This window comes from Sarcophilus harrisii, chromosome 1 (genome assembly GCF_902635505.1).
Source record: "Sarcophilus harrisii chromosome 1, mSarHar1.11, whole genome shotgun sequence".
NCBI classification, from domain to species: domain Eukaryota; kingdom Metazoa; phylum Chordata; class Mammalia; order Dasyuromorphia; family Dasyuridae; genus Sarcophilus; species Sarcophilus harrisii.
In genome coordinates this window covers 707,263,851-707,331,434 of record NC_045426.1, presented here as the reverse complement: position 1 = coordinate 707,331,434, position 67,584 = coordinate 707,263,851, and the positions used below count along the sequence as shown (strand labels likewise).

The 67,584-nt window shown below is 57.1% G+C and overlaps 3 protein-coding genes across 3 annotated transcripts; all 3 read left to right on the top strand.

Moving 5' to 3' along the window:
• Positions 1-12,437: 12,437 nt before the first annotated feature.
• Positions 12,438-20,379, top strand: TBC1D10A (TBC1 domain family member 10A). Its single transcript, XM_031948899.1, has 8 exons — positions 12,438-14,923; positions 15,762-15,869; positions 16,391-16,497; positions 17,201-17,315; positions 17,389-17,454; positions 17,721-17,910; positions 18,884-19,038; positions 19,164-20,379. Exons 1-8 carry the CDS (start codon positions 14,657-14,659, stop codon positions 19,659-19,661), a joined length of 1,506 nt encoding a protein of 501 aa, XP_031804759.1. The 5' UTR covers positions 12,438-14,656; the 3' UTR covers positions 19,662-20,379.
• Positions 20,380-29,267: 8,888 nt separating this feature from the next.
• On the top strand, positions 29,268-36,937 carry LOC100934415 (probable inactive serine/threonine-protein kinase DDB_G0278909). Its single transcript, XM_031948898.1, has 8 exons — positions 29,268-30,038; positions 30,652-30,839; positions 31,770-31,826; positions 32,132-32,191; positions 32,611-32,844; positions 33,235-33,362; positions 33,929-34,097; positions 34,667-36,937. Exons 2-8 carry the CDS (start codon positions 30,663-30,665, stop codon positions 35,702-35,704), a joined length of 1,863 nt encoding a protein of 620 aa, XP_031804758.1. The 5' UTR covers positions 29,268-30,038; positions 30,652-30,662; the 3' UTR covers positions 35,705-36,937.
• A 2,665-nt stretch (positions 36,938-39,602) lies between these two features.
• Positions 39,603-48,065, top strand: CASTOR1 (cytosolic arginine sensor for mTORC1 subunit 1). Its single transcript, XM_031948896.1, has 4 exons — positions 39,603-39,954; positions 40,774-40,844; positions 46,980-47,173; positions 47,642-48,065. The coding sequence occupies exons 1-4, from the start codon at positions 39,842-39,844 to the stop codon at positions 47,894-47,896; spliced, it is 633 nt and encodes a 210-aa protein (XP_031804756.1). The 5' UTR covers positions 39,603-39,841; the 3' UTR covers positions 47,897-48,065.
• The last annotated feature ends 19,519 nt before the right edge of the window (positions 48,066-67,584 follow it).

Here is a 67,584-nt window from a genome sequence, read left to right as displayed (position 1 = left end):
CTAAAGGACTAGACATGTTGAATTTGAGGTATCTGTTGGACCCCCAGACAGATGAATTAAAAAGCATTTATTAAGCATTCACTGTGCACCCTCAGGAAAGTGAAAGAGGGACCCTACCTTCAATGACCTCCCATTCCAAGGTAGCATTTATTAGAGAGGGGCTGAAGGGTAGATGGAAAGTCCTCAGAGTCCAAGGTTTTAGTGGTAGGCTGGAAAAGAGAACCCGGGACTCTTTAGATTACATCCATGGGTCAGATGAAAGTGCTAGAGAAGTGGAGGGCACAGAGGCAGTGGAAAGGTTAAATCTGGAAACGATAAGGCCTTATGGCACAGTTGTAGGTAAGATGGTGGTCATCCATCTCACAAATAAGAATTGGCAATTCCCCTCTTATCTAAGCTTTATGAAAGACAGTCCCAAAGGAGCCACGTGGCCTGGGTACCAAGGAGAGGGGAAGGTAAAATGGAAGGGGTGCCCCTATATTGGAAATGCCCAATAATATTTGGTGATGGAGGATTGGGAACCAGGGGAGAGGAATCGGGGGTGGAATCTACTGGGAAAGCAAGGAGACTAGAAGTGGAGCATAGGATTGTGGAATAGCAGTAGGTTAGTGTATGGTCAGGTTTGTGGAAGGGAGAAAGTCGGTCTTTCTGGAAAGACTGGAAAGAGATGGAGGGGCCAGGCTGTTTTAATGCTCTTTGCTCCTGATGGTGATAAAACAGCCACTGAAGCACAGATTCAGAATCGCAGAAGAGTAGAACTGGAAGGGACTTTGGACATCAATCATCTGGTGCAGCGTTTTTTAATTGTTTTTTTTTTGCAAATAAGGAAACTGAGGCACCAGCTTTCCTCAAGGTCCTACAAGTAGCAGAACTGAGATTCTAAACTAGATCTCATACTGTCAAATTAGATTATTCCATTGTGCCAAACTGAGGCCAGGGGCTGGTCAGGACCTAAAGTCTTTCTGCCCCAGCACCCATAGTGGAGAGCCTATCTTAGTCAAAGAAACAGGGAGAAGCTTAGGTGAGACCTTGTTGCCTTCTCTCTGTGCCTTGTGCTGAGGATTGAGGGGAGACAGCAAAAAGCAAAAGAATTGCCAAAGTCCAGGGATGGTCTAAATCTAAAGAACCAAGATCAGCGTTCTTTTTTTTCCCCTCTTCTAATTTTGTCTATCTATATCTATCTGATTATCTGTCTATATCTATTTTTTCAGTCAAGAATATTTACTTTTCTACAACTGAAAATAAAAGTAAAACAAAATCCTTATTACAAACATGGATAATGAAGCGGAACAAATTTCCTCATTGGTCATGTCCCCAAACCAAAAATACACATCTGGCTCATTCTGCCCTGTGAGTATTTCACTTCCCCTATCAGGAGGTGAGTAGCATGTATCATCATTAGTCCTCTGGAATCAAGTTAGTCACGTACCGATCAAAATCCCCTAGTCCTTCAAATTGTTAGTTTTTACCATGTTGTCTTTGTATAAATTGTTCTCCTGGCTCCGTATCAGTTCATCCAAGTCTTCCCAGGTTCTAAAATCATCTCGTCGTATAACACAGTGACACCCTTTCACATTTCTATATCTCAATTTGTGCAGACATACTCCTCAATTTTCCATTCTTTATTATCTCAAAAAGAGATATTTTTGTACCAAAAATATCTTCGAATTTAAGATGAATCCTTCTCTTGATCGATCCTTCCCCCTAAGTCCTCTTCCTTTCTATTTTTCTATAGCATGAAATGTATTGTGCACATGTGTGTATGTATTCTTCCTTCCTTTGACCACTTCAAATGAGAATGAGTGAGATTCAAGTGTCACCTGGCCCTCCTCAACTTTTTTCTTTGTTTATGTAGATTTTTCCTCGCTCACCCTGATTTTTCCTTAACCTTTCTTTCCTTTTCCCTTTAGTGTACTCCTTTTCTTCTCTTTTTCCATTCTTCTTTTAAGATCATTAAGACTTAGAATCACTCCCAGACCTTGTCTTAGACTCTTTCTGTGACCCATGATGATGATAGGATTCAGAGGAAAAATGTCTATCATCATGCTTACATCGACTTAATAGTCTTCTAAGCTTGTTTCTGTTTGCCTTTTTATATTGCTTGTAATTACTGTTTTTTGAACGTCAGAATTTCTGCACAGCTCTAGTTTTTTCACTAGGAGTGCTTGCATTTCATTAAAGGTCCATTTTTCCGCCTATAGGAATATATTTCGTTTTTGCGGCTAAGTTATTCTTCATTGTAAGCCCATATTCTTTGTTGTTTGGAATATCGTATTCCAAGCTCTCCATTTGTGTGATTTCGGTTGTGGCTCCTCAGGACTTGAATTCTTCCTTTCTGGAGGTTTGCAGTCATTTTTCTTTGACTTGTAACCTCTGGATTTTGACTGTAATATTCTTGGGAAATTTATTTGAGTGTTTTTTTAGAAGGTAAATGATAGATTATCTTTCTATTTCTATTTTACCCTTTGGTTCAGAGAGGTCTAGACAATTCTGTTTTAAGATTTTTTGAAAGATGTTGAAGATTTTCTTTTTGGTCGTGATGTTCATGGAGTCTAGTAATTTAAATTTTTTTCTCCTCGATTTATTTTCTAGGTTTTGTTTTGTTTTGTTTTGTTTTGTTTTTTTGCTATAAGATACTTTAACATTTTCTTCAATTTTTTTCAGTCTCTTGATTTTTTCTCTGTTTCTCCTAATCTTCTAGAGTCATTGGCTATTACTTGGCCCATTCTGATTTGCAGGAGTTTGTTGCTTGGCCGTTATTTTGTACCTCTTGTGCCAAGCTATTTCCTTTCCAATTCTTCCTTCCACGACTCTCATTTCTTTTCCAATATTTTTCTCGAATGTTCTCATTTCATTTATAAAAACATTTTAAGCATTTTTTCCATAAGTCTCTTGATCACTTTTAGAAAATGTAGTTGGATTTATTTGCCTTTGAAACTTTGCCGGTAGAAGTTTTGGACTCATTGTTTGTTTCTGAGTTTGCGTCTTGACCATTGCTGTTAACATAAGGCCTTTCTGTAGCGGATGTTGTTTGTTTTTCCAGTCTATTTCTTGACTTTGGACTTGATGTTAAGGTCAGGCTCTGTATATTTCTGGGGAATTTTTTGCGGGTTGTGTTTTTCTAGGAGCTCAGTTCCCGCTCAGGCGGGGGCCTGCAAGGTTTGGGCCGATCTCAGGCAAAGTGGATCGCTACTGCACCTCCCCCCATGTGAATGTGCATGCTTCTGACCTTGTTTGGGGTCGAAGTCTGCTGCTGAGCTCAGCTGCCACGGGCCAGCTAGGAAATCCTGCTGATGGTGGGGACAGAATCGCAGGCTCCCTTTGGCCCGGGGTTCTTGTCCTTGGTCTTCCTCTGCAGGTCTAGATTTGGAAGTGAGGCCCTGACCCGCTCCTATGTGCTCAGGCCCTTCTGCTGTCCCCCCCGGGCGAGCCCCCTGAGTCCGTCCTGGATCTGTGGCCCAGAGCTGGGCAGTGGGGGACAGAGCTGCCATCTGGCACCAGTCCCCTGGCAGGGCTCAGAGACGCCCCCTTACCCTGGCACACGGCCTTTCCCTACTGGAATGCAGATCCTGGCCCAGGGTCCACACACCTCGGGGTCTTCCGAGGCCGGACGACCTGGCTGTGACTTCCTGGATTTCCCATCAGGATTCGGTCTGAATTGAATTCTTTGCTGTGTGTTTGGGGAAGGGAGAAGGAGCTTCCTGGACAGCCGCCGTCCTCTTGTGGTCAGGTCTGAGTAAACCCAGAGGACCGCAAGCCTCTAGATGAGCATCCGCCGGGTCTCCGCTGAAGGAACTGGGGATGGGTGACCTGGAGAAGAGAAGACTGGGAGTGGGAGTGGTGGGGGCGCTTCTGAGCCTTAGATTTAGCCACCTGAAGGGTTATTATCGAAGCGGGCAGAAAGCGGAGGTGCGGAAGGAAGCTTCCAACGTGTAGATTTGGGTTCCCAGAAAAGAGAAGCTCCTCACAGTGAATTCTGTCCCCAGAGAGTGGGCTGCCCATGGAGGCGGCAGATTGGCGGGATGAGCCCTTGTCGGACACTGTAAATACAGAGATTCCTGTTCATGCAGGCTTGGGAGAAAAGGGCTTCGACGGGCCTTTTCAGCTCTGAGCTTCCCACACATAGCCAGTGCTCCACGCTCATGTGATTTCACGCATTTGTGTGCTTTCCTTAGGAGCCTCCTTTTCACTTTCGCATTGGCAGCTGGGACGCAGTGAAGAAAACAGGCACAACGGGCTCCAGTTGGCAGAGTGCCTGGGGTCTCACACGATGCTTCACTGGTTCCCCCCCCCCCCCATTGTAGAGGAAGAAGCCCCCTGTGCGTTCACTGAACAATTTCAGTGTTTGCCTTTAAAATTCAAGTTTGGTATGTGAAATTACACCCCCAAAGCATCCTCTAAGTCCTGTGTCAAGCTCCCCCATCTTGGCCTTTTCTGACTATAAAGTCCCAGCATCTCCCCTGGTTTTCAGAGGGCAGCCATGGTGAGAGGTAGTATTACAGTAGAGTGCCCTCATCCTGCTACCTGCCAGGGTGGAAGGTTACACACTTTAGGTTTGTTTGTTTTTGCTGCGGTCATTGGGGTTAAGTGACTTACCCAGGGTCACACGGGACATTTTAGTTTTAAGAGCTTTATCTGCTGTAGAGTATTTATGGGGATGTAGATTTCATGTGTTATAAGAAGTGAATATTGTTTGAAATCACAGTCTTTTTTTTTTTTTTTTTTTTTTGAGATGTTAGCATGAAAGGCCCTGGATCTAAAGGATTACTAGGGAGAACAAGTGTTTTGCACGTGACCAACTTTATTTTGTGCACTGCTGTGATGTGGGTTATTTCTTAGTTACTCTTGTTAGAAAAAGTTCATTTAGAATGAATGTTTTGTTATAAAATTACAAAAAAAAAAAAGAGCCTTTTCGGCCTTTTGGCGAAAAATGACCCTTTTGGGTGGTAGCTTAACCCCCTAGTGCCCATAGGTTCTGTATATCAACAGTCCTACTTTTGCCTTTGTTTTCGAAGAACTTTGCCCCCACCCCTGAAAGCTGAGGATGGACCTTATTTGCTGCAATGAGGGTCTACTGTCATCCAGAGATCGAGGCTGTCCTTTCTCTGAGATCTGGGCTCCTCTGGAAATCCTGCGTCTTTGCTCTATTCCTCTTCCGAATGTCTGTATGCCTCTGGGTTCCCTGGTGCCCGCTTCCCCGTGCTGGCCCGGTGCCTTTGACTGTGGAATCTGGGGGCCGGGGCAGTCTGCAGAGGGATCCTGGCAGACGGAGCCACTTGAGCCCGGATCCTCTCAGCATCGGCGCTCTGCCGTCACCTCCCCGGGCAGCGAGCAGCTGGGGCCCACAGCTGAGGAAAGAGCCGCCCTTTGTGGGCCTCTGGCGCGAACCCTTGTGGAGGCCGGAGAACATTGCCCCCCTCCCCCCCCCCAACCCTCCCTGACTCGTCCCTTTGAGAGCTGAATGAGCCTTTTTCTCTAAGAGTGGCTCCTTCTGGCTTCATCTCACAAGCAGATTCTTCCCCGTGGCAGAGAACTTGACCCCTTCTAGAATTGGTGCATTAAAATGGCTGAAGTGTAAGCGACCTCTGTCATCGGCAGGTCCCGCTCGAGTGCCCCCGTGCCAACTGGGTCTTCGCTGGTTCTGAGTTTGGGGGCGAGACGGCAGCCCCGGGTCAGGCTCCAGCATCCCTCAGGGGATTCTCCTGGGGGAGACATTCTGCCTCGGCCCTCCCTCTTTTCTTCCAGAGAAGTCTCTGCTTGACCGCCCGCAAGAACTGAGGTAGCTGGCCAGGGCTCTGACTGCTGAGAGCTGAGCCCCGGGATGTCCTCCAGCTTGCTGGGAGATACTGAGGAAATGCCCCGAGGAGTGGCCGGGTCATCGCAGGCGCCCAGGCAGACTGCTGGGCAGGGACTGGCTTCCTTCCTCTGGTTGCCTTCTCCGCCCAATGTCAGATGCCCAGCCTTGTTCCCCATTCCCGTCTAGCCTGGGTCACCCCCACTTCCCATCCTGGCTCTTGCCTTTGGCTTCTTAGTTGGGACTTGAACTTAGCCAGGACTTGAGCTTAGCGCCTTTCTGAGAGCTTTCTGCCGTTCGTGCTGGTGCCAGAATGGCCTGGGCACCTTGAGGATGCCCAGGGCTCCGCCGGCCCCATGTACCACCTCCCGCTGCTGAGAGAGGCTGGGCAGCCTCCGTGGGCTCCCTGCTGGCCCTGGGAGCTTGGGTGTGGGATGGAGCGAGTTGTAATCCTCCGGGAGGAGGTTAGCCCAGCAGAACAGGTGGCAGAGAGAGAACCCGAGGAAGGGGGAGCAGGTCCCCGCTCCTCCCTGCCTTGGGGCACGGCACTCACTGGTGGGACCTGGAGAGGAGCCAGGGAGCCAAGTGGGGAGAGCACACCCACCCGGGAGGAGGAGGAGGAGGAGGAGGAAGACGGGATGGGGACCAAGGGGCTGAGTGGAGGCTGCCAGGGCTAAGGCTGATGAGAGGGGAGACCCCGCTAGTTGAGGGCGTCACCTGGCATAGAAAGCCAAGGGAGCCAGCTGGAGCCTCCGGGCCCGGAGAGCGGGCAAGACCCAGGCCTGGCAGCGGAGACAGAAGCGATTTCCAGCCCCACTGGGGGAGGGTCCTTGGGGGAGCAGGAGGGCGAGGCCCGAAGCTGCCCCAGCCCCCATCCTGAACCCTTTCAGCACTTACTGCCCGACCTTGGCCCAGACGCTTGGCCCAGGGGCTCCGTTCCCTCCTCTGAGCTCGGGGCCATGGTGCCTTGGACTCCCGGCCCTTGACCTTTGTTCCTTCCACCTCCTTCAGTCTTGGGACTTCAGAACAAACAGCTGCCGTTTTTCCTTCATAAGCACTTTTCCCTCTAAGGTTTTTTTTAATGGCTGCTTTTTTGTTTTGATCCTCCCCCAGCCCCACTATGGCTTCAGATAGAGGGAGCAGGGTGCCCATGTGGGAAAATGTACGGCTCCTTCCTTGCTTGTGGCCGCCCACTCTGCCAAGAGGCACGTTCTGCCCCGAGTTCTCTGAAGTAACATTTGGTCCCTAAATCGATAAAGATTCGGCGGCTTCCGGTTATCTTGCTCCATGTGACCGTGCTCACCTTAGGAATCGCCCTCTGGGTTCTGCTCGTTTCGCCTCCGTATCAGTCACAGGAAGTCGACCCAGTTCCTCTCGGGTTCTCCCGGGCTGCGTTTCTCAGGGGGCGGTCACCCATCAGACCCCCCAACACCATCCGGCTCCTTCCCCTTCTTTCCTGCCCCCTGCTGCGGGGTAGAGCCAGGCTTTGCCCTGGAGGACCCTTCATTTGGTGTGGGGGGTGGCTTTTCCCGGTTCAGACTCTGGCCTCTGAATTAGCGGGGCCCCAGACGCCCACTTCCTTCTGGTGGTGACTCTTTGGCTCTCAGCCAGTGTGGTCTTCAGACAGCAGGCACACCCGCGGCCATCCCAGGCCCATGCCCGCCCAGGGTTCGGCCTGTCTGGGCTTGTGCGTTGCCGGCACAGCCTTTGGGAGCCCCTCCTGTCCCGGAGGTGCTGGAGGAGGCCGGAAGAGCTACGGAGAATTAGTCCTGTGTATATAGTGAGTGAGTGAGTGACTGACTGAGTGAGGGAATGAGTAAATGAGTGAATGAATGTTCAAATCCCTTACAAGAATAGTGGGGGAGGGGGGAGGGTGAGCACATCCTGCCCATTTTACGGCTGACTCAAGGGAGAAGTTAGGTCCTTTGCCCACAATCTGCTGCTGGGAAGTGCCTGAGGCCAGAACTGCAGGCCGGTCCCGCCGCCAAGGCCGGGCATGGGAACTGCCCATCCCTTTCTCCCTTGGCTCCTTGTCCTGCACCCCCCTTGGGCATGGCCCGACGGGGCCCCGAGTGTCCTGTGGGGAATGCTGCTGACCTTTCTCGGTGACCTGGTCTGGGCGCCTCCAGGTTCGGGAGGATGTTTCTGAGCACGGTGTGCCAGGGGGCTTCGGCTTTGTGCCCCGCCCCCACGGGGCCTCCCCCTCGAGGGGTTCCATTTTCCTTCCCTTTCTGTGGGCCACCATTGATTTGAGGGACTGCAGGGCTCTAGAGCATTGGAGCGGGGCTCGCCTTCCAGGGCCGTCCAGCCTCAGGGTCAGCTGCTAACCAGGACTTGCGAGCTAGAGGTGCCCACCGGCAGCTGTCACCTCCAGTGCCACTGAACCTCCTTCCCCCATCACACCGTTCTCAGCCCTCAGTCCCCAGGAAGCGGCCGTTCCTGATCTGGCCCTCTCTCATTTTCCAGAAGATGAAATGGGATCCTGAGAAGGGAACTGGGAAATGGGATGTTGGAGCTGAGCTGGAACCGGGGGTTTCGGTTCCTCTGGGCAGGGCTCCTTGCCCCCGCCAGACTGGCCTCTGATCTTTTTTGGGTAACTTCACCTGGCCGGACCCACGGCTCCCCTCCAGCACCCATGAAAGCCCTTTGTTTGTCAGGGGAAGGAAGCGATCGGCTGGAGGGCCGAGCCCAGGCTCGCGGCTGCTTGTCAGGGAGCCAGGGCCGAGAGTGGGTAGGGCTGGGCAGGAGGGGGCTGGGCCCGGCCATGGGGGAGCTTTGACAAGTGCGTGGAGGGGCGGCTGCTCAGTCCTGGCCTCCCAGGGACCTCCTCCTGCCTCCCCATTCTCAGGACGGCTCCTCGCGGCGGCTCCTCTGAGGGCGCTGGCTGGGCCCACTCCGAGGCCTCTGAGTCAGCCTGTTTTCTGAGGACTCCACCCTCCTCTTGGCCTTTGAAAGCCGAGCAGAAATGAGAGCGGGGGCTGCCAGCGCTGCCTTTAAGCTGCATCTCACTTCCTGAGGCCTTCTCCCCTGGCTTCTCCGGCGAGCCAGGACGCCTCTGGTCCCGGGCCCTGAGCAGGCTCTTGGCCGGGCCCTTTCGCACACGGGCATTTGTGTGACGCTCCTCAGAGAGCTTCTTTCTGGGCTTCAGGGGCAGGGTGTCACAGGCGTGGCCAAAGTGCCCGGGCCGGGGTCTCATAGCTGGGTGGGTCTAAGGCTCAGGCTCTGCTCCTCTTGGCTCCAGGCCTAGCCCCATGTCCGTGGCCTCCACAAAGGCCAAGCAGAGAAGTAGACTCCCCAAGCTTGGGCTTCTCACCTGGGCCCTGAGCTCCAGGGCTTTGTAATCTACCGAGGGGGGTGGGGTGGGGAACCAGGCTGCGGAAGGAGAGTCTGAGGGGGAGGCTCCCTGGAGGGGGCGGACCCAGCCGGAGGGGCTCCAGGCTGGACTGGGGGCCGGGAGGGGGAGGGGAGGGGGGGGCTTGGAGGGGTTAGGGAGGGCCCAGTTGGGGGTGGCCTTGAGTGCCAGGACGGAGTTCAGAGTTTCTCTGGTCGTCGTAGGCTTCGGGTTGTGACGGGGGGAGCGGGACCGAGGACGGTTGGACAAGACTGGTCTGGCCGTAGAGTAGCCGAGGCCCTCAGCAGGGGCCTGCGCAGGAAGTGCCAGAGCATGGCAGCTGGGTGCAGGGGAAGCAGGGGGCGAGCCGGTCAGTCCCCGGCTGGCCCCCAGCTCACCCAGCTGCCCCATGAGAGCCTCTTCCTAACCTCCAGTCCTGTCATCCCGGGGTGCGCGTTCTGAGGCTCCGGGCCTGGGCAAAGGGGGCGCCATGGAGAGAGTGGCGTGGGAGGCAGCTGGCAGGGGCCCCGCAGCTGGACCAGGGCTCATGATGGAGCCGTCAGGGTCAGTCCTGAGAGGTCTGACTTGGGGCCACGATCCTAGGGGAGACTAATGGGGACATCCGCCTTCCAGGGCCCCATCTGAGGCTCAGGACCAGAGAGGGAGGAAGCGGGGGGAGTCCGGGGGAGTCCGGAGTAGCCGGGAATGGTGGGTTTGGAGCGACTCCCGAGGCCGGCCGGTGCCCCGGGAGCCCCTGCTGGGCCGCGGGCTGGAACGTTTGTGTGTCTGACTCACAGGACCTGTGAAAGTGGGTGGGACCGCTGACCACAACAAGTACTCGTAATGATGGGAGAGGCTGGGCCTGGCGGGGGGGGGGGGGGGGGGGCTGTCTCACCTGGGAAAGGAGGGAGGGGGGATGTGAAATAGAACCTGAGATCCTACCCAAGGGGGCCAGGCTTGTGAATGGGGGGGAGGCAGGAATCACCCCCGTGTTATCTGTGGCCCTGAGTGGCCCAAGAGGACTTCGGGTTGGACGCCTTGGTACAGGGAAGGCCTGGCTGGTTGCAGACGCTGGGTGCAGGGTGACCTCTGGCCCTGGGAAACTGCCCGTGGGGTGAGTGAGGGAGGGGTCCCTCTCCCCGGGACCCCCATGGCCACTCCAGCAGGTTCCTTCTGGATTTTCCCAGCGGGCCCAAGGCTGGTTTTTAGGGGAAAGAAAAACGCCCGAAGGCCTCAGCCAGCTGTGCCTGTCGTGGCCTGCAGAGCTGCCCCGGGAGTTCATGCTTTAGTCTAAAGGCCAAAAGGGCTGGAGATCGACTTATCTCCAGGCCCTCCCTGCCAAGCTGGGGTCAATGACCAGTCACTTGTAGCAAGCCCAGCTGCCTCGGAGTGGGTGTGACCCGTCCTCTGGCCTTCTGGGGAGGAGCCAGGCCCTCAAAGGCCCAGCCCTGCGGGCCACGGCCCTTCCTTCTGGAGGGCTCGGCCTCCCTCTCCAGCATCTGCCAGCTCCCCGGGGGCCGTGTGGGGGCCCTCACCGGCCTGGTGAGCCTCCCTTCTCCGGGAGGACTTCCTGACTCAGAGGGGAGTCTGGCAGCTTGGAAGGGATGCTTCAGGGAGCCCGAGAAAGCGGAGAGCACCCTCTCCCTGCAGAGATTGGAATAGGCAGCCCCTGGGGGAGGGGGTGGGATCACATCCAGAAGGGCCTCCCAGGACAGGCGTAGTAGATGAAGTGAATCAGTTTGGGGGGGTGTCTAAGTACGGTGGGGTTACAGAGGAGGTGGAAGGCTGATTGGCAGCTGGCCTTGAGGGGTGGGAGATGTTGGACACGGCTGCTCTAAAATGGGGGGGAGGGAGAGGGGGAGCCCAGCCACGTGCACATCAGCCCTGCTTACAGTCTTTGGGGGAATCCGAGTTATAGGAATGAGAAGCAGCAGGAAGTACGACGCCTGTGTGAGAACCCAGGTGTGCATGTGCCCTGTGTGCTCTGTGGGTACAGGGGCAGCCCCACAGGAGGCCGGGGCTGGAGAGTCAGGTGCTGAGCGGTGCGGGAGGTGCAGGGAGCTGGAGGCAGGGGGGCCCAAGGGGACACATGGGGGGGCTGCACATGGAGGAGGTGGGCGTGGCTGGGGGGTGTCTGTTAACCCTGGAGAAGAAAAGCCAATCGGCTTGGGAGCTCACAGAGAGAAAGTGATTGGAGAGCCAGGGGTCCCAGACCAGGTAGGGGCTGACCGTTCATCCCTTCATTTTACAGACAGGGAGACTGAGGCCCAGAAGAAGCCTGAAAGGTGACCGAGGCTGCAGGGATTAGCTCGCTTAAGCTTAAGTCCATGCCCTGGCCACCGGGCCTGGCCAGCCCCTGCCTCCTGGGGGGAGGGAGGGAAGCGGCTTCCCAGACAAGGACCAGGTCTGTGCAGTGCCCACGAGCTGGGTAGCAGGAGGGGCCCTTTGCCTGCAGGGAGGGAGGGAGGCAGCCAGTAGCCTCCTAGAAGCTGAAGGGGCACCAAAGGGTACTGAGGGCATGGGCACATGTGGGCCGGAGGAGCTGGAGTGGGGGGGCTCGGAAGCCCTTTCCTCATGCTGGCGCAGGGGGCTTGAGCGCCTCTAGAGGCCGGTTGGGGGGAATGAAATTTGAGGTATACTTTTTCCCTCCTGAGAACACACATAGACCGGGACCCCCGGGGGCTTGGAACACAGGCTGCCCGATTTCCCCTCGATGGGATGCTGGGGACTCTTTTCTCCTTTTTGGCAAATTCTGGCCGTCGAGTCTTGGGAAAACTCCTGGGGGAGGGAAGAAGGGGGCAGGGTGTGGCTTGGGGCTGACCCAGAGCCCGCTGTCTGGGCCAGGAAGCCGGGGTGAGCTCACCAAAGCTGCCACCTTCTGGAACAGGAGAGAGGGAGAAGCCTTTCCCTCTTAAACACACACATCTGGGAGGGTTAAAACTTTACTAGGTAATTAAACAAAACGTCACATCAGCAAAAGTGAGTACAAAGCTCAGCTGTTCGGGTCTGCTAGGCTGGGGCTGGTGCTGCTGCCCGTCAGAGCCAGGTGGGGGAGGGGAGGCCTGGCTGTCTTCCAGGCCCAGTTGGGGCTGCCCCCACGGCTCGGAGGCGGCCGCGAAAAGCCCTTGCTGGTGGAGCGGGGAGCAGGGCGTGGGACGGGGTGCGGAGCGGGACACGGAGCGGGGCACGGAGCAGCTCCTCGCCCCTTCTGGAGGAGACCACGCCGGCCTCTGGGGGGCTGCGCTAGCCCCTCCAGCCAGCAGGCCCCAGTCCTGGGTGAGGGGCACCGAGGGTGTGGAAGCTGGGCCTGGGGGCAGCTCCGGGGACTAAGGGATGACACAGATTGCGCGAGGTGTCTTCCTGGCACTCCTGACTCCGCGTGACTTGTGTTGGCCCCGCAGCCTCCTGGGTCTTCAGCGCTTCCCTCCTGGCTCCGACAGTTGCTCCCCGGGGACCCCGGCTCAGTTACTTCAGCTGTCAAATGGACTGATAGTGTCATTACCCGCCCAGGAGGGTGATTGTGGTGAAGGCTGGAGGTGCTTTGTCAGCTACCATGGGAGCCATTGTGCCGGTTGCCTTGGAAGCCTGCGCCTTATCTCCTGGGGGTCTCCTGTTACCTGGGCGCGTCGCGCTTTAGCCGCCCGAGAACAAAGGGTGCTCCTGGGGAAACCCAGGGACGGCTCGGCTTTCCTCTCCCCGCAGGAGGGGCGGCCGCTGCGTGTGGTCATGGAGAATGGCTCCTCAGAGGCCCCCGGGTGTCCCAGTGTGAGGCAGGCCGGAGACTGACCACGGGCGGCCGGGAAGCTCTTCAGTCCCTCGGCCCTCCCGCCCACCCTGGGCTGTGCCCCTGCAGAGCTGCTCGGCCCTGGCTCACAGGGGGGGATGCGGCCGCTTCCACAGGCGACTTCCTTTCCCCAGATTCAGCCCGGGCACCCCTTCCCCACTGCTCCCTGTCCCTGGGTGCTGGGCTTTGCTTTTCCGGCCGGCAGAGAGCAGGGGCTCAGGCCCATCCTGTTCTGAGCATCACGGAGCCCCCAGGGCTTAGGACCTCCGTCCCCCGAGGCCGACGGGCCAGGGAACCCGGCCCCTCCTTTCACAGAGAGCCGGGCCCGGCGGGAGCCTGACTTTCCAACGGGAAACTCGGTGTTCCTTGTGCCCTGGGAGGTGTCCTAAGTCCTGGGCTGGGAGCCTTGTATCTGGAGGAAGGAGGAGGAACTGAGCTCATAAGCCCCACTCTGAGAGCGTGTGGGGAGAGAATGGCCGGGTCATGTGGCCAGAACAGCTGACAGGCCCCGGGGGCAGCGCCTGCTGCGTGACCCATAGGTCCCTCTGGGCCTCTCAAGGCCGTTAGGGAGGGATCTCGACCTCTCCTTTTCCCACACTGACCCGGAGCCCTCTTTGGGACATTGACTGTGAGCTTTCCAGAAGGGTAGCTTGGCAGGAGGGGGAGCCCCAGAGGCCCCTGTTGGACTGTGGGGCCGGCCCCGTCTGCTCCCCAGGCCAGTCTTCGTTTACACTGGGCTGGGGCTCGTGCAGATGCCAAAGGGCACCGAGGAGAGAAGGGGGGGGGCTGGGAGCGGTCCCTTGTCCTGCCCGGGCCCAGGCTGTCCCCGGGGTTGTGAGGCCTCCTGGGACGGGTCTGAGAGAGTCCGTCAGTGTGCTGCCAGTCTCTCTATGAGAGACAGATGGCGATAAATCGGCACCACATGGTGGGATCAAGGGATCAAGGGTCCTCGAAAGTGTTTGGGGGTGATGATGATGGGAGGTCTGATAATTCCGGTAATGTGGCATGGATCCCGAGACCGAGGCAGTCTGAGGGATTGGGAGGCCGGGGGGACTGAGGGGCATTGCGGGTGTGAGGAAGACCCAGCCTGCAGGAGGTGCTTGGAGAACAGGAACCCCAGAAAGGAGACTGGGAAGTGACTTCAGGGGGCAGGGCCACAGCCACTGAGGGGAGGGATGAGTCCAGGTCTGGCCTTGGTTGTCTTGGTGGAAGGATGACCGGCATGGCAGGTGTATCCTGGCTTCCCTTGCTGGGCTTGGGGCTCCTCGTGGGGACTGTTGTTCACCCCTCCTCCCCTTCCCTTGGACCCGGAAGTCCAGTGTGCTCAGCCCATGCACAGGAGGGCCCGGGGCCAGGCCTGAGGACCGGGGGCTTGGTCCAGGAAGTTTGGCCGGCCTCTGCCTGCCCAGGCCGCGGTCACTTTTGGCACAGAGTGGTGTGTCTGCGCCCGAGACGTCAGGGCCCGGTTCTGCCCTCTGGCCCCGAGTCCTGTCACTGCCACCGCTGGGTCCATCCTTCCCCTGACAGGCCCCCCTTCCCCCTGTTCTCTGCTCTTCCCCAAGTAGTTTTTGCCATGCGGACCTTTCCCCTTGAGAGCTGACCCGGTGCCAGCATTGCCTCCCCAGAGGCTGTGGGTACAGCTTGTGCTCTTCTTCCCTGGGAGTCACTGACACTGACGGTAGAACTGGAGCCTCGGTTTACAGATGAGGAAACAGCAGGAGAGGCCCAGGCCGATGCCCTGGGTCCCATGGGGGGGAGGTGGAAGAGCTGGGAGGATGGGAAGGGCGCTCCTACTGCTCTGGCTGGAAGGAGCTGGGCTAGAGGAGGATGCCGTGGTCAGGAGGGGCTCCTGCTGGGTGGGCTGGGCCGGGGGCCGTGCTCTGACTCTGACCCGATCTGCTTTTTGCTCCCCAGAGTGGAGGAAGTGCCCTTGGAGGTGCTGAGACAGAGGGAGTCCAAGTGGCTGGATATGCTCAATAGCTGGGACAAATGGATGGCCAAGAGGCACAAGAAGGTGGGTGAGCCAGGCCGTTCGGGCCTCCTTTCCCTCCTGGCCAGTCAGTGGGCCTCCCGGGCTGGGGGGGGGGGGGGGGGGGGGGCGTGTCACCCGCTGGGGATGGTCAGGAGGAGGGCAGGTCGGGGGGAGGGCAGCAGCTGGCCCAGGGAGGGTCTGTCACAGCCAGGGGCGGGAAGCCAGGAGGCTGGTATGGGGAAGCAGCTCCGGGTGATCTGCAGGCGATGTGCTCACTCCTGGCCCGGGGTCTGGGGGCTGCCCCCCAGCTCCTCCCCTGTCTCTCCCCATCTTGGAGAATGTGTCCTGGGAAGTTGGACCTGGGGCGTCGCAGGCTGAGGCTAACAGCTGCCCAGTGGCTCCCCACCTTGGGGACCGAGGTCTCCCACAGTCCCCTTCCCGCTCCGTCGCGGAGGCCGTTCCTCGTTGGGCTCCTGCTGCCTCTGTGCAGGAAAGTCTTTGCAGCTCTCCCACCAGCGCCAAGGCAGCCTCCCTGGCGGCACCTGCTCCCCACCTGAGGGCCCCGCCCCCGAGCTTCCGGTTACGCAATCCATTTCCACCCTTTAATTGAGACTTTGACAGTAAAACTGTCGGAGCAGGGGAGGAATCCGAGCTCTGGCTTCCCAGCCGGCTCCGCAAACAAGTTCCTGCGTGACATCACTGCTCCCAACTGGTTTTTCAGGGCCCTGGACACAGGCCAGCCCCTGGGCCCCAGCGACAGGGGGGCGGCCCCTGAGGCGGGCCGGGGCTGCAGGCCAGGCAGTGACCGCCTTCGGCTCCCCCTGCCCCCTGCCCCCTCCCTTCTTCCCCTCAGCCTTCAGCAGCAGCTCTCTCTCCCCAGATCCGGCTGCGGTGCCAGAAGGGGATTCCACCATCCTTGCGGGGCCGGGCCTGGCAGTACCTGTCGGGAGGGAAGGTCAAGCTCCAGCAGAATCCTGGGAAGTTTGACGTAAGGCGCATCCCTCCCAGCCCCCTCCCCTTCCCCTCGCACCCAGATCTGGCCAGGCAGCCTTGTCGGCCCCCCAGCCCCTGGGAGTTCTGTGTCTTAGCGGGGAAAAGAGGCCGTGTGGGTAGCTGAGGCAGAGGCGGAGGCACAGTGGGGAAAAAGGGCCAGGGAGGGCAGCCCTGCAGCCAGCAGGCTTGGGCACCGTGGGCACACCTGCCAAGTGTGCAATTGTGCGCCCCCTGGCGTGCCCAGGACCTCCTGGCTCTCCGAGCGGGCCGACACCCAATAGGATGAGGGCAGATCTGGGACCTTCTGTCCCCTCAGAGACCTGAAAGGGCCGAGGACCCTCCTGCTGGGAGGGGAGGCCATGTTGGGGGCCCGGCTCCCCCAGTTAGCATCCCTTTGAGGAGGGTGAGCTGGGGGCCCCGGCTGAGAGGCCCCCCGGGGCCTTGGGGGGGTTCGTTCGGAGTCTCCCTGCCCTGAACGCCTGGGCCCGGCCCCCATCTCTCCCCCTGCCCTTTCAGGAGCTGGACCTCTCACCAGGGGACCCCAAGTGGCTGGACGTGATCGAGAGAGACCTGCACCGGCAGTTCCCCTTCCACGAGATGTTTGTGTCCCGTGGGGGCCACGGGTAAGCAAAGCGGGCCTGGGGAGACCCCGGCCTCAGGGGGGGAGGCAGGAGTTGGGGCTCCGTGCAGCCAGGAAGCTGGAGCCTCTTGGGGCATCGGGGCCTCGGATAACTGCTCACCGACTCCCCAGGACACGGAGCTTCCCTAATTAGCCTTATCCTGGGCACGGGCCGGAGCAGGGGCTCCTCTGAGGGACAGGGCAGGGCCACGCTGCCAGCCGGGCAGTCACTGCTCAGGAGCCTCCGCTGTGGTTCCCTCCTCCTGCTCATTTACAAATGAGGAAACGGAGGCAAATGGGGCCAAGTGACTCGTCCAAGGTCTCAGGCCTTCCTGGCCCCAGGCCCAGCGCTCCGCCTACTCTGGCACCACCTAGCAGCCCAGCTCTGCTCGGGGGGCCCCGGATGGGGAGATGTAGATAGGAGGGGCCCAGAGCGGGGGGTAGGGGGGGGTCAGGGTGGGGAGGGGCCTTCCATGAGTGCGGTGAGGACCCAGCAGGACGGGTCAAAGGGTGTGAGAGGGAGGGTCTCTGAGGCCAGGAGCCCCGGGGAGGGTGGGCCATGACCGTCCCTGGGAAAGCCCTTGCTCTGCGGGCGGGGGCACTGGGCTCCCAGGGGCGGCCTCCTGACCCTTCCCGGGTGACCTGGGCAGAGGTGACAGCTGACCCCAGAGGCCCAAGGCCGGGCTCTCACTGCTCCTCCCCCTCAGCCAACAGGACTTGTTCCGCGTGCTGAAGGCCTACACGCTGTACAGGCCCGAGGAGGGTTACTGCCAGGCCCAGGCGCCCGTGGCAGCCGTGCTGCTCATGCACATGCCCGCTGAGGTAGGCCCCGGGCACCACGGGGGGGAGGGGGCGCCCGAGAGGCCGAGGGCCTGACTCCTCTCTCCCGTGGCAGCAAGCCTTCTGGTGCCTGGTGCAGATCTGCGAGAAGTACCTGCCGGGCTACTACAGCGAGAAGCTGGTGAGCCCCGGGCCTGCCCAGCCCCTGCTGCCCAGTCCGGGCCCTCCCGGGTGGGGGTGGGGGAGCGAAGGCTGCCCGCCGCGTGTTTCCTGGGCGTGTGTGTGTGTGTGCCTGTGTGTGTGTGTATGTGCCCTGTGTGTTCCGTGTGCCTGTGTGTGTGTGTGTGTGTGTGTGTGTGTTCCCTGGGGGCGTGCGTGTTTGCCCGTGTGCTTGGGCAGCCCCAGCCCGGGTCAGGGCGCTCACCCCGCCCCACCCCCTCGCCACAGGAGGCCATTCAGCTGGACGGGGAGATCCTGTTCTCTCTGCTGCACAAAGTGTCCCCCGTGGCCTACAAGCACCTGAGCAAGCAGAAGATCGACCCCATCCTGTACATGACCGAGTGGTTCATGTGCGCCTTCTCGCGCACGCTACCCTGGAGCTCCGTGCTCCGCGTCTGGGACATGTTTTTCTGCGAAGGTACATGCCCCCCTCCCCCCTTGGGCTCTGCAGGGGGCGTGATCACACCGGGGGGAGACGGCGCCGTCCTGGGAGGAGGCCCCAGCGACGGGCAGTGCCAAGGTGCCCGCTCCCGTCATTTGAATCGGGCTCTTGGTTGGCTCAGGCCCAAAGGCCGCTGGGGGGATGGCGATCACCCCACCCGCAGGGGGACAGGAGGGACTAGAGAGGGGCCGGAGCGAGGGCCCGGAGGCGGGGGCCACGGTGTCGACGCCAGCTCCCTTTCTCACCCCCCAGAGAGCCTTTGCTCACGTGGCCAAAGGCTGCTGCTTCTGTGTCAGCAGCAACGTGGCTCCGCCCTGGTCTCCCAGGGGCGCCGCGGGCCCGTGGCTCCTTCTCCGGGCGCCTCAGCTCTCAGAGCTCTCCCTGTGACACGGTCACCCCCATTATGCAGATGCGGAAGCCAAGGCTCCAACGCCGTCTCCACTAAATATTTATTAACCACCTACTATGTGCCAGGGACTGGACTAAGGAGAGAGCTAAAGAGCAGAAAGTCCCGGCTTCAGGCCCGGAGGGGAGAGGAGGGTGCCCCGCCTGCCCCCAGCGCACCCCAAGAAGTTCCACCCTTCACCCTTTGAGGGGAAGCCAGACTCTGGGGGCTTTAGGCTCCCTTCTCTTGGATCCAGGCTGGAGGCTTGGGCCAGCCTCCGGGGGGAGGCTGCTGCTAGAAGGGGAAGAACATTGGGTCACAAGCTCTGGGTTCGAATTCCCCCGTTACTGGGGGAATAACCTCAGAGAAGGCTCAGAGAAACCTCTGCAAAGTGAGCTGTCCTGGAGGGCCCAGTCGTCCTACCCTGGTCAGTGACCACTCTGTGTGTCTAAGTTTCCTCCCTGGAGAACACGGGGTGGGGGCAGCGCTTGCTCTTGCTGCTCCCTCCAGCAGCAGTCAGACATGCCCCGGGGACCTGGCCCCGACCTCTGGGCTTCCCTGCAGGGGTCAAGATCCTCTTCCGGGTGGGCCTGGTGCTGCTGAAACACAGCCTGGGCTCCTCGGAGAAGCTCAAGGCCTGCCAGGGCCAGTACGAGACTATGGAGCGGCTGCGCAGCCTGAACCCCAAGATCATGCAGGAGACCTTCCTGGTGCAGGAGGTGAGGGGGGCCCGGAGGGCGGGGGGGGAGGACCCGGGGGGGGGGGGCAGCGAGGGGCAGAGGACAGAGGGCAGAGGGCAGCGCCGGCCCTCATTGGTCTGGCCTCGTCTGGCCCCCGGCCCCAGGTGATCGAGCTGCCCGTGACCGAGCGCCAGATCGAGCGCGAGCACCTGATCCAGCTCCGGAAGTGGAAGGACACGCGGGGGGAGCTGCAGTACCAGTCGCCCCCCAGGCTGCACGGGGCAAAGGCCATCAGCGAGGCGGAGCCGGCCCCCCAAAAGGCGCTGGAGCCCTCCCCCTCCATCCGCCTGCCCCCGGGCACCCAGTTGCCCGCCGCAGGCCCCAAGAGCAGGCAGCAGAAACAGGCCGAGAAGGAGCATCAGAAGGCACTGAAGGCGCAAGCCAAGCAGCAGAGGGGGCAGCAGCAGCCCCCGCCACAGCAGCAGGCTCCCCCGGCTCTTGGCGAGGGCCCCGGCCCGGCAGCTGCCGCCCAGGCCCCAGGCCCCAGCACCGAGCTGGCGCCCCTGGCCGCCCCAGGGGCGGAGGGTGCAGATGCCAAGGACTCGCCTCATCATTCCAAGGAGAGCCTGACTTCCCAGGAGAGTGAGGACACTTACTTGTAAAAGGGCTGGGCCCCCATGCCTCAGTTTCCCTTTTCTGAAGGGCTGGGAGCTGAGCTAGGGCAGCTAGGTCAGGAGGGGACATTCCTGTAGGCCCTGCCTCCCAGAGGACAGCCTTGACTTCCCCTTAGGACGGCCCCAAAAGGCATCTGAGACAGAGGGGGCCCAGGACCGCAGGCCCCCTCCTTAGGCAGCTGCCCCCCTTCTCTGCTGGGGCCCTGGGGGCCTGACCCCGAGCTAGAAGGGTTGCCTGGCCCCCTTCCCTCAGGTCCCCTCCCCTCAGGCCACCAGCAAGGAGGGGCGGCCCTGGGGCCAGGGCCACCTCAGCCGCTATTTATTCTCTCAGTCCCCGAGGAGGTCGTCGGGGTCCTAGTCCTGGTCCTGGGGGGCCCATGGGTCACAGTGAAGTCCCTACTTCCTGTTGCCTGGCGGGGGGGCTTTCTTCCACACTCCCCTTTGCACAGGCCGAGGTCAGGCCTCCCCCCATCAGCCTCCAGCCCTTCTCAGCCTGATGGCCCCGAGGCCTCAGAACCCACCATCGGCTCTTCCTCCACCCCCCCACCCCCCCCCCGTCCTGGGCTCCCCTGCGGGGCTGCCCACTGGGCCCACGGGAAGGGCCAGGGCAGGGGCCCACTCCTTGACGTGGCAGATGAGGGATGAGGGGTGGGCTCTCTTTGTGTAAAATATGTTTTGTACAGAAATAAACCAGGTTATATAAAGAGCTTTGTGACTGCTCCCTGTGCGGGCTGGGGTTGTGGCCTGGGGCCCACCGGGGACGCCCGCCCATCCCTGGCCTACAGGGATTCAGATGCTGCACTGAAGCTTCCTCCCTGGGGGACCCCTTGGCCTCAACTTCTCCTGCTGTGGAACAGCGTCTGAGGGATCCTGTGAGACCTCCTCCTCCTCCTCCCCCTTGGGATGTCTAGCCCTCGGGCCCAGAGCTGCAGTCCTCAGGCAAGGGCTGGCTGGCACCCAGGGGGCCCCCATGTGGGGAGCCACAGTCCGGGTTGGGCTCTCCATTTAACAGAGGAGGAAACTGAGTCCTTGCCCAACCCGGCTCCTTCCACCCTCCCATGTCAGATTTTGTGCCAGGCTGTGCCCTCTGGGACGCCCACGTGCCCTGCTCTGACTAAGCCTCAGAACACGGTCAGCGTCCCCAGAGTCCGGGGCTCGGGGAGGGCGGCAGGGTGCCTGAGGTTGGGGCTGGGCCTGCCCTCCCAGATGTGGAGCCTGAAAGGGGAAGTTGCTTCTGGCTCCTTCCTGCCCACCAGCGTTTCCGCATCTCCGGGGGCGGTGACCTATTTACTCAACATAGGTAGGGCCTGGGAGCCAGAGCTGGAAGAGCCCCCTTCACTTCCAGTCCCAGCAGCCCTCGGGCCCCGCCAGGTCCTCCCAGCTTATCTGAAAATGAAAAATAATCCTGTCCGCCTGGAGACCGGCCGAGGCTGCCCCGGGTCAGGGGGACGGAGGCTGGAGGAAAGGGCTCACTTCCTGCTCGGGACCCGGGAGAGGCTGGAAAATGTTCTTAGTGGATAAAGGAAATGGGGGATTCCGAAATGTGGGAGTGGACGGGGCTGGGGCAAGGCTGTGCTCCGCTCTGTGGTGGGCTCTGGGAGCTGAGGAAAGTGGGTGAAGTTTGGGGGGGGGGCATGGAGGGGACACAGCCAGCCTCAGGGGCATGGGGCATAGATGTCTGGCCTCTGGTCAGGGCCAGCCAAGGAGGAGGGGATGGGGCAGTGGGAAACGGGGACCACCAAGGTCCAGATTGGAGGAAGAGATCTCTCAGTGAGAGAGAATGCCGAGGGAGGGCCCCGAAATACACAAATGAGGGGCTCCTTTGGTCCCCAAGCCCCCCCCCCCAGCTTGGACGCCATGATTCCGAGTTTTAGGGATTGGCCTGGGAGCCCAGTCGGCTCAGTTATTGAGGTTCTCTCCCCAGGAGCTTTAGTTTGTGACTTAGAATAGTTATTAAATATTAGAAATCCAAACCTCTTCCATGACCCGGAGAGGCTGGAGCTCCCAGATGCCCTGAAGGAGTCTGGGAGCCCCCTTGGAGCCCGGCTCCTGCCCTTCACTGATGGGCCACAGATGGGCACTGAGAAAGGGGATGAGTGTATGGAACCCTGGGAGATGAGACTGGCCTACACCCAGTAGTGGTAGTGGCAGCAATAATCATGCTCCCTCATGTTCACTCAGACTCATTCCGGGTTTTCTTGGTAGAGATACTGGGATAACTTGCTATTTCCTTGGCCAGCTCATTTTACAGATGGGGAAACTGAGGCAGGCAGGGTGAAGTGACTCGCCCAGGGTCCTTCATGTAACAAGTGGGAATTTAGAAGAGGAACCCGCCCAATTCCGAGCCCGGTGCTCCTTGCACCTTGCCCCCCTCAAGTCCCAGCTAGCTCTTCCCCCGCACTAGAACTCCCCTTGACGTCTGTGCCCCGGCGCCCGGTCTACAGCTTGGCGGGATGGGTTTGCAGGCGGCCTCCCCCATAAAGGCCGGGGCTGTTTCTGCCTTCCTGTCATAAAAACATTTCTGTTCGCTTAGCACACAGCAGGTGATTAATAAATGCACATGGATTGACATACAAAAAACACTTCGGAAACCCGAAGGAGTTACAGAAATGCGAGTTATTATTACTGTTACTGATCATCCCAGACCCCAGCGGACCCTTGGCCTGTCCCTGAGCTCCAGAGCCGCGCCAAGGGGAAGGGCAGCAGCTCCCCGCGATCCCCGCCCTCCCCTGCAAACACAACAACGCTGGGATGCGACCCCGGGGGATTTCGGAGCGGGGATCTCCCAGCAGCCCCTTCCCCGGCGGCGGGCCTGTGGATCACTTCCGGCCAGATCCCGGAGAATGAATGATCGCTCCGTTGGGAGAAGGGGTGAATGGCCTTCCGCCCCTCCCCCCCAAATCTAGCGCTCCCTCCCTGAGCCGAAAGCCCCGGTTGAGCGAGGGCGAGCGGGACGTTCTCCGTTCTGGGCCCCGGGCTACCGGTCATTGACTAGGTCCCGGCATGCTTCGCTCCGGCCCATTTGCCATTTACTAGTCCGACCGCTCCCGGTCCCCAGCAGCCGCGGGGGGAGGGGCGGCCGGAGTCATGTATTAAGTCCCGGGGCCCGGAGGGGGATTGGCCCCGCCCCTCGGGGAGCTTCCATTCAAGGGACCCCAGAGAAGCCAATGGCGGCCTCTTCCCTGCCGGGGGCGCTGCGGGGGCTGCGGGGGCCGCCGGGCCGGGCGGTTCTCAGGCGGCAGCCCGGGCTCCGGGCCGCTCCGTTAGGAGGCTGCGCGAGGACGCCTGTCCCAGCCCGGCCGGCGCTCCGCGGGCCGCCCCGGCCCCGCCCCCAGCCCGTGCGCGCCCCCGGCCACTACCGCCCCCCGCTTTAATCCTTGCCCCGGGTTCCCGAGGGGGGCGCCGGGATTGTCCCCATTTCACACGCCCGGGCGGTCCCCTGGGAACTCGGGCCCCCGCAGCGCGCGGCTTGTCTCTCAGCTGGGAGGAAGCGCGGGAGGCAGCACTGGGACTCCGGCCCCTCCGGGGCCTCTCCGGGGCCCCTCCGGGGCCTCTCCGGGGCCTCCCGGCATCAGCGTTCCCACTCGGTTCCTCCAAGGGGGGGGGCACCTGCTTAGAGCCTTTCTGCTTCCGGCCCAGCTCTGGAACGAGCGCGCTTGTATTCAGGGATTCCCGCCCCTCCCCCTGAGGGTCCGAGGCCCCCAGCCCCCCCCCCCCCCCCGAGCGTTTCCAGGCCCTTTAGGGGCTTAGGGAGAGCCAGGCTTCCTTCCTTCCTTCCTCTGCTGGGAAGCGCGGCCAGCTCCCTTCCGGTGCCTCAGTTTCCCTGGGCCGCCGCCCCAGAAGCCGCGCCTGGCCCCGGAGGCCGCCGGGCGTCCCGGGCACTGCCCCAGCGGGCGTGGGGGGGGCCGGCGGGGCCAGAAGCGGGGCCGGCGCCCGGTCCCCGCAGGGAGAGCAGGTAGCCCGGCCGGGGCGTGGGAGGGAAGGGGCCGGGCCGGGACAGGGTGTCCCGGGAGCTCCCGGCAAACAATAGCCGGCCCTGGAGCCGGGCCACCGCCTGCGCCTGGGAAAGGGAGCGGGAGGGGGGGCCTGCCCGTCCCCGCCAGCAGGGGGTGCTGCGCCCGCCTCGCCGCTTCCTAAGGGGGGCGGGAGGGGCCGCGCTGGGCAGAGCTTGCCCCCTCCCCCTCCCCCACCAGTTTCTCCCCGTGTCTGTTTCTGATCTCATCGCCCCTCCCCCAGCCCCAAGCCCCTCGGAGGCTGGGCCGGGGGCAGCCGCCACCCAGCCTGGCCCGGGAGGCCGGCCAAGAACGCTCCCCCTGCGGCCCCAGCCTGCTCGGCCTCCTCCACCTTCCCGACCACCTCAGCGTGGGAAAGGGAGAGGGCCCGGCCCCTGAATCCTGTACCTCGGTTTCCCCTTCTGTCACGGGTGGGCTCCGGCGGTGGCAAGGCCTGTTCCCTGCCCCCCCCCCCCCAGGGCAGGCCTGCATGCTTACCCCCACTTTCCAGCTGAAGCCCCTGAGGCTCAGGAGGCAGCTCCTCCTCATTCCAAGGGGAGCCCCCCCCAGGCTGGCTCCGGGGTCCTGGTGGCCCCCTGGCTGGCCTGTCCAGGCCCTTCTCTCCTCCCCCAAGTCCTCCCCAGGACGGGGGCCGGGATGGGAGGCCTGGCCCACACAATGCTCACAGGAACCGGCTGGAGCCAGGGGCTCGGGCCAGCCTTGGCCCTGCTTACGGGCAAGGCGGGTGGGGGGGGGAGCCCCAGGAGAAGAAGCCCTGCCAGACTGAACCCCCTCCTCAGAGGGACTGGGGGGCAGGCCAGGGCAGGCAGGCCTGGGCCGGCTCCCAAGTAGGGGAAAAGCTGCTGGGAGAGAAGGAGGGAGAAATGTTAGGGAGGGAAAGAGGGAAGGGGCAGCTCGCCAGGCGCTGGCACGGCCCGTTAACGGCAGAGTTTCCACGAGGCTTTCCTGAGCACCACCTGAGGAGGCCGGGCTGGGGCAGGCTGCTGGCCCCCGTGCCCCAGGCCCAGCGCTCCGGGGTCCCCCGGCTCCCCGGCCCCTGCCCAAAGCTGGCCTGGGGCTGCCTGCTCCGTGGCAGGCGGGGGAGGGGGAGGGTCTGCTCACCCCCTTCCAAATCATTGAAGGGAATGCAAAATCTCAGAGGCTCCCGAAAATAAAGACGCCCCCCAAGTCCCCAAACCCCGATTTATTTGATCTTGTGTGAGTGTGCAAGTATGTAAATGTGTGTGTAGTGTGTAAGAGTGTGTGTGTGTAAGGATGAGTGTGCAAGTGTATTACTGTGTGTGTAAGCGTGTGTGCCAGTAAGTGTAAGTGGGTGTGAGCGAGCAGCTGCTACGGCTTCAGGCCCTGTTCCCCAGTCGGGAGGCAGAAGCACCCAGAAACACGGGCTTGGCCCAGGGAACGGCCGAAAGCGCACGTTCAGATCCAGCCTCGGACAGCGGGCAGGCCCAAGGCCGGAGCCTCCTTCTGGTCCCTGGCTGCCTGGGCCGGTTTCCCATAGCCAGCTCCCTAGGACCTCACTTAGGCGGTGTTTGCGTTTCCTTGTCCAGCTCGATTTTTTTACTTAAGCAGATGAGGAACTGAGGCAATAAGGGGATGGGGCTTGTCCAGCTCACACAGCTGGTGTCCCAGGCTGACTTTGACCTTGGGCTGGCCCGCTCCAGGCCCAGGGCCCTAGCCACTGCCCCACCCAGCCGCCCCAAAATACAGATGAATGTCTGAGGCGGCCTTATTGGCCAATTCCCTCCCTCCAAGCCCGGTGCTCATCCCCCGGGTCGCTGTTTCCAGGCAGGAGTTTGTGAAGTCCATTTTACAGATGAGAAAACTGAAGGGTGGGCCAGTAAGGGATTTCCTGGCTTCTGGCCACACATTTGGGGTCACACCTAGGTCTTCCACAGTCCTGCAATGACTATATGGGGAGGGGGGCTCAGAGAAGAGCGGCTTCCAGAGCAGGGGGTGGTCCCAGAAGCTCAGCGCTGGAAGGCCCACTGGGGAGGCCCCTGAAGGGCTGCCAGTGAAACAGGCGCCCGTGGCCAGCGGCTCGGAGGCCAAGCTGAACCATCCGTGAAGATTTCTGCCAGGAAGACTCATTTACTCCTCCCCTTTCCCTTGGACATCCGCGCTCCCGACAGCCTGGGCCTCCACCTCATTCCCAGCTTCTGCCCCGCACTGAAGAGGAAGGAGGGAACCTGGACCGGAGCATCCCATCCCGGCCGCGCTGCTGGGGGGGCTTCTAGGGCTTTTCCCACCTAACCCCCACCTTAGTCTATTCTTCCTTTATTTTGTAAGCTCCGAGAGAGCTGAAACTTGCTTTTCTTTTTGCGTTTATTTCCCAGCGTTTAACAGAGGGCCGCACACATATGGTGGTTAATAAATGCTAGCTGGTGGAAACTGAGCCCAGCGGGAGAAAGGCTGAATGAGTTATGGGAGAGCAAAGTTATGGGATATTATTGTTCTGTAAGAAAGGACCTGCAGGAGGATTTCAGAGAGGCCTGGAGAGACTGACAGGAGCTGATGCTGAGGGAAGTGAGCAGAACCGGGAGATTGTTGGACCCGGCAACAAGATTATACTACGATCAGTTTTGATGGACGCCGCCCTCTCCAGCAATGAGATGACCCAGGCCAGTTTCAATGATTTTCTGACAGAGAGAGCGTCTGCACCCAGAGAGGGCTGTGGGAACCGAGTGTGGATCAAAGCATCGGGTTTTCCCTCTTTTTGCTGTCGTTTGCTTGCTTTTTTTTCCTTTCTTTCTCATTCCCCCCCCCCCCCCCTTTGACCTGATGTTTCTTGTGCATCCTGATAAATGTGGAAATCTCTAGAGAGGAATTGCGCATTTAAGAGCTCACTCGCCACGCGGGGGCGGGGGTGGGGGAAGGGAGGGGAAAAGTGAGAACACGGGATTTTGGAAAGGTGAAAGTTGAAAATTCTCCATCTATACATTTCGACAATAAAAAAGCTTTAGTTTAAAAAATAAAATAAACGCTGGTTGACTCATGTAGTGGGGAAGGGGCATCTGCTGGCCCGGAGGAGAGGAGGGGGGTGGGGACCAAAGATGGAGAGACTTCTCCCCCCTCCCCTCCCCCAAGCCCATGTCCAAGGCCAGTCGGGATGCTCGGAAATAGAAGGGGAGGGTATTTCCCAGCCTCGAGGGTCCCGCGTGCGCCCGGGCCAATGGGAGCCCGGCCTTCTAGAGTGGGGAGGGGGACCGGCGGGATGCACTTGTTCGGCTCCCCTATCCTTCCATCCATCGGGGCTGAGCGGGGCTGGGGGGCGTGGCTCTGGGAAGTTTTGGCCCCTCCCCCCGCCCGACCATCCTCCCCCCGCCCGACCATCCTCCCCCTCCGCGACCATCCTCTCGCAGCTTTCCAGGACGCTCGGGTTCTCCAGACCCACGAAGATCTTCGGGCGCCTCTCCCCGTTCCCATGTAGCCCCCGAGGCCCGGGTCGCGTTGCACCTCGGCGGCCGCGTCGGAACTCGAATCCAGAGCCTCGGCCGCGTCCCCGCCTCCCCGGCCCCGCCATGGACCACAAGATCCTTGAAGTCCAAAGGTTCCTGGAGGACGGCTCCTTCCCGGACCACCTGGTGACCGCTTCCCAGAAGCGGGAGTTTCGCAGGCGGGCCCAGAACTTCGTCCTGGAAGGTGAGGGGAGGAGGGCGGCTGCGGATTATCCGCTCCCGGCATTTCGGCCCCGGGGCTCCCAGACCACCCGATCCCGGAGGGGGCTCCCGGAGGGGGCGCAGGCTCGGAGCCTGAGACGCGGAAGTCGGGACCCAGCCGGCGCTGGGAGGAGAGAAAAATTGGGGGGTGGGGGGGAAGAGAAGATGGGGGGAGGGGCGGCAGCCCCCGGCTGCGGGTTAGAAGGTGGGAAAGGGACCCGAGTGCGGCCGGCCTCGAGAGGTCGGCCCGAGGCAGCTGGTGACGGCTGCGCGAGGCCCAGCGGGCTCTTTTACCCTAAGCACGGTGGGAGCCACGGCAGGTTCTGGAGCGAGGGGGACGCTCTGACTTGGGCCTTAGGAGTGAGCGTGGAGGAAGCGGGGGGAGGGGGCTGGGGCGGAGGGAAGGAAGGCTTCTGGACCAGGCTGGAAGCGTCTCCCCGCCCCCCTTCCCGGAGGATGGCGGAGGCGACTCCGCGGGCTAATATTGTGGGGGGGAGGGGGGCGGCGGAGCGCGCGTCCCAGCCTCGTTTGCAGCCCCAATCTCCGGAAGTGAGAGGCCCGGAGCTCGCGCGCCCCGCCCCCCGCCGCGCTCCGGCGGCTGGAAATGACCTCAGCGCTCTCCTTGGCGCGCCCGCCCCGCCCCCTCCCTGAACTCGGTGCCTGCGGGGGAGGGGATCCCCGCGCTTCCCGGCGCCCTTCCCCCGCTCGCTCCCAGAGCCTGCTCCCGGACTCTCCTGAAGAGCTTAGTGGGCCCCTCCCCCCGGGGATGGCCGCGGCGGGCGCGGGGCCGAGCAGGGCCCGGGGGCAGGGGGCCGGGGGCCGGGGGCCGTTTGGGAGTGTTCCCGCGGCTGCCCCCATTTTCTGGGGGGTCCCCAGCCCCCCCAAACCTCCCGGCCCAGCACGAGAAGGTTGGGGCTCCCCCGATGCCTGCGGGGCTTCTCCCACCCTCGGTTCTGCGATCGCGCGGGGGAGACGAGGCAGCTGCCGTGTGATCCTGGGGGGGGGGGGGGGGGGGGGGGGGGGGGGGGCGAGAGAGAGAGAGAGAGGGAGCGTGTGAGACACAGGCACAGGCTCACGCAGAAACGGACGCCCGCAGCCCTGCCCTTTAAAGCTGGCTTTGCGTCGGGCCGCCGTGGGCGGGGCTTTGGGATAGGCTCGGTGGGAGGCGAGATCCCCCAGAAGCCCCTCTGCCTTCCTCCCCTTCGGTTGCTCCGCTTCTGTGATCCAAAAGCTGCAGAGGAACCTGCCCCTGGTCCGGCCCTTCCCCCTCCCCCACCTTCCCAAACTCTGGCCCCTCCCCCCGCCCCACTTTCTCCTCTTGGGAGTCTTTCCCCCTGCAGAATCCCTTCAGTTGCAGACTGCGCCCCCTCCCCGGCTGAGAATGGGGCCTCGGGAGAAACCCCCCACCGCCCTTGGGCCCCGGCCGAGAGAGGGGGGGCCTCGGGGCTTGAGCCGGTGACGGGGGGAGGCCTGTGGCAGGGCCAGGCCCCTCCTCCCGCCTCCCTCTGGTCTGGAGCAGGGCTAAGAATGAGCCATGCTCTTGGGCCCCTCACGGGAGCCTCGCAGGCCTGCGGAGTGGAGGCCCAGCATTTCCCCGTCGGGAAACTGAGGCTCAGCCAGGGGGTGAAGGGGCTTGGTGAAGGCCACAGTGCGGGAGGAGGCAGGACTTGCATCCGGCTCCCTGGGGTGGATAGGCTCGGTGGGAGGCGAGATCCCCCAGAAGCCCCTCTGCCTTCCTCCCCTTCGGTTGCTCCGCTTCTGTGATCCAAAAGCTGCAGAGGAACCTGCCCCTGGTCCGGCCCTTCCCCCTCCCCCACCTTCCCAAACTCTGGCCCCTCCCCCCGCCCCACTTTCTCCTCTTGGGAGTCTTTCCCCCTGCAGAATCCCTTCAGTTGCAGACTGCGCCCCCTCCCCGCGCTCGGCAGTCCGGCTTTCTGGTCTACCGCTGGATTGCTCCTCGGGTGCTTATGAATGAAGCTAAGTCAATATCACGCGTTAATAAATGACATCTAGTTAGTAATTTATTCACCTGAGTAAATAGTGCAGCGCCAGATTGAGCGAAGCCTCCGCCTACATCCCTTGGCTACAGAGGGGGGAGGTGAAGCCGCACGTCCAGGGCTAACATAACGGCAGAGGCTGGAACTCCCCCTCCCGACTGACGGCAGCTAGGGGGCGCCAGGCCGCGCGCAGCCCTGCGTTGGGAACCGGAAGCCGGCTCTGTGAGCCCGGGCAGGTCGCCGCACCCGGTTGCCTCAGTGTTCTCCTCTGTAAAATGGGCCGGAGAAGGAATTGGAGAACCGCTTTATCAGAAACACTTGCCAGTCTGACCATTTTGCGCGATTCCTGGGACCCCTCTCCCGCCGACCTGAGGGCTGCAGTGGCAGGAGCTGCAGGACTCCCTGAAGGACCCGGAGGCTCAGAGGGAGAAGGGACTTTTCGTGGGAGTTGGCAGGGCTGCCCGTAAGGAAAGCAGCCGAGCCCCGCTAACGGCCTTGTCCAGAGTGACGTCGGACGGGGCTGGGTTCGAACTCTGACCCGCCGGTCCCAAAGCCGGCTTGCTGGCCTTCTCCTTTATTAAAGCCTAACTTCCAGAACGCGGACGGATAATTTTCCTACTGACCCCTGCAGAGCCTCGTGCTCCTAGTTTTCCCCTCCCCTGGACAGCAGCTAGTCCAGTACATGTTGTACGGGTTAAGGTATATGTTACAAACATGTTTGTGCCCTTCTCTTGTCCAGGATTCTTCCCAGCACATCCCGGGTGGAGCCATTAGGCTCCCCTTTGGATGGATGGGGGGGGGTCACCCTGGCTGCCCCCCCCCACTGGGCTCTCCTTCCCCGGGGAGGGTCCGGGTCACCCTTTGGGGGAGGGTTTTCCCCAGGGGAGGGTCCGGGTCACCCTTTGGGGGAGGGTTCTCCCCAGGGAGGGTCCGGGTCACCCTTTGGGGGAGGGTTTTTCCCAGGGAGGGTCCGGGTCACCCTTTGGGGGAGGTTCCCCCCAGGGAGGGTCCGGGTCACCCTTTGGGGGAGGTTTCCCCCCGGGGAGGGTCCGGGTCACCCTTTGGGGGAGGGTTCTCCCCGGGGAGGGTCCGGGTCACCCTTTGGGGGAGGGTTTTCCCCAGGGAGGGTCCGGGTCACCCTTTAGGGGAGGGTTTTCCCCAGGGAGGGTCCGGGTCACCCTTTGGGGGAGGTTTCCCCCCAGGGAGGGTCCGGGTCACCCTTTGGGGGAGGTTCCCCCCAGGGGATGAGGGCCCGATCAGCCTCCTGGACGGGGATCAGGGCTCCTTCAGTAACCAAGAGTCTTGTCCGCAGACCACAATCTGATGTTCGTGCGTCTGGGCAAGAAGTCCCTGGTGGTGCTGGACCGGAAGGACCGCCTGGAGCTGGTGAAGCAGGCGCACGTCACCTCCTCGGGCCTGCATTGCTCCCTGCAGGAAACCAGGAAGAAGGTCTCCTTCAGCTACTACTGGCCCAGCCTTGACCGAGATGTCACCAAGTGGGTCAGTCGAGGATGGGGGCGGGGCGGGGCAGGGGGCGGCTCCCAGAAAGGAGAGACCCTGATGGCCTGCGCGCCCTCCAGCTTGTCTTCCTGTAGATCTTCATCTACCTGGGCCTCAGTTTACTCATCTGTAAAATGGGGGGCATTAAGTCTCACTCATTCTCTGGCTTTCTGCTTCTCGGGGCGCTCATCTCTGCCTAGAGAGCCTCTTGGCCAGGGAGCTTTCCCTTGAGCTGGGGACAGGAACAAAATCCAGGCGGGATCCTCCTCTCTGCTGGGCCCGTACTCGGTCGTCGTTATTCCTCGGTCGTCATTATCCCTCGGCCGTCGCTCCCTGTTCTGCTACTCCCTCGTTTCCCACGGCTGCCAAAATTGAACAAGATCGTATTTGTTAAAAGGGTTTATTACCACAATGTCCAGCACACAGTAGGCACTTAATAAATGCTTACTCCCTTCCATTATAGTCATTGCAAATACAGCTTCTCTTTCCTCCCTTCACATGAGTCTGCCCAAGATTCTTCTTGTTACCTTTTGTGATTTGCTCAGCCAGTCCCCAGACCACAGGCGCCTACCTTGGTTTCCAGGGATCCCAAGGGCAGCCCTGGTGTTCTGGTATAAATGGGGTCTTTTTTGACTTCTTGGGGTTCATGCAAACAATTTTTTACAGAAGGGCAAAACTGAGGTTCAGGAGAAGAGACTTGGCCAAACTCGGTGTCACCGGGGTCTAGGGAGGGAGCTTCTCCATCCCTCCATACATGGTGGGGATGAGGGGCTTCCTCCTTGGGCCCGGCTCAGGGGACTTAGGGCGTTCCCTTGGAGGCTCTTCCCCTTCTTTCTGCCTGCTACGGCCTCCCAGCGGGTCCCGGCTGCTTGGGACTCCCAGGTGGTCCCAGTGTGGCAACCCCCACGGTCTCCCCCACTCTCACCACAGGTCAAGCAGTGTAGCTGCCGCCAGAAGACGGGTGCAGAGAAATCTCTGCCCATCCAGGTAAGGGTTCCAAGGAGCTGGTGGGAGGGGCCATGGGAATGAGGGCAAGGCAGCCCCCCTGCCACAGTGGGCTTCCAACTGGTCGATCCCAGACTCCCCCAAAAGAAAGAGAGAACCTTGGTCTCAGGGACAGAATCTGAGCTGGACGGTCTCCACTGTGGGCCCTTGGCCAGGCCCTTTGCCCATTCACCAAAGGAGAGGGGGCGGGTTGGCCCAGACCCTGAGACGGGAGCTGGGTGTCTTGCCCCCGGGATCCTGCCCTGGGTCTGGGATGGATGGGCAATGGAGGCTCCTCTTCTCCCCAGGGGGCCAGCAGCAAGAGCCAGCGCACTAGGGACCCGTTGCCCGTGCTCCAAGTGGAAGCGGTGAGTAGGTGGGGAGGGGGAGGAGAGGTGAGCAGGACCGACCGGCCGGGGCCAGGCATGCAACAGATACCGCCTCCTCCGAGCTCTTCAGCAACTCTGGGAGGGGGCCCATCACCATCCCCATTTAGTTAAGAAACATGGCACAGAAGTGTCCGAGTCTGCATTTGGATTCGGGTCGTTTCAGTTCCAGGGCTGGTGCTCGGTGAGCCGGTGGCCGACACTGGGCCCTGCCCTCGTGCCGCGTGAGCCCGGACCCGCCTCCTACCATTTCCAAGGAGGGCTTTGGAGAGCTCGGGCCTGGGGAAGGTGGATGGGAGCCACTGTCGGCCCGTGCCCTCCTCGCTCCCCAGCCCGGGCTGGGACTTTCAAGCCCTCTGGGAGGGGCCCTTTAAACCGGCCTCCCGACCTCTTCCCCTCAGGTCACTCAGGCTTTTGAGCAGGTGGGCCTGGGCCTGGTGGGGCCCCTGATGGAGACTGCCAACGGCTTCCGCTTCATCCTTTTGTCCGTGGACGCTTACTCCCGCTGGGTCGAAGCCTCGCCGTTAAAGGAACAAAACCCCGTGGAAGTGGCCAGCGCCCTGATCCCTTTCCTCCTCCGGTTCGGGCGTCCCCAGCTCCTGGTCACCACGCTGCGAGTTCCGTTTGTGAGCCAGGTGAGCCAGCCACCTGCCCCCTCCCACCCAGAACAGGCTGTGCCCTCCCCCTTGCAATCTAGAACAGGATCCCCACCCCCTTCTAGAGTTGGAGTACTGCCCCCTCCCTGCTCCAGAACAGGAGGGCCAGGCTGAGGGAAGGGGGCCAGGCTGAGGGAGAAGGGCTAAGACAGAGCTCCTCCTGCCTCCCCCCTTCTGTCCTTGCCTTCTGAAACCCACAGGGTTCCCCGCAGTGCCCCTGGCAGCCCCTTGGGTCAGCCTCAGATCGTTTCCCTTCCTGCCCCAGAAAGCCCTCCAGTCTCCAGGGCTCCCCACACCCTCCCCCGCGACCCACCATCCCCCCTTCCACGGTCCTCGAGGCTCCTCTTCAGCGGCCCGTGTCCCCTGCAGGTGAACCGGAGTCTCCATCGCCAGCTCCAGGGCCTGGGGGTGCCCCTTGGCAAGCTGGACATCATCGTGTCGGCGTTCCAGCCGAAGATCAATAGCATCTTGTCCCTGACCGCCAGCTCTGTCAGGAGGTGAGGACTGGCCGGCTCTGGTCTCACCGGACCTGCTGCCCACAGAGAATAGGGTCCTTATCAGCTCTGGGGCGGGGGGGGGGGGGGCCCAATCCCAAGTGGTGGAACCCAACTGGAACCCGGGCCCTCTCGTGGTTAGAGGGGCTGGGGTGGAGAAAAGGGGAAAATCTGGGAAAATGAGTGGCGACATCATGGCCGGGGCTGAGCTTGACAAACCCTGCCCCGGGCTTCGGGGTGTGGCGCCCGAGGGGTGGGATGGCACTCACGGGGACCAGCAGGGGCCGGTTATGGGAGCCACTGTCAGCTACATGCCCTTCCTCATTCCCCCGCCCGGGGACCAGAAGGCTGCAGTTGAAATCCTAATCCTGCCCTCCACTGGCCGGGACTAGAAGCCTAGAACACCCCTCGGAGGCCTCAGTTTCTTGATCTGTAAAACTGGGGGAGGGGAGGGGAATATTACTGAGCTGAAGGTATCCTGACATGGGATGATTTAAAAAATTGAGGACGTGGCGGGGGTGAGGGTCCGTTCCGTGGCCCTACCTAAAAGAACCCCTGGTTGCTTTCAGGGCCCTGTGGAACCTGGTGAAGGGGGAGCTTGAGAAGTGGGACCAGGTGTTGGACAGGGCCCTTTTCTCCCTGAGGACGGCCGTGACTAAGAACAAGAGGAAAAGTCCCTTCCAGTTACTTTATGGCCGCAAGCCCAGGGCCCCCCAGGACGTCCCCTCCTATTTTGACGTGAGTGCTGGGTTCCGGGCTCCTCGGCGCAGTCTACGCTGCAGGCCGCCTCTTGGCCGGGTCTCCCGGGTCCTGCTGTGCCGAGGGCCCACTTCCTCTCCTTGACCGCTGGTTCTTTAGCCTGCCCTTAGCCCTTCCTTCTCCCGATCCTGACCCCCAACTCTGGGGCCCCCCAAAGTGACTCCCACCCAGAGCATTAGGACTTGAGGATCTGGGACCAGGAGGAGGTAAGTTGAGGCTCAGGCCGCCCAGATGCCCCTTGTGGACGGGGGGCAGCAGCCCGGCCTGGGTTCTCATCATCTCATGCCTTGGCTTGACCCAGCTCCCTTTGGTCAGCCCCAGTTCAGGTATGAGGAGGGGCTCCCTGCCCTAGGCCCTTCTCCTTCCTTTACTTTGCAGCATTTTCTGAAGCTCAGACAAACAGGGAGGGTTAGCAGGAGGGGCATTGGACTGGAGCTTAGGATGCCTGGGTTCCCGAATGATTCTCCCCTGTGGACTGCTGGCCAGTGGCTGTTGGGTTACCATGATCCCCTCCCCTCGGTGACCTTCTCTCCTCCGTGTGCCCCCAGGTGGTTGCAGCAGACACCGTGGGGGACAGTGCAGGGGCTACCCATGGGGATAAAGGGCCCGCCGGGACGGTGGCACATGCTGCACCAAAATCCGTGGGGCAGCAACCGAAGCGACAGATCATCCGAGAACCCACTCTACAGGTCATGGCGAAGCCCACCGTGGAGGCCGTCCAGCAGCCCATAATGGAGCCCGTCCAGCAGCCCGTGCCGGAGCCTGCCCAGCAGCCCATAATGGAGCCCGTCCAGCAGCCCGTGCCGGAGCCTGCCCACCAGCCTATGTTGGAGCCCTCCCAGCAGCCCATGCCGGAGCTCACCCAGCAGCCCATGCCAGAGCTCACCCACCTGCCCATGCCGGAGCTCGTCCTGCAGCCCATGCCGGAGCCGTCCCAGCAGTTCGTGCTGGAGCCCTCCCAGCAGCCCATGTTGGAGTCCTCCCAGCAGTTCATGTTGGAGCCCTCCCAACAGCCCATATCAGAATCCAGGCAGCCATCCAGGCCAGAGGGCATGGGGCAGTTTGTGCACCAGCTCATACCAGAGCCCATAAATCAGCATATGTGGCAGCCCATGCTGGGGCCCATCAACCAGCCCATCCATCAGCCCATCCAGCAGTTCATGCAGCAGTCCATGATCCAGTCTCTCCAGCAGCCCATGCATCAGCCCATTCAGCAGCTCATCCTGCAGCCCATCCAGCAGCCCATGATGGAGTCCATCCAGCAGCCCCTGCACCAGCCCCTAATGGAGTCCATCCAGCAGCCCCTGCACCAGCCTATCCAGCAGTCCGGGCTGCAACCCATGTCCCAGACCATGCAACGGCCCGTACCCCAGTGTGTACAGTGGCCCATGGCCCAGTCTATCCAGCAGCCCATTCAGCAGCTCATCCTGGCAAAACCTATGCATCCACCCGTGCCCAGGCTGGCAGAATGTCCTGTGGTGAGCGGCTGGGACCAACGGACGACCCCCAGCCTCGACAACCCCTGGGAAAAGTGGGAGCCTGGCGGAGGAGCCTTCTGGACTCAATGGAGGGAGCCTGGCAACTAGCGGGAGAAGTCCAGCTACTCTCTTCCATTTCTAAATTCAATTAGATGACTAATCCTTGGGGGTGAGGGTGGGGAGTGGGAATAGAAAGCGGTCTTGGGAGTGAACCATAATTGCTCCCATCCACAATGACCCCAAGTCTGGGTCTGGGTATGAGAACGGGGCTGGACATCTTGGACATTGTTACCCCCATGGCCCATCCTTCCCTTCATTTGTGCCGAATGTTGGGGAAACAGCAACAAAAACAAAAGCCTCTGCCTGCACTGGGCTTATATTCTGCTGGGGAGAGTGGAGTTAAAATGTTCCGTCAATCAAGAGTTCATCAGTCCCTTTTTCTGTTCTGCTCCCTGGGCTGCTGGTTCACTGGAGATTGCAGCGGAGAAATGGACAGATAAAAGACGGTGCTCCCAAAAGTCTTAGTGCAGTTTTAAGCTATTACGACTTTTTAAGATTTTGGGGACACCCTGAAGAAAATTGCTAAGAGGGTGGTTGGATTTGGCAGGGAAGGAAGAAAGCACAAGTTGTGAGACTAGAGACTTCTGGGAGAACACGGCATGTGAAGTAAAGGGTTTTCTAGGTAGGAGAGACAGCCTGTGCAAAGACTGGTAGGTGGACCTGGATGGGGGGTGGGGGTGGGGTGTATGTCTGGACCAACAATAAAACCACTTTGGGGTCAGAAAGGTGGTTAGATCCAGATTGAGGTAATGGGGAGCTGTGGAAGTTGTTGGAGTAATAGCAGCTACTCAGATCAATAGATAATTGGGATCAGGAAATATCTCCTATAGGAGATGGTACCTAGGGCAAGTCTTGAAGAAAAGCGGGGAGTGAATGGGAAGTAAGTTCTAAGCGGGAAGGATAGAGCCCGTGCAGAGACTGCAGCAAGCGTCCAATTGAGGGACACGTGCCGAGCAGGTCAGTTTGGCTGGAAGACAGGATTTGGGTAGAGAATGCAAAAAGGGGAAAGGGGGGGTGAATTAGGGGGAGCAGCAGAGACCTAGTCCATCACTGCTGATCATCACATGATCTTGTTACTATTTACGATGTTCTCTTGGTTTCTGCTCACTTTCCTCAGCATCAGTTCGTGTAAATCTTTCCGGGCTTTTCTGCCATCAGCCGCCCTCAATAATCCATTTTTATACTGTAACATATGTACCATTTGCCATATACCATAATGTATTCAGCCATTCCCCAGCTGATGGGCATTGACTCAATTTCCACTCCCTTGCCATCACAAAAAGATCGGCTCCAAAATGATCTTTTTCTTTTTCTTTTTTTAAACTTTATTTTCAAAATACGAGTATAGTTTCCAACATTCGTCTTTGCAAAACCTTGTGTTAAGATCGACTTTATGAAGAGGACCAACGAGATTACAGGGCGATGACTCCCCACGGGAACTGGAGCTAAGTGAGGAAGAGTCACATCTGCAGCCTGAGTTCCTTTTTTTTTTTAATTTGTGGTTTTTTTTCTGTTATACAGACACATTTTAAAAATCCACAGTTCTTCATGAATATATCGGGAAAGGAAAATAAGAACAGGGGAAAGAAAAACCCCAAAGTGAACCTAACATGTGTTGATTTATATTCAGTGTCCGTAGTTCGAATGCGGATGGCGGTTTCCATCCAAAGCTTATCAGGATGGCCTTGGGTCACCGAACCGCAGAGAAGAACCAAGTCTTTCCTAGTTGACAGATCATTCCTGGTTCTGCTTGTTCAGCCTCGGTCCTGGAGTCACTGAGAGCCAGTGGTTTCAAAGCCAGGACGACACAGTGGATGACCTCGGTAGCTCCATTGTCTGCCCAACCTCCAGGTGCACTCCACTTCATCTCCGACCACTCTCATGGCTGTTGGAAGGAAATTTTCTCATCTCCCCGTTCTTGCGGAGGAAGTCTGGGTCCCTGGGCACAGCCACCTTGGCAGGTGGGCCCATTTGGCACATAAGGACCAATGCCTCTGGTGGCTTTCTATACCCCGAACTTCACGTAGACTTGAACTGGTGTCCATTTGGGTGAAGAGAAGAGGGGCGAGTTTGAGGGATGGAGGGCACAATGGCTCCATCCAGGGCCGGGAGATGGGCCAGATTCATGGGTGACTTAGAGCCTGGGAAACTTGGTCCACAGACTGAATTGGATGAGTAGCAATTGGGTAAGAGGGGGAAAGATGAGATAATAAATATGAGATTCTTTGAGACAACCCCGTGCTCTGCGCCAACTTGGTAGTGGGGATCTTACACAGTGATCTCTCAAACATGATCATATAACATATACGGGAGCTGTGAGTTACTGTATTTCCCTGGAAAGAGCGGCAGGGATCGGGTCAGAGGCCGGGGCTTCTCTCGGGCTCTTTCCGGGCCTGCCGCTTCACTTCTCTGTGGAATGAGATGGACTCTGGATCTGAGGAAACCTCCGGGGGAGCAGGGGCCAGGCTGGGCCCAGGTGGGGTGGGGACGGGCGGGGATGTTACTGTGGCTACGGGATCCGGGTGCATTTGGAAGGAGCAGTTTCACTTGGGCCGATCCTGGAGAAAGCAGATTGTTCCCAAGGAGCCGATCAGCCAGTGCGAGCGGAGGAAGTGGAGCCATGGAGCGAGTTTTAGGAGTTTGGCTGTGGAGGGAAGGAGACATGGCAGCCTGGGAGCCCGAGGGAGTGGCTGAGTCAAGTGGAGGCTCAGAAGGTGAAGGAGCTGAGCAGAATTTGATGGGGGCAGGGAGGGAGGACCCTGGAGAGGGCCCCATTAGAGGTACCTTAGGAGGAAAAGATGGGGGGAATGGAAAGCCCTGAGCCCCAGAGAGGAGGGCCGGGGTAGGGTGAAGGACAGGGCCGGGATGTAAGCGAGCAGGAGAGGAAGGGCTTATTTTGTCCAAAGTCAAGGCCCTCTGCCGAGCTGGGGGTTGGGAAGGGGGCGAGGCCCGGGAGGCTGGAGGAGAGACAGGTTTTGAACACTCAAGGCCGAATGCAGGGATCAGATCTCTGGGCCGCTTTGATCACATCTGGGCAGGCTCCAGGTTCGGGATCTGGAGGACGGATCCTTGGCTGGAGGAGGAGGGGGAGGAGCTTGGCCTCGGTGTCCCTGCGTGTAAAAAGAGCCAGAAATCTCTACCCTTCCCCTAGCCTGGGGCCAATGGGAAACGCTGGCATCCCGGCCCCTCTTGGAACCGGGGAGTGGGAGGACCCTTGGACCCGAAAGCCCGGCCCATCTTCCCCTCCGTTGCGCATGTCGCGGTCTTCCCCAAGGTAACCCCGCTAGTTGCCTCCTTGTGCTTTTCCCGTGATGCTGCCCTCCCAGAATCAGCTGCGAACTGGACTCTGGGAAGCTGGGAAAGCCTTCCCAGGGGGCGCGACATTGGACATTGGAGTCCTTTTCCGCTCTCGGACCCTACTTCCGCTCTGGGCCTCAGTTTCCCCGGCTAAAATGGAGTTAGGGGCTGGGCCCGTGGCCTCTGCTTCTGGGAGACAAGTCTCCCAGGCGGGCGGGGGAGGGCGGGGCTGCTGGCCCACGTTTCGCCGCGCTCCCCTGCCCCGAGCGCAGAGGGGTGGGCCCGGGGGGCCTGTAGGCAGGCGGCGCTTCGGGGCCAGTCACTTGGGCGAGCGGAGCCGGGGGCGCGCACGGGGCCCAGCGCGGGAAGCCCCCCCGGGCCTGGGTGTGGCCGCGCCACGCGCCAGAGCGACCCTCGCGGGGCCCCTGCGGCCACCCGCCTGGCCTCCCCGGGCTCCCGGACGTCGCTGTGCGTGGCTGGAACCCGGGCTCCCGGTGCACGCGTGGGGCCCGCCTCCTCCCCCTAAACCTCCCCCCCTCCATTCCAGATGGGCCAGCCAGTGGGGGCGTGGCCCGGAGAGCTTGGCTCTCGGATTGGCTGGCCCCGAGGGTTCTGAGGGGGCGGGGCGAGTGCCGGGGAGTTTCAGGGGGCGGGGCGTGGGCCAGGGCGCTCCGAGGGGGCGGGCCGGGAGCTCCCGCAGCCGCCGCCGTCGCCGCCGCCGCCGCCGCCGCCGGAGGAGGAGGAGGAGGCTCCGGGGCCTGGCGCTGGCTGGGCGGCTGTGGGGCCCGGCAGCAGCAGCAGCGGCCGCCGCCGCCTCGGCGGCCCCTCGCTCCTCCTCCTCGGAGCGGCCGCCTCCCTGCCCGCGGGCCTCCCGAGCTCGGCGCGCCCATGGAGCTGCACATCCTGGAGCACCGGGTGCGGGTGCTGAGCATCGCGCGCCCGGGACTCTGGCTCTACACGCACCCGCTTGTCAAGCTGCTCTTCCTGCGGCAGCGGAGCCGGTAAGGCGAAGGCCGGTGGCGGGGTGGGGGCTGCCCGCCCCCGGGCCCCGCCCTGCTCGCCCCAGCCGGGGCTCCGGGGGGCAGATAAGCGCGTTCCCTCCGCCCGCCAGCCCCCAGCTCCGCGGGCCCTTATCATCCCCACTTTACAGAAGGGGCCACTGAGATTCCGAGAGAGTGTAACGACTTGCCCAGAGACGCCCAGAAAGCGAACGGGGCCTCGCACTCCCCTCCCCCCCTGCCTGCTCGGACTTGCCCCGTTCCGAGACTCGCTATGTTAACGGGGGAGGTGGCGAACGTTACCGCCTTCGACTTTCTAGCAGACCCGGGCACTGTGCGAAGCCCGAGCTCAGGGGCCAGCCGGGCTGCTTCGGAACCCGACTCCCCCTCCCCGAACCTCAGTTGCCTCTTCTGTAAAATGAGCTCTTCTAACCCCCGGGGGACCTCCCGGCCCCAGCGCTGTGTGGGTCAGTGGGTCAGAGGGCCGGGACCAGCAGGGGTCACCCGAGCCAGCTCCGGGAGAATGGCTTGGGAGGTGGTTCCTTCCTCCGAGCTAGTAGGAAAGGGACTGGGCTGGGTGACTGCTTCCCCAAGATTGGGATTCTGGGAATGCTCAGTATCACCTGTATCCATCTTCCCCTTCCTCCTCCTCCCTGCCCACGGGCCAGTGTCCGGGAGACCTCATTTGTTCTGCTTGACTGCAGCCTGAGCAAAGTCCACTGGCTCTCCTTGGGTCTGGCTCATTTCCCCCCATCCCTCCCCTCCTGGACTTTGGGATCGGGGGATGAGGCCTTGGCTCATGGAGGGGTCCCCTCTCCTCAGGTGCAAGTTTTTCAGCCTGACAGAAACCCCAGAAGATTACACCCTGATGCTGGATGAGGAAGGATATAAAGGTATGGGCTTCTGCTACCTCCTCCCCTACTCTCCTCAATCCCCCTCCCCCCCCCCAGGGATGCCCAGGCAGACACCCTCATCAGTATGCTTGACAGGTGGGGAGGGCCTGGGGCGGGTTGAGAAGGATGGAGGCAGTGAAATGATCCCCAGCTGCCCAGCCTACAGTGGAAACACCCTGGACAGGGACTGACCCTCCCAGCAGAGGCTGGAGGGGGGGGGGAGTCCTGCTGAGGACCTTCTGGGGCGGCCCTGCAGAGGCTCCTTCAGCTCCGGACCCCAGTTCTGCTGCTCACTGTGACTGTGTGATATTGGCCAAGTCACTTCCTTTTCCAAGATTGTGGTTTCCTTTTGGGTAAAATACTAATAGCACATGTTTTTAGGTAGCTTTAAGGAATTCAAAGCACTTTGGACTAGAAGAGCTGCCCCCGGCACTCTACATCCTGTGCCCCTCCTCCTGGGAGTGGGGGGGGGGGCAGGGAAGGGACCACTTTGGGATGGGAGATCTCTGAGGACTGCTGGTTTCTGATCCCCATCCTCCGAGGGCTCCCAGCTGCCCCTCCACCTTGCAGAGGGAGCAGAAGAACTGCCTCCCCCTAAGGGACAGTGGGATTTCCCAAAATCGGGAATCAGCCCAGGGCTTAGGAGCTGGGGGGGAGGGGGGAGTAGATGGGAGTCAGAGGTGATTGAGGCAAGTGAGGTAGAAGCTCTTCCAAGCCTGGACCCAGATGTGGGTTTCACGGGTGTCGGTGAGCCGGGTCCCGGAGCTGGGAGTGCCTGCCTTCAGTCCCCTTTCTATTTCCTGTTGTGGCCTCAGATTCGGGGCCTGGTGCCTGGGGATTCTGAGCTTCTGCGGAGCTCACCTTCTTTGCAGAGGACTCAGCTGGGAGCAGGCCCCGGGTGTCCTGACTCGGGGTCCCAGGCACTGGCCGGGAATATGCGCCCTCTAAGGAACTTAGGTTCTCCGGGGGGGAGGGGAGGAAGAGTGTAGTACATAACAATAGCGATCATAATTGACATTCATATAGCTCTTTAAGGTTGGCTTTTATGGGGGGGGGGGGGCGGGGAGAGACAGCTAGTGACTGATGTTGGATTTGAATCCAGCTCTTCCTAACTTTTTATCTTGAAATTTCATTTACTACACATTTAATACTCATTAATAATTATTTCAAAAGGTGGGATTAACAGCCATGAGAATATATTGCCTCTGTTGGTACTTCGATTGGTAGTGTAAGTCAGCTTTGATACTGTTGCCCTTTTCCCTACGTTGGCTTTACCTGGTCATGGACATTGACGCTCTGATACTGTTGCCCTTTTCCTACACCTGGTCATGGACATTGACGCTCTGATACTGTTGTGCTTTTTCCTCTGTTGGCTTTACCTGGTCATGAACATTGACGCTCTTGCTGTTGCCCTTTTTCCTACTTTGGCTCAGCCTGGTCATGGACATTGACGCTCTTTGATGCTGTTGCTCTTTTTTCTGTGTTGGCTTTACCTGGTCATGGACATTGACGCTCTGATACTGTTACTCTTTTCCTACACCTGGTCATGGACATTGATGCTCTGATACTGTTGCCCCTTTCCTACACCTGGTCATGGACATTGACGCTCTGATACTGTTGTGCTTTTTCCTCTGTTGGCTTTACCTGGTCATGGACATTGACGCTCTGATACTGTTGCCCCTTTCCTACACCTGGTCATGGACATTGACGCTCTGATACTGTTACTCTTTTCCTACACCTGGTCATGGACATTGATGCTCTGATACTGTTGCCCTTTTCCTACACCTGGTCATGGACATTGACGCTCTGATACTGTTGTGCTTTTTCCTCTGTTGGCTTTACCTGGTCATGAACATTGACGCTCTTATACTGTTGCCCCTTTCCTACACCTGGTCATGGACATTGACGCTCTGATACTGTTGTGCTTTTTCCTCTGTTGGCTTCACCTGGTCATGGACATTGACGCTCTGATACTGTTGCCCCTTTCCTACACCTGGTCATGGACATTGATGCTCTGATACTGTTGTGCTTTTTCCTTCCTTGGCTTTACCTGGTCATGGACATTGACGCTCTGATACTGTTGCCCTTTTCCTACACCTGGTCATGGATATTGACGCTCTGATACTGTTGTGCTTTTTCCTCTGTTGGCTTTACCTGGTCATGGACATTGATGCTCTGATACTGTTACCCCTTTCCTACACCTGGTCATGGACATTGACGCTCTGATACTGTTGCCCCTTTCCTACACCTGGTCATGGACATTGACGCTCTGATACTGTTGCCCCTTTCCTACACCTGGTCATGGACATTGACGCTCTGATACTGTTGTGCTTTTTCCTCCCTTGGCTTTACCTGGTCATGGGCATTGACGCTCTGATACTGTTGCCCTTTTTACTATGTTGGCTTTACCCAGTCATGGACATCGATGCTCTTGACAATTACCGTAAGAATGATTACAGCTGACTTTTTCTAAGTCTGATGTTTGCCTTGCTAGGGGAGGGTCTAAATGTTTGGTCTATTCCTTTCTGCCATTCTTGTGAGCTGTCTTCCAGCCTCCTGGGATCCCTGGGGCCCTGCTCAGCAATTACTGGCGTAGTCTGGTTCAGAGCCCATTGAGGGAAAGGGGTAAAGGGAGAATTCATCAGTCCTCCCCCCCCCCCCCCCCCCCTGCCCTGACCACAGGCTCCTGCCCCATCTTTCCTCCTCATCTCAGTTACCAGTTGGCCATATTCATCTAGAAAGGCTCCAGAGCTGCTTTTGTGAGCTGGGAAGATGGGCCTGGGCCTGAAACAGCAGGCTAGGTTCCCCTCACCTTCCTCCCTTTAAGGGAGCTGATGATGAAAGGGTTTGGTGTGTCTACTTGATTCTCTCCCAGTGGTCTCCTCTCCTAGGACGGGAGCTCCCTGAGGGCAGGAGCTCTTTTTGCCTTTCTTTGCCTCAGTGTTTAATAAGGGATTCATTGGTAAGTGAATGGGATGGAGTGAAGGAGTAAGCGAAGGGGGAGAATATCAGCTCACCCAGGGAGGATGTTGTAAATGAGGAGGGGAGTAAGGAACCCTGGGTCCCGTCTGGGGGAGCCGTAAATCAGTTCCCGTTTCTGTCTTCCCCAGAAACGCCACCTTCCCTCCCTTTCTCCCCTCTCCCAAGGCCAGAGCCAGGGAATCTCCAGGTTGTACAGCCACTACTTGGGAGGCAACCTGGTTGTGAATCCTGCCTCCATTACCTGGCTGTGGGGCCCGGAGGGTGTAAGGCCCTCACAGCATCAGCGAGGCTGAGGACGGGGTGTCATTTGGGGGGGTCCCCCCAGGTGACCTACTCAAACATGTTCCCAAGCCATGCGGCAAGCTCCCTGTGAGCCACAGATTGGATTAGAAAGCCACAACCTAGTCCAGTTTTGAACGTTTAGATGGTGAAGTAATTCCGAATAAAGGTTGCAGCGTGGTGGGTGGTATATTTGCCACCTTGGATCCGGCCCAACCTGTTGCTCGGCCTGGGGAGCCCACTTTGCCAGGCCTCGCTTCCTTTCCCCGTAAAAGGAGGAGCTTGGACTGGGCGTCCTGAAGAGACCTCGAGCTCTAAGTCCTGGGTTCAAATCTCATTCTGCTGATTGCCTTTGTGACCCGGGATCAAAGAGCCTAACGTAGAAAGTGTTTTGCAAACCACAGGTTCTATATAAACGCCGCCTATTATTGTGTTATCCATAATGACCTCCTTGGGCCTCCGTTTCCTTATCTCTGTCTAAAGGACTTGGACTTGCCCAGCTCCTGCTCTCTGGCCTGGGGAGGGGGATGACTCCTGACCTGGGTCCGGGTGGACTTTGGCCTGGGGGGGAGGGTGACCTTTTACTTTTTTTACCACCCCCCTTAGCAGTGCCCTTCAATGCTTTTGGCCAGCCACTGGCCACCTCAGCGACTGCCCGAGGACTAGGGAGGCGGAGCATCCAAGCTGGGGGCTTCTGTTCAAATCCAGCTGCCCAGACCTGGCCGAGGCCCAGAGGCACAGATCGGCGGCTCTTCCCGAACTCAAAAGGGCCCTTTTTTTGTCGCTTAAGTCATTTTTCCGTCGCTCGTCACGACCCTGTTTGAGGTTTACTTGGTAAAGATTTTGGAGGGGTTGGCCATTTCCTCTTCAGCTCATTTTATAGATGAGGAAACTGAGGCAAACAGGGTGGAATGACTCCCCAGGATCAGACGTGCCTGAGTTAACATTTGAACTCGGGTCTTCCTGATTCCAGATCAGAGACGCTATCCAATGCAGCGCCACCTAGTGGCCCTAGAAGGCACTTGGGTGGTCATCCACTCTAAGCCCCTCATTTGACAGACAGAGGTCCAGGGGGAGGAAGGGCCTTTCCTGAGACCACAGAACTAGCAACTCCAGTGTCAGGGCAGGATCTGAACACAGAGCTTCTGGCTCTTTGCCCTGAGCTCCGGCTGCCTGGGCTTGGCTCCGGGGGTGGTCCCAGGTGTGGATGGGCCACGGGCCTCCCCTCCTGCCCTGCCTGGGATGCTGGGGAGAGGCGGGGTGTGTGGGCTAGGGTCATGGAGAGGTCAGGGCCTGCCCATTCAGGCCGGGAGGAAGGAAGCCAGCCTGGGCAGCCTCGGTGCCAACAAAGGCAGCTTTGATGCTTGCCCGGCCCCTCTGGGGGAGAGCTCGGGCCCTTCCCCCACCTCCTCTGCCCTTCTCCCGGCCTCCCCAGGCTTGGGACGGCCATCCCAGCCCATCCTTTCCAGTCCGTCCAGTTCCCAGGCCCAAGGGCAACTGGCGTCACCCAGTCCCCCAGTTTGGGAGGAGGATTTGCAGAGGCAGATTTAGCTGAAGATGAGAAGACTCCTCCCATTCACAGTGGTCCCCAGGTAGGGTGGGCTGCCTCAAGAGGTAATGAGCTCCCTGTCCGCGCTCGCCTCCCAGAACAATCCAGGGGCCTTTCTGGGTTGAGGAGCCTTCTTTCTGGCGGGGTTGGAGCAGAGCCAGGGGAGAGCCTCCAGGTAGTCTGGAGGTCCCATTTCCCTGGGCCATCCCTCCTGCCCCGGGGCATCCTGGGTCACCCATTTATGGAGGAGGCCCTTTGCCCGCTTTTGCCCAGAAGTCCGTGGCTCAGCCCACGTGAAGTCCAGCCGCCCTCTGGACGCAGAGCCAGCCCCCTGGGCTCCCCCCAGGAGGGTCAGGCTAGGTGCCCGCACAGTTTGGGGCAGCACTCTTGCTCTTGCTCGCTGCCATCCCCTTGTGGTCACTGGCAGCCCCTCACTAACAAGTTTCCAACCTCCTCCTGTCCGTCCTGGCCACCCCGGGAGCCCTGGCCCCAGGGCCTGGGAACGCCGCTCCCAGGGCCTCCCATTGCCCAGAAGGCCGCCCCTCCCTGGTGCCGGGAGACCTGGGATTGGAGAGGGGGAGGGGGCTCTCTGGGCCCCAACAAGCACTTGGTCCTTGACCAGCTTCAGCCTCAGTTTATACCCTGTAGCGGGGACTCGGCCCAGGACTGCCCGGCTCGCAATCCCCGGGCTGGAAAGGCCGTCAGAGGCCGTCCCGTCCGACTGGCACCGGGCCAGAAATCCTGCCCAGATGGTGCCGGGGAAAACCCACCTGCTTGGCAGCCAGAGGTGCTGGGCTGCCATCTGGCTCTGTGACAGTCTCTGTGTGACAGCAGATTAAATCTGCTTGAGACCGAGGTCTTCTCCTGTAAAATGACACAATTGGCCCCCAGGGCCCGGCTCTGGCTCCCGGGGTCCGGCTCTGGCTCTCAGGAACCAAGTGTGAATCCCGGGCCACGGGTCGGGGCGCTCCTGCTGTCCGGTGTGGGATCCCAGTGGCTCGCGTGCCCGTGTCAGGCTCTGCACCTCCCACGGCACCATTCGGTCCCGAGGGGGATCATTGTGGCCCTGGAGGAGCTGGGGGCGCGAATTTAGGTGGTGGAGGGAAGTGATGTGGCTAAGATCCTCCGGAGCAGCAGCAGGGCTGGGCCTAGAACCAAGGTCTGCCCGGGCCCCCTGCGGGGATTCTCCCCTTAGGAGGTGACCTTGCTGTCTGGGAGGAAGAAAAGGAGAAGGAGGAGGGAGGGGAGGAGGGGAGGAGGAAGAAGAGAGGAGTACAAGGAAAAGGAGGCCCCCAACCTTCACTCCCCCACCCTCCCTTTCCCAGAGCTGCCCCCGTCGGAGTTCTTGCAGGTGGCTGAGGCCACATGGCTGGTGCTCAACGTCCTGTCCAACAGCAGCTCGGCCACCAACTTTCAGGCCGTGGGCGTCACCAAGATCGCCAGGTCGGTCATCGCCCCGCTGGCCGAGCACCACGTCTCTGTCCTCATGCTGTCCACGTACCAGACGGACTTCATCCTGGTGAGAGCAGCAGGGAGGGGTGGGGGTGGAGGCCGGCCTCGCTCCTTGGGGCTATAGGAGGCTGGGGGTGGCTCTCCCTGCAACCCTAATGGCAGGGGGGGGGGCTTCCACGGCCTGATCCGGCCCAGCTGTGGGGGCAGGGGTGGGAGGAGAAGAGGAGTGAGGCCGAGGCACCTGCAGCACTGGGTCTATCCGTGGCCTTTTCCCAGGATCCTCCTGGCCAAGACCAGCAGGGGCCATGGGTGGCAGGGGAAGGAAGGGGAGAAGGGGGGAGACAGACAGAGACAGAGACAGTGAGTGCAGGGTCACTTCTTGCACCCCCCGTGGGAACGAGCCGAGGCGGCTGGGCGTGAGGGAGAATGTCTGCGTGGGAGGACGGAGCGCCATGCCGGGGGTCTCCGTGTGTGTGTCCGGCCGCTATAGGGAGGCGGGGCCTGATGACGCCCCTCGGTCTCCCCTGCGCCGCAGGTACGGGAGCAGGACCTGCCCGTGGTGATCCACACTCTGGCCCAGGAGTTCGCCATCTACCGGGAGGTGGACGGAGAGCCGGTGCCCGTGGCCAGCGACGACGCCAGCAACGGCTTCCACAAAGCCAAACTGGGTGAGGGGCCGCGCTCTTCCTTCCCAGGGCTCCACCCGCCTCCTTCAGTGGCTCCCAGAGGGTTCCACTCCTCCCCTCCCCCAGGCAGCCTTTGGGACTTTTTGGGGGTTCAGCCCTTGTAACAAAGAAGGGAGGAGGGTCAACAAAAGTGCCCGAATCCCAGCTCGTCGAACAGTGTATGCCGGGCTCTGCACCCGTGGTCCCCACCTCGGGAAGGGGAGGCCTTTAAGTCATGCTGCTAATAATGGTCATGTCTATGAGATTGTGATGTACCATAGTCGTCCTCATGTTTATATTAATTATTAATGATTCACTTATTTTTTGCTGAGGCAGTTGGGGGTGACTCGCCCAGGCTCACACAGCCAGGAGGTGTTAAGTGTCTGAGGACGGATTTGAACTCGGGTCCTCCTGACCTCAGGGCTGGTGCGCTATCCACTACAGCGCCCCCTAGCTGCCCGTTAACCACCTTTATTAAGCAGGGGATAGGGACCCCTGGGGGAGTTCGGGTGGGGGGGGGAAGGCTGGCGCTTTCCAGGGACCGCCTTGGGACGCGCCTCCTGGCACCAGGCGGGGGTCTCCCCCCAGGGGGGCCCATTTAAACGTCCTCCTCCCCCGAGGCAGGCCCCTCCCCCGTGACCCCATCCAAAGAAAGGTTTGGTCCTGACGCTGGACCCACACCCCCATGCCACCACCCTATGGCGCTCTTCACTCCCCAGGTAGGGGGGGGCCTTCCCAGGAGAAATGGGGAAGGGGAGAAAGGGTCCCGAGAGGGAGGTGAAGGGACCGGGTTGAGGCCCCACCCATTTACAGATGGGGAAATGGGGCCCCGGGAAAGGGGAGAGTTTTGTGGGAAATGGGTAATTTAGAAAGGGGTAAGGGGGAGGGGGTTAGAACAGAATGGGAGTGAAAGTTTTTTAGGCCAGGGTTTTTTAAGAGGGGAGGGGTTTTCCCACCCGAGGGAGGGAGTTTTGGGGCCCTCAGAGGAGGGGGAGTGAGTCCCTCTCCTTCCCCGGGGGGAGGGGTTTGATGACCCGGGGCCAATCCCTTTTGCCTTTCCCGGACAAGGCAAATTACTGTGGATGAGAACAAGAAAGGGGCCCTTGGGGCCCCGGAGGCCATGGTGGCAGAGGGCAGCGGGCCCTGGCCCTGGACCGGGGTGGGAGGTGAGGGGAGTCGTAATTGTTACCGGGGACAGGGGGAGACCCCCGGGCCTTGGAGGAGGGCCGGAGTGGAGGCCCCCCCTCCCGCCCAGGTTTCCCCGACCTTTACCACCCCCGGGGGAACTCTGGAGAATGGTCGATGGGGAGCCCTGGGCCTGAGGGGCCGGGAGGGGAGGGGGGAGGGGAGAGGAGGGGAGGCCAGGGAGAGGGGAGGCGGGAGATGGTTTGCGCCCAAGGGTTGGGTCCAGGGCCTGGCCTTTTTGGGGAGGGGACCCGTGACTAGCGGCCAGGTAACCCAGGTTTTGTCCTGGGGCCGGGTTCGACCAATGCCTCCTGGGGTGGCCTGCCCCAGGCGCGGCGCCTTTTACCCCACAGACAGAAGTACTAGAATAGCCGGGGCCCAAAAGGGTCTCTAGACAGGGCGGGGAGGGGGGTGCGGTGACTGGGTCTGGTTGGAAGAGGCAGCGATGGAACCAAGTAAACACAGGAGGGGCGGGGACAGGAAGTGGGGAACGGGGGTGAGATGCGGAGGGGGCTGGGGGTGTTAGGAAATTTAAGGTCATTGGGGCCAGATGCCTCATTTTTCAGAGGAGGAAAGTGACCGGCCCACGGTCACTCAGCAAGGATGTAGAAGATTTTAAATCGAGAGTTAATTCAGCAAGCATTTGTGAAGCGCCATTCACACCATGCTTGAGCATTTATGAAGCGCCACCTGGGTGATGTTTGAATATTTATGAAGCACTACCTAAGTGATGTTTGAGCATTTATGAAGCGCCACCTAAGTGATGTTTAAGCATTTATGAAGCGCCACCTAGGTGATGCTTAGCTCATTAAAATGCATCAGCCCCTGCCCTCTGGGAGCTTTCATTCAGAAAGTCTATCTGAAGATTAGGAGTGGTGAGCATCAGAGAAATAGTCCACCCATTCTACAGAGCAGGAACGGTTGAGACTCCCCAGGCCTCACTGCCTGGACATCCCAGCAACTCTGGTTCGGTTCCGTGCTCCCCCAACAATGAGCCCGGGAGGCTTCCTGTCTGCCTCGGTCTGACCCCGCCTGCCTTCCTTTTCCCTCCGTCCCCTCGTCCCAGATGAGTGTGGGATCGTGGGGATCCTGGCCCCTGGCCCCGAGACATCCTTCCTCCTCAGTTTTTTACCCGCCAGGGGGGGCCCTCCCAAAGCCCGGCCGTCCCGGGCCCCGGCTGCCCCTCGATCCCGGGCCCCTCTAGGGCCTGCACATCCCACAGGGAGCCGGGTGACCCTTGAGGCCTTCGCTGTCTCTCGGGGCCTTTGGTCGAGAGGACAGAAATGGGCGCGGAGAAGGGAAGGACTTGCAGAGCCCCGGCCGGGCCCGGCCCCCCCCGTTGCAGGGCCCCGGGGGGGGGTTGAGGTTTGGAGGTCCCAGGCGATTGGCATGAGGTTTCAAGTAGGAAGGGTAGTGGGGAAGGGGACCTCGCCATTTTGGGGGGGTTTGAGGGGCCCGCCGGAGCGTTTGCCCTGGGGGGGGCCGGGCCCCGGGTGGTGAGGACCCCTTTTCCCCTTTTTGTCCCCAGGGGGGGGTGAGGGGGGCCCCGAGGGGGGGGGGCCCTCCCAGGTTGGAGTACCCCCTTGTTTTCGGTTTCCCCCTGAGGATGGGAAAGCCGAGGGGTTTGTGCCCAAGTTGTGGTTTTGGTTTTGTGGGGATGGGGAAAGACAAATCCGGTGCCCAGGGCCCAAAGTGTTGAACCTCCCCGCCCCTGATTTCTTTTGGGCCCCTCCCAGGGGGGTTTTTCCCTTGAGGTTCCCCGGTTTTCCGGGGTTAGGGGAAGTTTGAGAGGGTCCCCGGGTGACCTCCGTTGGTTTTTTAGGTTTTGGTAAAGAAATTTTTTTGTTTGAAATTGGTGGGTTTTCCCTTCCCCCCTTTCCCTTTCCCTAGTGGGGAGGTTGGGGTGGGGGAAGGAGTGGGTGGGTTCGGGGAGGAGGGGTGGGGGGTTTTGTAGGGCCAAGCAACCCTAGGGTGAGAGGAAGGGAGGTTTTTGGGTGGGTGGGTTTGGATTTTTGTTTTACAAGGGGGGTGGGGTCGCCAGCAGGGAGTAAAAAGGGGCGGGGCCAGCTGAAAGCCGGGGTTTGTAATTTTTTTTGTAGGAGTTGGGGGGATTTCCCAAAGGGAAAAGTTAAGTGTTGAATAGATTTGTTAGGTCCCAGATTTGAATTAGGCGGCCTATGTTTCCCGGCCCCAAATTTTAAAGTATTTTAATGAAGGGGAAAGAGAAATAAAGAAGGTTCCGGAGAGAACTTGCTTGAATTGGGCAGGAAGAGGCCCTGGGTCGGGGGGGGAGGTTTTGTTGACCGCCTTTTCCCTTAAGGGGCCCGGGACCTGAAATTTGGATGGGCCCAGAGAGAGAGAAGAGGAGGTGAGGGTTTTGAAATTCCCATGGAGAATTTGGGGGAAAGTTTGAAGGGGGGTTTTGGGAGGGTGATAGAGGTTTTTTTTTTTTTTGGCCCTCTGTTTAAGTCTTTAAAGGATTTATTACACCCATGTGAGGTTGGTGACCTGGGCAAAAAAGGGAAGGGGTTCCTAAGGGCCTTTTGGGAGAAGGGCCCCCCCGCCAAGGAATGAAAAGGGGTGGGAAGGGTTTCCAAAGTGGGGTTTTGGGACTTTTGGGGGGGGGAGGGAGAATTTCCAGGTGGGGTGGGGAAAGGGGAGGGAGACCGGGTGTGTTGGGAAATTGGGGGGGCGGGTGGGAGAGATGGTTGGGGGGAGGTTTGGGCCCAGGTTGGAGGCCATAGGGCCAGGGATGGGGGGGTGATGGGGCAATCCATGTTTAGAAAATACTGGGGGTGAATGGAGGATGGGGGGTGGGGACTTGGGGGGGAGAGGGGAGGGAAAGGAGGAAAGGAGGAGAGAGGGAGGAGGGGAAGAAAAATGAGGAGGGGGGGGGAGGAGGGAAAAGGGGGAAGGGGAGGGGAGAAAATGGAGGAGGGAGGGGAGGGGAGAAAAAAGGAAAGAAGAGAGGGAAGGGGAGAGAGGAGGGAAAAAAAGGGGGGAAGAGGAGAAAAATGGGAGAGAAGAGAGGGGAGAGGGGGAAGAAAGGGGAGGAGGGGAAAATAGGGGGGAGGAAAGGAGGAAGGGAGGGGGGAGAAAAACGGGGAGGGGGCCGGGGGGAGGGAAAGAGGAGGGAGGGGAGGGAGTCCTGGGTTAAGGAAAGGGGCCCCCCCCAAAGGGGAAAATTTTTGGGAATTTGGGGGGGGAGGGGGGGAGGCCGGTGTGGGGGACCCTTTGGGGATGGGGGGGGCTGTTTTCCTTGGGGGAAAGGCCCCCAAAGTGGGAAAGGTTCTACGGGTGGGGTAATTTAGTGAGTGGGGGCTAGCCCCCAACCCTCCAAGAATGAAAGGGTTATTGGGCCTGGGAGCCCCCGGGGGCCGGGAGGAGCGCCCTCTGGGCCCCCAGGGGGGGGCCCCCCTGGCCCGGGCTCGTCTTTCCGCTGGGTCTCGGCAGGACTCCCAGAACCGCAAAAGATTAAAACCCCCCCTGGGACCCGAAAGGACGCCCTGGGGGGGGGCGTTGGGGAGCGTTCCTTGTGGGGCCTTTGGGGAGGGCCCGGCCAACCGAGCTTTGTCACCCCCCGCCCCGACAAACTCAAATCACAAACCAAATCACAACAAAATCCAAACTAAATCACACACACCAAATCTTTAATCAATCACCAAAACACAAATCTGCCCACAACTCCAATCCACAAATACACACAATCATATACCACAACCAACCCTACACAACTCAACACTACAAATCAAAATCCAAAAGGCCTGTGGCCCGGGACCGTGGAACACATCTAGAAGGGCATCCTTGGGCCAGATTTGAAGAGCTTGGAGATTAGAGGGTGGGTTTGGGGTCAGAGAACTCTTCCAGAGTTCAAATCGAACCTCAGACATGTACTGGCTAGATGACCCTGGGCAAGTCACTTTCCCTTGTGCCTCATTTTCCTCATCTGTAAAATGAGGAAATGGCGAACCACACCAGCATCTGCTGAGAAAACCCCAAATGGGTCCCAGAGAGTCAGACAGGACTGAAAATAGCAACAATGGCAAAAATGGCCTCAGGACAGAGAACGTCCCATGGGAGCCGGGCCCTGAGCAAAATGTTCCACTGCCGGCTCCTGGGTGGGGTCAATCTGCTCCCCATGCCTGAGTGACCCATCCACACGGGCTTCCTTCCTGCGGGCCCTGGTAGCTCATCTCCGGCTCACCTTCTGCTCACCTTCTGCTCACCTTCTTATCTCCCCTCCCCCCCCCCCTCTTGCCTCCCCCTCCCTCCTCCCCTCCCTCCCCACTCCCTCAGCTAATTCTGCATAAGTCCAGCCTCCTGCCAAAGCCTTTCGGGGTTCTTCTCCGGGGACTGCCTTCCCTCAAGGATCACTTCTGGCTCACTTGTCCCAATCTCAATCCCATACACTTGTTTTCCCATGTTTCCCTCTCAAACTGAGCTCCCAGAGCAGCGACTGTTCTGGCTTTGTGTCTTTGGCACATAGACATCGCCTCAAACACTGTAAGAGCTTAATAAATGCATATCAGTGGACTCCAGTCTCTACCTCCAAAGACTGGGCCTTCAAAGCCTCATGGGATCATAGACTCCAATCCTAGAGGGGCTTAGAGATCAGGTAGTCGCCCCACCCTCTCCCCAGGTTCAGGAGCAGAGGTGGAGGGCTTTGTCTGAGGCAGAAAGTGGGGCAGAATTGGAGGCCAGGCTCCTCTGCTCTGGGCGCCTCCGCCTGCGTGGGTCTCCTCCATGGGTCCGCCTTTGGGCCCTGTCTGCTGGCCGGGATGTGACCCATTCTTTCCTTGATGTGGTGTCTGGGTGATGGGTGAGAGGCCCTCCGGTCCTTGCATCGTGGGGCAGAGGCCCCGCCGTGGCCCCCGGCCGGGATGTGGCAATCCTGTGGTCTGCGGCTCCCTTCTGCTCCTGAGGCAGCTGGGGCAGGACTCCCGGATCTTTGTAGCCCTACTATGCGTAACTTAAAAAAAAACAAACAAACAAACAAACAAAAACCAGCTATTTCCCATTTGTCCCGAGTCCCAGCTCTGCGAGCCCCCCAGGGAGCTTCTGCCTTCTAGGCACTGAGTCTATGGCCTGTATTTTGTCCTTGTTTTGCTCCCATTCCGGCTCCTGGGAGGCAGGAACTCTCTTCCTTCTTGCATCCCCAGCCCCCGAGATGGCCACGATGCTTGTCTGAGGGCCGGTCAATAGATCCTAAAATCTAGGGGTTTAGACATTGGAACTGAGGATGGAAGCGCCCAGGCTCCCAGGGATCTCCGGGGTTGGCTAATTCAGGCCCCGGACTTGCCATTTCACCCTTTCTACCCAACATTTGTCACCACATCTCTGACCAGCTGACACAGGAAATGGTGGGGGTCCTGCCCTTGCTGCCCAGGCAGCAGATGGGGTGATGACCTTCCCCAGGGTGGCCTTCTTCCCCAGGTGACCGCCTTCCTCCAGAGTGATGGCCTTCCTCCGAGGCGACCGCCTTCCCCCAGGGTGACCATCTTCCCCGGAGTGACCTCCTTCCCCGGGGTGACCACAACTGGGTCTTGTATAACAGATACTGGGCCAGACGGGAAGCTTCGAGCTTTGCTGGAACTGAGGAAACCCAGAACAGATGTCACAGTGTGAAGACACATCAGATGGGGGCTTTCAGAGCCCACTGGAAATCATCCACAAGCATTTATTAAGTGCCTGCTGTGTCCCAGGCCCAGTGCAGGCTGTTGGGAGTGCCAAAGCAGAACTGAGGCAGTTCCTGCCTCAAGGGTCCATTCTACTGGGGAAAATTGTATTAAATTAAACAGGCATTTAGTGAGTACCTACTATTTGCCAAATAGTGCTAGGACTGGGGCTAGCCTCTGCCCCAGAAGGCTCCATTCTCCGGAGGGATACAACACATACACAGATGTGAGCGTGAGGTTTAAAGTTCCGGCCTCGGCTCAGGGATCTCATTGGTGTCAGCGGTTTGGAAAGGATCAGGTAACAGCTTTTACTCAACTCAAGAGTGTTGGGGGCCCCAGAGGCTCAGGAAGGGCCGTCACTTTCCTGGGTCACCCAGCCAGGGTGGGTCAGGGTTGGGACCCAACCCCGGCTTCTTATCTACTTGCCTCGACAGAACAAATACACAGTGGGCTTTTTGGGGTGGGGGCAGTTAGATGATGCAGCGGGTAGAGACTCAACCTGGAGTCCAGATCCAATCTCTGACACTAGCTATGTGACCCTGGGCAGGTCATATCCCCATTGCTTCAAAAAACAGTGGGGGGTTTTTTTTGGGGGGGGGAGTAGAGAGGGATCAGGGAAGGCTTCCTGTAGGAGGGGGCGCTTGAAGTGACACTGATGGCTGGCTTCCTGAAGGGAGGCAACCAGACTGGGTCACGATGTTCAGGTGCAAACACGGGGAGGAGCGGCTGATAGACGTGTTGGGCTGCCCAGGTCCCTTCCGGCTCTCAGTCAGGGATGCTGGGACTCAGACAGGCAGACTTGAGCTTATGGGCTTAAAAGCTGGGACAAAGTGCTTGCTTTCTCTGAACCTCAGTCTCTTTCTCTCTAAGATGGATTGAACCACTCCTCGGGTGTTTATCTCATTGCCTGGACACTGCGATCCCGGGGGATCCCTTTGGACAGAATGTTTCAGAAACATCTACTATTCTGCTAGCAGCCCACTGTCCCCCGGGACCCCGTGCCGAGCCCCAAATGCGTCACCTAGGGAGCCAGAGTGGACCCCCAGGGCTGCCCAACCAGGGGCAGGGAGATGGTCCTGGCAGCTCACCCCACTGCAGCGGCCAATCTGGAGCCTTGGCTTCCCTTTCACCCTCTATTGCCCAACAGCCCACTCTGCCCCTCCTATCACAGGGCAAATCACCATCCTCTCTTCTCTTAGCTGCCCGCAGCCTGGGTCTGCACAGACTCCGTCCTCCAGTGTCCTCTCTCCCTTTCCTGAATCGTCTCTCATGGCAGCAGTGGCCCCTCCCCCCTCGGGGGGGATTGAACTTGGGATCAGGAAGGTCTGGCGTCAAATCCCCCCTGATCCTGTGGCAAGTCAATGAGCTTCCCTTTCCTCAGGTACCAATAAGGGAGATGGACTTGGCTCCTGTGCTGAGCTCCCTGAGGAGCCCCACAATCCACCCGGTTTCGTGGAGGGCTCTCGGGCCTTGCACTGTCATCCTCCTGGCTCACTGTGTGGTCAATCTACCTTCTCTTTCTCTCCTACAATTCCTGGATGATTCTTTAGAATTCCTCCCAGTTATATGTGACAGCCCTCTCCACCCACCATGCAGCTCTCCGTTGCCCTTGGCTCTAGTTCTTTAGGGCCAGTGGAGTCAGTAAGTGTGTCTTAAGTTTTTAAAAATTCTTAAAAGCAATCATCCCCTTTGGGCCGTCACTCACTGTACCTCTGTGCTATGTGTCCAGATCCAAGATCCAGCAGTTCCATCCAGAAGCATGGGGTACTCTGGGCAGTAGACATTCTTCATCCACTTGGTCTTTCCTGTGTGGATGGTTAGGTTAAACTCTTTCAAGTAACTACAGATGGCTTTCCAGGAGACTCTGCAGTGTTCTGCGGCCCGATTCCATTGATCCAGCGTCCTGCACAAACGTGGGAGGATCTGGAAGGTCTCATTATCCATATAGATGAGGGATGTCTCGGCCGGGACTCTGGATCTCCTCCGTCACAATGGCAAATTTCTTTGGTGAATATACCTTTACCGACTGCTCTGCATCTCTCCTGATGTTTGATATCTGCCTATTTCTAGATTTGATTTATTTATTTATTTAATTTTTTTCTGCAAGTTGCATTCAAAAAACACATTTTTTACATTTTACATTTATTTTTTAAAAAATTTGAATTCTAAATTCTCTTCCTTATCCCCATCCACAATTAAGAAACCACATGTGGAGTTAGGTAAAAGTTTCTATAAAAGTCAAGTTGTAAAAGAAATCATAGATCTCCCACCCTAATGAAAATAAAAACCTGCAAAAAATTAAGAGAGAGACAGAGACAGAAAGAAAGGAAGGGAGAGAGGAAGAGAGAAAGAGAGAGAGAGAGAGTGGTTCAATCTGTATTCTGTCACAATCAGTCCCTTCTCTGGGTATGGAGAGGATTTTTGCTCAAGAGTCCTTCAGAGTAGTCATGGATGAGAAGAGCAAAATCATTCACAGCTGGTCACCCCAGAACATTGTTACTATGTTGTATATGGTACATTTCACTTTGCTTGAGTTCATGGAGGATTTTCCAGTTTTTTTTTCTTTCTGAGAGCATCCTGTTCATCATTTCCCATAGAACAGTAATACTCTGTCGCAAACACCTCCTCCAGTTTATTGATCCGTTCCCCAATTAATGGGCATCCTCACAATAGCAGACCTATTTCTGTTGTTGCGTCTTCAAAACAATCCTGAATGGCCTTGAAGCATGGATGAGAGACTGTAAAGTGACCCGGAAGGCTGAGTCCTTTCCAGCTGAAGGACCAACACCCAGTGAGGAACAATGTAATCTTTTAAAGCTCATTTTCCCAAACTCCTCTCTTCCTCTTATCTCTGTCTCCCAGAACACCAGTAACTGAGTCTCTGTAAGATGGACATTTGAAATGGGGGCGATGCGAATATTTGGGGTGAATGCTCATATGTTTGTTTGGGAGAATTAAACAGAAAACCCTCTGTTTGGCTCTGACAGCCCTTCACAACTGGCCCCTGCCCCCTGACCTTTCCCAGCTTCTTATACCTCATGCTCCCTTATGAAGTTTTTGTGATTCAGGGACACCGGCTGCCTTGTTGTGTCTCAAGAATATCTCATTTATGTGCCGACTGACCCGGGGCTGGTACACCCCCTGTTCCCTGCCAGGACCTGGCTTCTGACCTCCTTTCTAGCTGCTAAGAAGCATGGAGAACCCACCTTCTGGATGGAGTCTGGCTCTGGCTCTCTTTTCTCTCCCTCCTTTCATCTCTGTCTCTGTCTCTTCTCCTTCTCTAATTTCTTTCTTTCTCTTCTGTCTCTCCTTGTCTCTCTGTCTCTGTTTCTCTGTATATATTGTATACATGTCTCATTATTTAACTATTGTCTTCCCCATTAAAATGACCTTCCTGAGGGCAGGGGATGGTTTTGGGGGAGCTCTTTTATACCCCCAGTGCCTAGCATATCATAAGTGCCTAATAAATGCTGATGGACTGACTCAAATATTTGGAGACCATTGATCTAAAGGCTTAGATCTAGAAGAGCTGGATTTGAATACTGTCTTAAGTACTTACTAGCTATATGGCCCTGGAAGAGTGATTAACTAGGGCTTCTATAAGCAGCTAGTCTCTTCTCCTCTCCAGGGACACAAATAGCCAGGTGGGGATAGCATCAAAAGCAGACCTGCTGAAAGGGAGAGCAGAGAAAGAGACAGGGAGAGAGATACAGTCTGAGAGACAGAAAGAGATGGAGAGAGTCAAAGAGACAGTACAGAGAGAGAGAGAGAGGAGACACACACATAGAGAGAGAGACAGAGATCAAAAGATGGAGACAGAGAGACAGATGGAGAGACAGAGAGATGGAGAAAGTCAGAGAGACAGAGAAGAAAAGAGAGAGAGAAAAGAAGGGAGACAGATGGAGGGATAGGGAGAGATAGAGAGAGACAGAGACAAATAGATGGAGAGAGTCAGAGAGAAGGAAAGAGAGAGGAGACACACACACAGAGAAAGAGAGATCAAAAGATGGAGAACAGATGGAGAGAGATGGAGAAAGTCAGAGAGACAAAGAGGAAGAGAGAGAATCAGAGAGCGAGGGAAAAGAAGGGAGACAGATGAATGGAGGGATAGGGAGAGACAGAGATAGAAACAGAAAGAGAAAGAGAGACAGAGATAGAAACAGAAAGAGAAGAGAGACAGAGACAGAGATCAAAAGATGGAAACAAAAAGACAGATGGAAACAAAGAGACAGATGGAGAGACAGAGAGGAAAAGAGAGACAGGGAGAAGACAGAGAGAGAGAGAGAGAGAGAGAGAGAGAGAGAGAGAGAGAAAGAAAGGGAGACAGATATTTGAAGGGATAGGGAGAAACAAAGAGAAATACAGAGAGAGACACACAGAGAAAAACAGAGACAGAGAGACAGAAGGAAGGAGGGAGGGTCCAAGGGAGGAAGAGAGAGAAGAAGAAGAAGATAGAAATAGAGACAGAAACAGAAAAACAGGGAGAGATAGAGACAGGCAGTTACAGAGACAAAGAAACAGGTAGACTGAGAGAGAACTAGAGATAGGGACAGTGAACTTTGCCTTGATCGGGCTTTCTGTCCTCTGTGGAAGTGAAATGGAAAGCGATTAATTAGCGATCCTTAGAAAAGAAACTGTTCCGATGAGGATTGATTATGAGGGTCTCCAGTGACTGCCGCAGTCCCGATTAAGTTCCTCCTGCTCTGACCATCCCCTGTATCTTTGTCGCAGCGTCCCCTTTTCTGTGTGGGAATAAAACTCCCTGTGTCGGACCCTGTTGAAGCATTTCTGTTTTCCATTTAAAGTATCTGTGAGCCAAAAATAAAATCATTTCCCAAGAATCTCAAGGGGTGTGCGTGTAGGCGGGAAGCACTGGGGGATCCCCGTTTTCCTAATGAGACACAGGGAAGTCCCGAGCCATGAGCTTAGGGTCACTTGGGAGTTCAGGGGAAGGGCAGGGACTGGTGAAGGCTGTCAGCTCCTGTGGTCTCGGCCTAGGAGCAGCTGGCTCGCCACTGGCTGGGCCGGTCTCCCCATCCTCCCAAGAGAAGGGATGACACAAAGACCCGATCGAAAGGATGTGTCACAAATGAAAAACAGCCCAGTAAGAGAGGTGTGTTAGAAAGCTGTTGGACTACTAGATTACTAATGATAATGAGAGCTAATATTGAAATAGTGCCCACTATCTGCCAGGCACTGTGCTAAACACTTCACAGATACTCTCTCATCTGATCCTCACAACTCTGGGATAAATAAATACCGTTAGAAGCTCCATTTTACAAATGGGGAAACTGAAGCAAACAGAGTCACACAACTGGTGAGCATCTAGGACAGTTACATCATTCCGTGGATAGAGGATTGGGCCTGGAGTCAGGAAGACTTATTTTTGCAAATTCAAATCCAACTTCAGTGATCCTGGGCAAGTCACTTACCCTGTGTCCCTCAGTTTTCTCATCTGTAAAATGAGCTGGAGAAATGGCAAAACCTTCCAGTGTCTTTGTCAAGAAGGCCTCCAAAAGAATCACGAAGAGTCGGATACAGATGAAAAATAACTGAACAACAAAGCTCCCGACTCCAGGTCCAGTGCCCTGTCCATCGTGGTACCTGGCTTCCTCGGTTTAAATCCTACCTTTGATATTTGCTTCAAACAGCCGGCTTTGCTTCTCTGATCTCAGTTTCCTCATCTGTAAACAGAAATAACAATTCTTTCTTTTTTTAAAATTTTATTATAGCTTTTTATTTTATTTACAAAACATATACATGGGTCATTTTTCAACACTGATCCTTGCAAAACCTTCTGTTCCAAATCTTCCCCTCCTTCCTCTCACCCCCTTCCCTAGATGACAGGCAGTCCAATACATGTTAAATGAGTTAAAAAAATATGTTAAATCCAGCATAGTATACCTATTTATACAGAATAACAATTCTTTCATCGTCCACTTTGCAGAGTGAAAACAGAGGCGTGGCATTTAAATGTCAGCTCTCAGTTCACTTTAGGAAGATTCTGGTTTTGTCTGAGGCACTCCCATGAAAGATCGCAGGGCACAGTGGGAAGGGAACTGAACCTGTGAGAGCTTGATTTTTATTCCTTGGAAAAATCTAAAGCAGATCGCCGATGAGATGGTCGGTGAATACCAAGAATGGGAAGTGGGGCTTACCAAGAATTAGCGTGGCTCATCAAAAACAGCTCATGCCAGACTAACCTCAGTTCCTTTTTTAACAGGATGACTAAGTGAATGAAGGGAATGCTATTGCGAGAGTTTGCCTCTTTTCGCCAAGCTTTGGATAGAGTAGTTAGTCTTATCGAGAAGATAGGGAGAAGGGCTGGGACGAGCACATGACAAGACAAATCTTTGATCGATAGTGGATGAGCAAGGAGGCCTAGACTTGGCCTGGTGCTATCTGACATTCTTATGGATGACTTGATAACATTTGTGCATCAGATTTGCAAATGGCATCAAGTCGATGATTACCAATCCAATGCCTGGAATAATGAGTCTGGCACCCAAGGAGTTTACTAGGTTAAAGCCTCAGGTAGAATCTAGTCACCAGGAATTAATAAAAAGGTTTACAATTGGATTCCAAAAATCAACTTCACAAATACAGGATTGGAGAAATAGAATTAGAAAGCATTTTGTTAGTAAAAAGAGCTGGAGTCTCAAGTGGACCAAGAGCTCAATAGAAATCCACAGGGTGAGAAGGAAGCCAGAAGAGCTATTGAGATCTTGGCTTGATTGAGAAGAGGCAGAGCTTCCAATCTGTCTTCCACCCTAGACTGTGCTCATTTCTAGGTGGTGCAATTTAAGGAGGATGTTCGTGGGCTGGAGAGCGTCCAGTGGAGGCTGGTGAATGGCCAGAACTTGGGATGTTTCCCCTAGAGAAGGCTGGGAGATGGGGAATTGGGGGATGTATGATGGCTCTTTTTTTCAAATATTTGTGAAAGGTTCTGCTTGGCCCCATGGGACTGAACTGGAATCAATGGCTCCGAGTTACAAAAAAGCAAATTTAGCCTTGATATCAAAAAAAGCACATGGATCACAAGAGCTGTCTAACAATAGAATGGCTGCCTTTTATATAGGAGTTGGATGTCCGATCTTTTATCAGGTTTCTTTTGACAAGGATTAATTTTGGGCGTAGATTGGAATCGGGGTTACTGAGGTCTCTTTTGCCTCTCAAATTCTGTGATTCCAAGTGAGGAACTTGGAGTCAAGCTCAAATCTTACCTCTGACATTATTTTTGTCTGACTGTGTCCACCAAGAAATGTCAACAACTCCCTATGACTCCAGGATAAGTTTAACACTATGACCCATCTTACCCCAACCTACCTGGTAAGGTTCCATTCCATCTCCTTCCATGCCTTTGTGCTGAATGTCCACCATACCTGTAATGCTTTCTGTCCTTGGCTCTGCCTCTTGGAAGCTCTACTTCCCTTCAAGAAGGCTAGGGGGTATTGCAGTGGATAGAGTACCATGTCTGGAGTTAGGAAGACTCATCTTTCTCTTCTTATCTGGTCTCAGATACTTGAACTGAGGAAAACAAGGTTCAGTGACTTGCCTGGGGTCATGCACTTAGTGGACTGGCCACATTTTTTGAACGCCAAATGTCCCCTTTCCAAAAAATTTATTTTATGGAGAACTCATCCAGGGCAGGCGCTTACAAGGTGGTCCGAAAAAGTGATACTTTCAAGGACTTTAGAATTGATCGTATGACATGAGAGACACTGGCACAGGACGCCAGCATGACGTGCCCTCGTTAAAGAAGGTTCCATGCTCTGAGCAAAGAAGAATCGAGTTAGCCCCAAAGAAATGCTCAAAATTACAGAATTCACCCCAAATGTTCATCTGGATTACTTGTGACCAACCTGTGGCAGAGCATTTGGAGCTCGTGTTGGTCTGATCCACCGGTCAGACACACTGTAACTGGACTCTAACATAATGATGTCGTTTTGTGCTCTTTGAGGATGAAACTCAACAACCGACAACTTGGGATTTGAGCGACTACATAGTGGGACTCTCGGATTGTGTGACCTGTGTATTGGCTTCCTTGAGCCCACAGAAGACCAAGGGTATGACTGGGAGTCAGGTGGTGAAGCGGGCAGAGTGCTGGACCCGGAGTCAGGGAAACACGAGTTCCACCTCGGCCTTGGACCTAATTTTTGGCAAGTCACTGATCTCTGTTTGCTTCATTTGTAAAAGAAGGATAATAATATTGCCTCCCTCCAGGATTGTTGCAAAAAACTGTAAAGCACTTAGCACAGCGCCTTCCCCCAAAGAAGCGCTATATAAATATAACCTGCTACTGTGTTTTGCGAATTTTAAAGCAAGCTAATTATTAATTACTAATCGGAAGGGCTGCAATATTTAATTAACACCACCAGGTGGCGCTATATCGGAGCCACCACTTTCTTAGCGAACCTTTTTCTCTAACCCACGTAAGAGAGCCCTTTCCTAAGAGGCTGCAGTTTCTCTGTTGGCCACCAGGGGACGGTCATTCAGAAGAAATCTGCCTGGGTTGGTCCCTGCACACCAGCGAGCCTGAGTTTCAGGGATGCTACAGCTTTGATAACAGCTTGCTGACTAGGTTCAAATCTAATCTGAGGGAGGAAATAAAATTTACTCACAATCTCGAGATAGAAAATCTGCTGGCCTGGGCACAATGTAAGCCTCCTGAGGATAGATACTGCTTTATTTATTTATGATGTGTCCCCAGCCTCCCGCACAATGTTGGAGCACACAGTAGGTGTTGGAGAAAAGCTTGTTGATTGAATAATTGATTGGAGCTCAAATGCTGTCCGGGGATTATTTTGTACTTCGCTCACTGTATTCTTAAATTCAGACACAGCCTAGGATCCCGATGGGCGTTGGGACAATTTTTAAAACATCGTAATTTTGCACCTCACTTTAATGTTTGTACTTTAGTTATTTGTGGAGAGAAACTTAGACTGGTTTTGTTCAATTTTAGATACTCCGGTTTGACAAATTAAAATGTCCATTAAGATTGAGTGAATACTCGATCAATAAATGTTGGTCTTAAATAACATTCTCTGGGAACACAACCAAATAAAAGAGTAACTAGATGATGCAGTGGATGGACTCCTAGGCTTGTAGTCAGGAAGACCCGGGTTCAAATATGACCTCAGATGCTAGCTTGTGACCCTGGACAAGTTACTTCATCTTGTTTGCTTCAGTTTCCTCATCTGTAAAATGGGCTGGAGAAGGAAATGGCAAATCACTTAGTATCTTTGCCAAGAAAATCTGAAACGGGGTCACAGAAAGTCAGGTGCAACTGAACAACAATAAATTGATGGGATGTGTGTGTGTGTGTGTGTGTGTGTGTGTGTGTGTGTTTATAGGACAGCTAGCAGCTAGGGGGCACAGTAGATGGAGCAGCAGACTTGGAATCAAGTAGACCTGAGCTCGAATCTTGCCTTAGACACTTATTAGCTGCATCCCTGGATAAGTGACTTAATCCTCTTTGTCTCAGTGATCTCATCTGTAAAATGGACTGGAGAAGGAAATGGCGAGCCGTTCAGTATCCTTTTCAAGAAAACCTTAAATGGAACCAAGAAACCCACACAAACTCAAATGGGCTCATGAAGTAGCAGAACTGAAATGACTAAATAAGAACAATCCACTGTAATACTGCTGTCCTCCCAGCACTCTTGGGGCAGCTAGACGGGAACCCTGGCCTTGTGGAAAAGGAATGAAGGAGAGACATTTATTCCCAGTCTCTGACTCACTGGGCCAAAAGGAAAATCTGTTCCGCTGCTTGCCAGCCCAGTGAGATTCCCACTCCCAAGTAGGGCCAGTCTCAGAGACGAGAGACTCCTTTTCCCGGCCTCTGACTCTGCTCCAGGATTGAAGCATCTCTTGAAGGCCTGGCTTTCCTCAGTCCTCTTGGTCATTCCTGGGATCCCTAAGCTTCTTCCTGACACAATGTCTGGGCTTCTCTATGTGTTCCCCTGCCAATGGGTGGCTAGTCTCATTTCTCTCTTAGAAGTGTGCGATGTATTCTGGGTACAAGTCTGCCAAAGACAAATTTATGGATTCACCTCATTCTAAGCATCAGGAAACTCCAGGGGCTCCCTATTACCTTCAGAATGAGACATTAAATCCTGTTTGGAGTTTACAGCCCTTCTGTCCTCCCATCCACCACTTTCCAAGTCTCCTCCTTCTCCTTCTCCTTCTCCTTTTTCTCCTTCTCCTCCTTCTCTTTTCCTTCTTCTTCTCCTTCTCCTTCCCCTCCTTCCTTCTCCTTCTCCTTCTCCTCCTTCCTTCTCCTCTGTCCTTCTCCTCCTCCTCCTCCTCCTCCTCCTCCTCTTCCTCCTCCTCCTTCTTCTTCTATAATCATGGGTATTGGGTTTTATTGTTAGAAAGGAGTCATAAAACTGGAATTTGAGTGAAGGCCCCTCAGTGGGAGAATGGCTGAATAACTCATGGTATATGAATGTTATGGAATATTATTGTTCTCTAAGAAATGAAGAGGCCAATTTCAGAAAAGCCTAGAAAGTCTTCCATGAACTGATGCTGAGTGAAGTGAGCAGAACCAGGAGCTCATTATCCTCAGCTACAGCAATATTATGTGATGATCAATCCTGCTGGACGTGGCTCTTCAACAATGAGATGATTGAGGCCAGTTCCAATGATCTTGTGATGAAGAGAGCCATCTCACCCAGAGAGAGGCTGTGGAAACTCATCAAAACATAGTATTTTTACTCTTTTTGTTGTTGTTCGCTTGCATTTTGTTTTCTTACTCATTTTCTTCCTTTTTTGATCTGATTTTTCTTGTGCAGCAAGAGAATCGTATAGATAGATTTACATATATTGGAAAAAAGAGAAAAGAGTCATAAGAGACATCTTAGCCATATTCCTCTTAGCCTTGATTGGAGGAAGTTCGTTGCTCGATTCTTTCACTAAGGTAAAACATGGATTACATGTAACGATATCATAGATGGCACATTCCCCACATAATAAATGATTACAACAGCCACAAATCTCTACATTTCTCCAAGTCTTCTTAAACCTTATTCTTTCTCATGCACTCTACAGTCCAGTAGCCTCAACTTTCCTGCTGTATTTCCACCCAAGACGTTCCATCTCCGGACTCCAGGCCTTGGCTCTGGTTGGGACTGCCGCCAAGAATGCTCGCCCTCCTCATCTCTAACTCCTTGGCTTCCTGACAATCTTCTAGGCTCCCCCCCCCCATCATCTAAATCCCATCTTCTAGAGGAAGCCTTTCCCCATCTTCTTCTATGCTAACGCCTTCCCTCCATTGGGTATCTCCATTTCTTTACTTTATTTTGATTGTGTACAATTGTTTCTATGTGGTCTAGTTCATCAAATATGGTTTCCTTCTCTTAGTCTATTCAAAACCCTAATGACTTCAGGGAGAAGTCCTTCCTATGACGATCAGTCCGCTCCCTTAAAAATAATGTAAAAAGGTTTAAATTGATAGTCTAAGACAGATATGGGTTCTGCATTCAGATCAAAACAAAGACTTCAGAATAAAGAACTATCAATATTATTTTCTAACAGGTGTCTAAAGGGATGTGTTGGTGGGGCCGTGGAATAGGTCAACATCTAGTTGGTTTTCAGTGCAGAACATAGGCCTTGAATTCCAGAAGTCCTGAGTTCAAATCCTACCTGAGATACTTATTGGCTTTGTGAATCTGGGTGAATTACTTAACTTCTCCCTGCCTTAATTTTCTGATTTGAAAAATGGGGATCATTTTATAGTAGCACTCACTTCACGTGGCTGTTGTGAAGATCCAACGAGAACATACGTCAGGTGCTTTGTAAATATTTGTTATTGTTCTGAAAAGCAATTTGGAAATATACGCGTACCCCAAATCACTAAACTGTGTATGCCCTTTGACCCAGTGATATTCCTACTAGGCTTTTAGTTCAACGAGATCAAAGAAAGAGGAAAAGGACTCATAAGAACAAAAATATTTGAGCAGCTCTCCTTGGAGTGGCAAAGAACAGGAAACTAAGGGGGTAGTCACCCATTGGGCAATGGCTGAACAAGTGTGGAAGATGAATGAAGTGAACTATTATTGCATCATCAGAATTGACAAAATGCTAAATTTCAGAGGAAAGTGGGAAGACCCCCAAGAACTGATGCGGAGCATGCACAGTAAGCAGAACCCGGAGAACAGTTTGCACAATGACATCAGCATTCTGAAGGAAATCTACTTGGAAAGACTAAGAGATTCTGACCAACCCAATGACCAACCATGATTTCAGAGAGCACGGATAAAGCAGACTGCCCACACAGGAAGTGTGCAGATAGCAGCCTTTTGTCATAGAACACGGCTTCTGACCACAACTCCGAATGAGGCATAATGAATTTCACATGTAGACACTGTCAGAAGCTGCTTGGTCAAGCTCTCGTTCTGTGAATTATTCCCCCGAGCCCGGGAAAAACAATAAAGAGCTTGTAATGATGAGGGAAGCCACTGAGTAACTTGGTGAGGTTCCCCTTCCTCTCCCCTCTCCCGCCCCGGCCGACTGTGAGAGATTATAAAACATGAATTTTTTCTTAAAGGTCTCTCCCACACTGACATCTTTTGGTTGTTGACAAAGGCTCGGGAAGATGGATTCATTGGAGGAGCTGCCCTCTCCGTCATCATCCTAGTCATTGTCTCTAGAAGGTCCGTCTGTGAAATGGCTCACCCTTTCTTTCCCCTCTCCCATACTAGGCCCTGGACTAGGATTTCCATAATATCATGTAGCAAGAAGGGGAAGGAATGGGGATTTCCTCATCCAGGAATGGAAAATGTAGGAGAAGCAATTGCTAAGTGGCCTTCAATGACCCAGATGCCCTGAGGGGGCAAGTTTTTGGCCTTCCAATTCCTTTTTCTGATTTTTCCTTTTCTTTTTCTCAGAGACCAGTGATCTAGAAAACAGATGTTTGCAATCTTAGGATTGACTTCATGGGTAAACTGATGTGG

What these genes read in the sequence shown, in the direction of transcription:
- TBC1D10A (XM_031948899.1), top strand. Translation starts at nt 14,657, where the DNA reads ATGGGGGGGAGGTGGAAGAGCTGGGAGGATGGGAAGGGCGCTCCTACT. An exon ending in GCTACTACAGCGAGAAGCTG is followed by an intron (nt 17,455 to 17,720) that starts GTGAGCCCCGGG and finishes CCCTCGCCACAG; the next exon opens with GAGGCCATTCAGCTGGACGG. An exon ending in AGACCTTCCTGGTGCAGGAG is followed by an intron (nt 19,039 to 19,163) that starts GTGAGGGGGGCC and finishes CCCCGGCCCCAG; the next exon opens with GTGATCGAGCTGCCCGTGAC.
- LOC100934415 (XM_031948898.1), top strand. Translation starts at nt 30,663, where the DNA reads ATGTTCGTGCGTCTGGGCAAGAAGTCCCTGGTGGTGCTGGACCGGAAG. An exon ending in ACCGAGATGTCACCAAGTGG is followed by an intron (nt 30,840 to 31,769) that starts GTCAGTCGAGGA and finishes CTCTCACCACAG; the next exon opens with GTCAAGCAGTGTAGCTGCCG. An exon ending in ACGTCCCCTCCTATTTTGAC is followed by an intron (nt 34,098 to 34,666) that starts GTGAGTGCTGGG and finishes GTGTGCCCCCAG; the next exon opens with GTGGTTGCAGCAGACACCGT.
- CASTOR1 (XM_031948896.1), top strand. Translation starts at nt 39,842, where the DNA reads ATGGAGCTGCACATCCTGGAGCACCGGGTGCGGGTGCTGAGCATCGCG. An exon ending in TTCCTGCGGCAGCGGAGCCG is followed by an intron (nt 39,955 to 40,773) that starts GTAAGGCGAAGG and finishes CCCTCTCCTCAG; the next exon opens with GTGCAAGTTTTTCAGCCTGA. An exon ending in GGATGAGGAAGGATATAAAG is followed by an intron (nt 40,845 to 46,979) that starts GTATGGGCTTCT and finishes TCCCTTTCCCAG; the next exon opens with AGCTGCCCCCGTCGGAGTTC.